The sequence below is a fragment of the Marmota monax genome, unplaced genomic scaffold (genome assembly GCF_021218885.2).
Source record: "Marmota monax isolate L192 unplaced genomic scaffold, Marmota_monax_Labrador192_F-V1.1 WCK01_AAM20220418_F8-fsc00031, whole genome shotgun sequence".
Lineage (NCBI taxonomy): Eukaryota > Metazoa > Chordata > Mammalia > Rodentia > Sciuridae > Marmota > Marmota monax.
This window is the reverse complement of record NW_026695197.1, coordinates 2,754,112-2,826,200: the sequence shown is the minus strand read 5'-3', so window position 1 is coordinate 2,826,200 and position 72,089 is coordinate 2,754,112. Positions and strand designations below refer to the sequence as shown.

General features: G+C 36.4%; 1 protein-coding gene and 1 pseudogene across 2 annotated transcripts; one reads left to right on the top strand and one right to left on the bottom strand.

Annotated features, from left to right (window-relative positions):
- Positions 1–11,649: 11,649 nt before the first annotated feature.
- On the top strand, positions 11,650–44,664 carry Dsc2 (desmocollin 2). Of its 2 annotated transcripts, XM_046428364.2 has the most exons (17): positions 11,650–12,020; positions 19,839–19,923; positions 21,200–21,399; positions 22,349–22,468; positions 23,801–23,956; positions 25,347–25,491; positions 26,613–26,779; positions 31,064–31,198; positions 31,669–31,854; positions 33,380–33,636; positions 33,753–33,895; positions 36,160–36,384; positions 39,600–39,836; positions 40,232–40,356; positions 41,652–41,906; positions 42,464–42,509; positions 42,597–42,733. In XM_046428364.2, the coding sequence occupies exons 1-16, from the start codon at positions 11,952–11,954 to the stop codon at positions 42,497–42,499; spliced, it is 2,541 nt and encodes an 846-aa protein (XP_046284320.1). In that variant the 5' UTR covers positions 11,650–11,951; the 3' UTR covers positions 42,500–42,509; positions 42,597–42,733. The 2 variants fall into 2 exon arrangements, with proteins under 2 accessions (XP_046284320.1, XP_046284319.1); XM_046428363.2 differs by lacking the exon at positions 42,464–42,509 and having other exon boundaries at positions 42,597–44,664.
- Positions 44,665–65,205: 20,541 nt separating this feature from the next.
- On the bottom strand, positions 65,206–65,700 carry LOC124081923 (large ribosomal subunit protein uL22-like; annotated as a pseudogene).
- Positions 65,701–72,089: the final 6,389 nt, after the last annotated feature.

Sequence of the window (72,089 nt, the reverse complement as noted above, 5' to 3'; positions counted from 1 at the left end):
TCTAGGAGCTGGGAATCTCATATTTATTTACAATCTTGCTGTGTGATATTTATTAAGTCATTTAATCTCATTTACGTTGACCCTTCAACTCTGAGAAGTATTTTATCTGTTGGTTTACCAAATTGTGGTTGTATGTGTGTGTGTGTGTGTGTGGGAGGGGAGGGTTGGAATTGAACCCAGGACTTCCTGCATGCTAGGAAAGTGCTCTACCACTGAACTACATTCCCAGATCTTTTAATTTTTATTTTGAGATACATTCTAAGTTGCAGAGGGTGGCCTCAAATTTGTGATCCTCCTGTCTCAGATTTTAAGTAGCTGGGATTATAGGCATGCACCATCACATCTTGATAATTAATGATGATGCAGGGATAATGTTGTATTAATTTCCCTCATACCTATTGTTTGACAGGGTTTTGTTATATTTTGTTTTTAATACTCTTTTTCTTCTCTTGCAATGCCAAGATCTAACCCAGGAACTTGTGGGTGCTGAACACACCCTTTACTACTGAGCTCCAGTGCTGTTGTTGTTGTTTTTTGAGTGTGAATACAAATGAAATTTAATATTTAACTGTTGCATTAACCTAAAAGTATAAGTAAAAACATATTAAGTATATACATTTTTAATTGGCACTGCTTCCTGGGTTCCCAATGGTCCAAGGCTCTGTTTCTTTGACTCGATACTGTTTTTTTTTTTTTTAAATGCTTGCTCATATAGAACAGAATGAGTAAAGGTGAGCTTAACAAATAGAAATTGTAGCAGTTTCAGCTTGTGACAAACGAGACCATTTTATGATTTTGTTGTGTGACAAATGGTGATTACATACTCTAACTCACCAAGTTGGAATTCTGCTCTACATAAGAAGCTATATAAAAAGACATTTTATTTTATTTTTTAATGAACTGGCCAGGACTTCCATGAAGCTGCTGGTAACGGAAATAACAGTGGCCTAAACAGGATACAAGTTTATTTTTCTCTAATGTAAAACAAATTGCATTTGGGGCTCATGCAGATACTTCTTAATGCTGTCCAATGTCCTACAATTCTTCTCTTTTTCTGCCCAAATATCTTTTGTACCAGTTGTTTCATAGTCACAAAATGATTAATTCAACTCCTGCCATCACATCTGTGCCTAAAGCAAAAAGAGAGAGAAAGGGGATCTCTTGTTCTTATAGAACTTTTCCAGAAGCTCCCCCACAACAACTTCTGCCTGCCACACATTGATAAAACCAGCCTGATTTTCTCTTAAAATTGGGAGCCATCTTGCCACAAAGCCATGAAAAGATAATTTCAGCTTTACTATAAATTACTGCAAATTCTGAACTTGCTTGGAATGCCTGCCCGTGCCTTGAACTCACCTATGCCTGACTCTCTGACTAGATAGCAGCCCTCTCTGAAACTTTAGTGACGCCTCATAAATCTTGGCCTTCCCTGGCCAGATAACGACCCTCTCTGAGGCTCTGATGCCTTCAAAAATTCTGATGTCGGGGCCAGCTAAAATGTAAACTAGGCTTTTTTTTTTTTTGTTATCTGTAACCCCCCTTTGTGTAACTTTCTGGGCTATAAAGCTGGGCTTCAAGAAAGCCGCGAGGCTGTCTTGTTCCCTCGGTTTTTGTTGGGAGAGGCAGCCCGGCCAGTCGAAATAATAAGCTTGCTTTAATTTGATTTTAATTGGAGTCAGTGGTCTTTTCTTTCGTCCTGGTCTAACAACATCTTTGGGAGCACTTGGTCACATGCTCAGCTCTGTCTGCAAAGGCAAGTGAGAAATATGGGTTTTCAGATGAGTATACCACACTGTAACTAAGGCTATCAGGTAATCCAGGGGGAGAGATACAAATCTTCTTTACCAATGTAACACTGTCCCAGGTCAATATAATTTGTTGCAAAATGTTCGTTCCTTATATAATAGGTAAGGGACTGTATACTTAGAGTGGAGAAGCATGATGTTTCACTTGCCAAGTTTTATTAAATATAGCAGAACAAATACCTATTTGAAAGTTACATAAATAAAATCTCAGTATTTTTCAGAAATTAAAACCTGACTACCAGGCCAGATGTGGCTTGAGTTTTTTTAAAGGATTATGTTGGGGCAGGCCTTTTATAATTTAAAAAATCATGAAGAAATCAATTCAATAAAAATGAGAATATTTCACCCAAATGCAAAATTTTGGCTTCTTTTGAAAAATTAGAAAACCTGGTAACAGTCCATATTCCAGAAGGACACCAATTTACTGGAGGTAACAAATACCTCCATTTAGACAGTGTCCTTTGCATCTTGCCATTCATATCACACAGAAAGGACTATTTGCTACATTATCATGACATTTGTATGATGGTTTTCTGAAGGAAATTTAAAAGGGGGGCATACTTTCTGTATTATTACCTTTATCAAAAGTACAATCATAAAACAAACAACAACAACAAAAAACTAACAACAACAAAAAAAAAACATAACAAAATAAAACACCAAAAAAGAAAGAAAAAGAAAAGAAAAAACTGCTCTTTTCATCCAGCCTGTCATTTTTATTATTTTTCTAGACCCTGGGGGATTGATATTGGTGACTACACTCACTATGTGAATTTCCAGCATAAAATGGATTATGTTGCCATTTGGCATATACTATAATGCACTTCTTTATCATGTTCCTTTTATATTATTTTCTCTCCCCTTCTGACTTAGAGTGCAAATTTCATGATAAAAGGGCCCAGGACAGTGCATGCTATACGTTTGTTAGTATATGTTTGTTGAAGAAATTGAAGGGGTAGCTACTATGGGAAAGCATTACAGAAATATTTCCCAAGTGTTGAAGTTTAGGTCTTTTTTATTATTCCTATTTACCAATAGGATAACCAAGGCTAATTTACTTAAAATCAGACTGGTAGATTTTCCCTGAGCCAGAATTTAAATACAATTCTAACTAATGATTGCCACCTGAACATTTCTTGAGACTGACCTTCTTAGATCCATAGTACAATAGAAGAAGATGCTTACAGCTTCTTAATCATAACTAAAATTCATTTCTTATGAATTTGTGTTAAATAATTCATACAATTCATACCTTTGTACTATGTGAATTTGATCTTCAGCTAACAAATTACTGCAGGAAGGAGAAAAGCAAAACACAATCTTTTTTTCATTCACAAAACTCTCCCTGAGAATTTTATAGTCATTGTAGAAAATTGTGATGTTCCTCAGAAAATAAAAAATTGAACTGTCATGCAACTATGCAACCCCTAGGCAGGGTTAACACCCAAAGGAAATGAAAGATATCTGTATGCCCATATATTTGCAGTATTTTTCAGACTAGCCAAAATATGGTAATAATCTCGCTAGCTAATGATGGATGAATAGAAAAAGAAATAAAATGGAATATTGTTCAGTCTTTAAAAATGAGGAAATATTGCCATTTGTAGGTATGAACTTGTAAGATATTGCTAAGTTAAATAAGCTAGAGGTATAAAGAAAAATAGTGTAAAATCTCACTTACATGTGGAATCTAAAGAAAAGTTGAACACATAGAAACAGAGAGTAGAAGATACCTGGGGCAGGGATGGAGTAAAGGAGAGAAAAGGTCAAAGGGTACAACCTGCAGCTCTACATGATGAATAACTCTAGAGATCTAATTGACAGGGCCATGCTTAATATTGTATCCTATGCTGGAATTTTGCCTATATACTAGATTTTGGGTGTTCTCACCATATACCAAAAATGTAACAATGGAAGATAATGGATATGTTAATTTACTTGACTGTGTAATCATCTCACTAAAAATATACATATCAAAACATATTTTATACCTTCAATATAAAACTATCAGTGAGTAATCCTCTCCCTGATATAACCAATGAGTTAATACCATAAAGAAATTATAAGTATATGAGGCAATATACATATCCTGATTTAATCATTCCACAATGTATACACATATTATAACATCACATGTACCTTAATAACTACAAGTAGTGATTATTTGTCAATTGAAAATAAAATTAAAATTTTAAAATTAAATAGATTGCTCTAATTAGTTATCTGAAAGATACATTTACAATCAAATTCTTATGTGCACAAATCAAATATTTCTTCTGAATTCCATATTCATATTGCTTACTGATTACTTCCATTTTTATTGTCCACAGAAATCCCATTCAACATTTTTAAATTATTTAACTCCTTTACAGACTAGCATTTTCTTGCTGTCCCTACCATTGTTTCCAATGACATCATCCACCAATTATCCAAACATATAATTAATCTGGAATTCTGCAATTATTCGAGCAAATGAAAATAGAAAATTAATGCACTGTAGAAGAGACAGATTTATAAATCAAATAATTACAACACTTTGGTCAGCTGTGATAACAGAAGTACATGCCAAAGTTGTGTGTGTTCATGGAAGAATCCAGTGCTTTTTCCAACATGGAAAAGTCAGTGACGCCCTATGCAGGGGAGAAGAAGGTATAGTAGTTGAAGTAGATGTAAAGACTCTAGCTGGGTGTAGTGGTGCACACCTGTAATTCCAGTGGCTCAGGAAGCTGAGGCAGGAGGATCGTGAATTCAAAGCCAGCCTCAGCCAAGCTACTCAGTGAGACCCTGTCTCTAAATAAAATACAAAAATAGGGCTGGCAATGTGACTCAATGGTCAAGTGCCCCTGAGTTCAATCTCCAGTACCCCCTCCCCCCCAAAAAAAAGAGAAAAAGAAAAAGAAAACAAACTAAAAAACATAAAGTAGAACAAAACAAGTGAGCTAACAAGAATCACATGAGATCCTAAAGACACTGTTTGAAAACAAACTTTATGCAGAATTGGTTGGAGGTATTATGGAGCTGGGAGACAATCAAGATGAGAACCTGAAGATTGACAAGATGTGAGGGGGCGGTGGAGAGGATGCCTGGGATGACGCCTTAGTTTCCTTCTTGATTACATGAGAGGATCATTGAAACCATTAACCACAATGAGCAGAGAAGCAAAATAGTTTGGCTGTGGAAGGATAATGGCTTCGGCTTGGAATATTTTGAACTTGAGATATTTGTGGATATTTCACAAGTTGGAAATGAAGAATGTATTAAAAGCATCCCCTTTGTTATTTAGCATTCATGTAATTCATTCCCAGCACTGGGAGCTCATTTAGGGCACAGGCCACCTTTTATTTAACTGACTGGTAGTTTGAATAATTCTTCTGGTAAGGATAGTCCAAACATCCTTTCTTTCTTTGCTTAGTTTTGTTATGAAAATTAAAATCATCAATAATATGCTAGAAGGATTACTTTTTTTGAGGGGGATGTACCAGGGATTGAAACAAGATAATACCTTATCATATCCTATAATCCAGTCCTTTTATATATATTTTTTCTTATTTAAAGACAGAGTCTTGCTGAATTGCATAGGGCCTCACTAAGTTGCTGAGGTTGGCTTTGAACTCTTGATCCTCCTGCCTCAGCTTCCAAGATGCTGGGATTACAGGCATGTGCCACTGCGCCCATCCTAAAGATTATTTTCAAGAGAAATAAGGATCTGTCAGTGTGTTTAAAATTTGTCTTTTAGTTTTATTTTTATAAAATATGCTGTTGTTTTGTGGAACTAATTTTTTGTTTATTAAATTTATATTAGATGTAGAAACATTCCATTTTAGTTATTTTATTAGATTGTATGCCACATGTAGGCTATCAGTTCCCAGTGACCCATGGGGTGGATCTGCCACCATATTTTACCTATTTACTCCCCAAAGATGGCAACCAGGTTGCTCCCACTTCCCTGTACCATAAACAACCCTTTGTAGACTTCAACAGGAATTTCTTTGGATTGTATAAGCAAGAAAGAAAATGCTGGATTATAGGATATGATAAGGTATTATCTTGAACCAGTACAGCTAGATTATCTCCTTGAAAAGTTGAAAAAATTTGTAATTCTAAAACAATGTACCAGTTTTTTATATGTTTTAAACATTTGCCCTTGCCTGTTTTAGTTATAACAAATGTGTTCTCTCAATCTAATATCTGCCTTTGCTAAATGGTATCCTTTGCTAAATAGAAAGCATGACTTAAACATAGTCAACTGCATCTTTTAAAAATTTCTTTATAATATATGCTGTTTGAATTTTATTTCAAAAATCTTTTTCTACCCCTGGGTGATATAGATATTTTCCTATATTAACTTTATGTCTTTGTCACTACAGTAAAGATTAACCCATGTGGAGGCCAGTTTGGTGTTAGGTAGGAACCAGTTTTATTTTTCTCTAAGAATGTCTGCTTTTCAGTTCTGCCATGTAATCATCTCTCTGTTTCTTTGTGGTATCTGCAACCACTTTAATCAGATATTAATTCCTATTTATGTACTAGTTTCTTTCTTTTTTCTTTTTGAGTTGTAGGTTAAAATGTATTAGCATATTAGTGTGCAAAAACAACAATGGAAATTCTATTAGGCCCATCTCCCATTGTATCAAATACATTCTACTACATGTCCATTATGTTTGGTATCAGATTAAAGAATTCTTACCCTGCTAAATGTGACCTTGGGCATCACTCTAAAATGTCAACAAACATTGAAAGTAGAAAATGAAAAGCAAAGAATGACTTTCCAAAAAATGTTTACAACCTGGGCTGTTCATTAGCCCTGTAATCATTTTCCATTTGCATACTCCTTGAACAAATACTTGTTGTCTGCTATGTACTGGGAATCACGATAGTTCAAGGGAGACATGGGTGGACCCCCAAAAGACAGAGTACTACAGTAGTGAAAATGCAGTCTTTGGTGAGAAAGAAAAAGCTATTAATCAAGTAATTAGACAAAGAAATTTAACATTGTACCTGAACAAATACTTTAAATGAAAATCAATCATTTAATGAGTTTGACCAGAGAAGAAAATAAGTGACATTTGTAAGGTGAATGGGAGTGAACTGGGCCAGAGTGGTGGAAAAAGATTCTAGGCAGAGGAAAGAGTACGTACACAGCACTTATGGGAGAAGGAGCTTCATGATTGCAAGGATGTTAAACAATACACATGTGGGTGGTGGTATTAGAGGCACAGAGATATTTATAAGTTAGGGGACTAGCAGCCAAAATGACACAGTCACCCAGAGAATGCACAGCCACAGCTGCAAGGAAAGAAGAAAACAGGAAGATGCTGCAGTTCAATTGCCACGAACATAAATGTTCTAGAATATGTTCTCTGTCCAGTGTGTTTATCATCTCTGAACCCATTTAAGAAGAGAGTAACAATTAATGATCCACAAAGAGATATGAACAAAAAATTTTCATATTGGTAATTGCTCATATTTATAGAATGCTGTTTATTAATTGCTTTTTCCCAAAGAAGTCAACATGATCTAAATCTCAGGTAGATAATACTTCTTGTCCTGCCTAGCTATTTTATCATTCTTAAGTGCTGCCCTTGGTCAGGTGTCATTCTGCCTTGTTTATCACATCATTGTCAGTGTCCAGAACAAAGCCCAAGACATAATAGATGCTCAATAAATATCTGTTAGACTAGTTAGTTTGTAAAATCAGTGAACTTTTCATAATTTTAAGGACATATTCTTTCATAGCACTCTGGAAGGCAAGCAGCATGTGAACATATCAACTACATCTATTCATGGTAGATCAGACATGGTGAACTTTCTCCACTCTTATTCAATTCAGTTGCTTCAGAATTCATTCATTTATTGATTGCCTTTAAAAAACATTTGAGACATAATATTTGTATGTATTTTTATGGGGTATATTATGATAATCAGTATACATCTACAATGTGAAATAAACAAATTAGAGTAATAAGCATTTCCTTCTCATCAAGCATTACATCATCGTTAGGTATTGGGAATTATAATACGCTTCCTTTCTAGATAGTTTGAAAAGTTTTAAGCAATTGTGTTAGTCAGCTTTGCATAGCTGTGACCAAAATGCTTGACAAGAACAACTTAGAGGAGGCAAAATTTATTTTGGATCAAGGTTCCAGAGATTTAGAACATGGTTGACTGTGTCCATTGCTCAGGGCCCAAAGTGAGGCAGCACATCATGGTGGAAGAGCTTGGTGGGGGAGTGCTGCTCCATTCACAGCAGCCAAGAAGGAGAGAGAGAGAGAGAGGAGAGAGAGAGAGAGAGAGAAAGAAAGGGGCCACAAGGGAGATGAATCCTTCTAAGGCACACCCACAGCAGCCCACCTTCTCCAGCCACATCCCGTGTGCCTACAGTTACTAACCAGTCACTCCATTTAAACTGGGCTGGACTCATCTCCAAACATTCCTGCATTAACATAGAGCTTTTGGGGGACACAACTCATATCCAAACTATAAAATCAATAATTTCCCTACTGTGCTAAAGGAAAAAAAAAAACAGAAGTAATTTCTCTACTCTTTACTGTGATTTTGATAACTCTCATTGAACTTGTCAGTAGCTTGATTCTACTCAGTGTCTACTAAATAAAATATTAATTGTAAGGATTGATTTATAGTTTATTTCTTACTTTACCATTCATTTATTTTAAAAATATACTTTGAAATATAATAAAAAGTTCATTTGATTAGTACACTATGTTTCTGTCTTTTCTTTCTCCATCTTCTCCTTTTCTTCTTGCGCTGGTATTAAATACAGGGCCTCCTCATGCTAAGTATGCACTCTATTACAGAGCAACACTGTTAGATCTGCATATGCTATATTTCATTGAGGTCAATTTTGAAAATCAAGTTTCTAAGAAATATGCACAGCATTAGAAAACATTTCACTTATTGGAAAATGCAAAAATTTAAAGATTTTTCTCACATTGGAAAGGATTCCTTTTTAAGAATTGGTACAAACCAACTGGTGTCATAAAAAATGACACTAATTGCAAAAATCTCTTCTTAGTGATCTGTAGCTAAGTCAACTTTGCCACAAATGGTCTGGAATCAGTGTTAAGGGAAAGGGAGTTGAAGGACTTGGGAGTGATGAGTGACTTAACACTAAAGTTCAATAGGAGACCAAGACAGAGAGCCACTGGTAGAGAGGTACTGAAAACACAGGGTCACAAAGGAGGAGTTAGGGTGGGTGATGGAGGGCCACAGATGCATGGAAGTACACAGTGCAGGGAAGTGAGACGCCTGTGGTGATTGACTTAGGGAGCACTTAGAATGCTCCAGGTTTTGTTCTGAATATATTTTATGCTACATATAATTTAATCCTTGTGACAATTCTTGGAGGTGAATAATTGTGCCTGTTTTATCTCTACTTCCACCTTTAAATACAACGTCCTTTAATCTTGTTTATTTTCCCCCTTAGATTTGTGTCTCTCTTGCTTTTGAGTTTCACCCAGAGACAGACTTCCTCTAATGACCACATCTTTCCATGTGAGTCCCTCTTCCAGAGGGTCTGGCAGAGGGCAAGGACTGGCAGGAATCATGTGGCTCAGTAAGAGCAGCCCATATGTGTACATCAGTGGTAAGTGGGATTTTTATGTTGTCCTTAATATATTAAGTTACTGGTTTCTGAAATTAGAAAATTATGAAACTTGGTGGGATAGACTTGGTCCATACGCCTTGGACTATAGACTTTTCATCTCTTTAAGGACCCTCTGGTTCTGCCTTTCTATGATGTCTATGAAATAAAAACAGCCAAACTTCTCTATAAACCTTTCATAAGCATTCTCAGTAGATTACTTTTGCATGTGGAAAGTACAACAGACAGCATCTAGGAATATTTTGGAAATCTTTTAACGAATCGAAGTGCTAAGACCTAAGAGGTTACTGGAGCAGCTCAAGACATACAGAATGTTGCTCCTTGCTTTGGTCTGATGCACCTTTTATTTTAGTGCAATGGAAAACCTGTTCATATCAGTGGAATTACATTCATAGCCAAAGGACATTCCTAAAAAGAATCACATCTACGCATGTTTCATTATCTCTTTAAACTTATGTCAGATGCTTCAAACCTATTTAATTGAGGAATACATTTCAGTGGCTATACAGTCTAATCAAAATACAGTCAATAAGTTGAGGGCTTGTTATTTAGAGTAATTTATATTTCATTATTTTGTTTAAAAAATTTTTATCATGAAACAAACAAAAACCAACATTTTAATTGCCCAGTCAGTTACCTAGGATGAAAGATGACAATAAATATCTATGATGACATCTTGTCAAATTGTCCTCTGCCTTCTTTGGAATGAGGAAAAACATGAGCCATCCTTAAGGCTGAGGGACAGGCAGGAGTTTGGAAACATCCTATTGTCAAAGGCTATGATGACAGTCTGAGTAGATTTCTGGAACCTGAAACTAGCTTGCTTCTTACTTCTGAAAAGCTTCACGCTAGAGACCATGATGTCATCATTAAGTCATTAACAGGATGAGGGGTATTTATGAAGTCATACCTGCAATAAAAAAAGGATTTAAAAATACGGAAATGGATGGATGGCAATTCCAGTCTCATGCTCATGAGCCAGGCTGATTTTACTAGCAAAGGCTCAATGACAATTTTATAGATGTGGAGACAATGGTCTAGTTCATTATGTGGCATTGGCTAATAAACATATCATGGAAAGAAGACATACAAGGCAACCCAGGCACTGTCGGACATTAATTTGAATCTGAATGTGTGCTCAATAGTACGGTATGGGTATGTTTGACTCTGTGCATAATAGTGTTACCATGGCCATCATGTTCAAGAATTGGAATGATGTGAGTGATATGGTTGGCTTTACCAACAAGTTTCTTCCAAATATCCCTGAGGAGATTTAAGCCAAACAAAATGTTAGAAGTTTCTCCTTTGTGGTCAGACTTACCTGGTTTAAGTCAGTAATTGAAAAGAAGTTCAGGAGGATGAGTCAGAATGCCATGTCATTGCTTTCTGAGCTGAAAGTGCACAGCGTGTATACTTTAATCTTCCTGGTTATGTACTGCAATAATTCATCCAGTTTAAGTGCACTTCAATTCAAAATTTCAATTACCCCATTCTTTTTCACTTCTCACCGTGAACAGTTTTAGATGGCAGTTAAGAGAGAGACAATGTTCAGGAGTCCAATATAGAAAAGTTTCTGGTTTCTGAAATTAGAAAATTTGAAACTTGGTGGGATAGACTTGGCTTGGCTTTATTTATGACAGGGGAGATTCTTGGAGGAAATAACGCAGCCTACATTTAGCCAATGCCTAGGACTTCAGAACTAGGATCTCCAAGGATGCGTTTCCCAAAGTAATTCATCTTTGGTTTCATTATTTTCCTGTAGTCCAGATTCCTTAATTTTACTTACTTAGATCCCTAAGTTACGGCAATTTTTTCCTATCACTGTCATGCCAGGAACTTTCTAAAACAAGAGACCCTGAAAAATGATGTGTCCAGATAAAGTCCTGTCTGAACCTCAATCAGATGTCCATAGGCATTTTATTCCAGTAAAGATGAATGCACAATCCTCCCTGGAGTCAACCCTGTAATAGGTGGGTGATAGGCAGCAGTGACAAATAATGCAAACTCTCCAGCTCTGGGCTGTTTTCTTGGGTCTAATTGCCCCCAGGGCAGGGACCTCGTTGGACTGCGAGGGCAGTGGGCTGGGCGGGGCCTGCGCGGCCAGCAAGCTGGGGAGTGAGTCTTTGTACAGTCAGGGCTTCTGCTGGGCAGGGCCAGCGCTAATCCAGCCGGGCGGACACCCGGGCGGGGGAGGGGGAGATGGGGCATATAGGTGGCGTCCGCTGGTGAGAAACACCTAGCACAGGTAAAAGGGTGGCGGCCCAAGGGAGTTCCCACCTGTTGAGTTCTTAAAGAAATGAAGACTTAAGAAAATAGCAAGGAGGGGCTGATCGGTGTCTTTGGAGCCCCACCCTCGGCCACAGGAAAAGCCCCTTGGGAGAGAGGCAGGCGCTTCAGAAAAACTAAGAAAAGCACCGCTTCGCCTCGCACTCCTGCGCGGGCCAAGCCTGCAGCCGCTTCACCCGGCAGAGCTCTCCTACCCCGGCCCTCGGGTGCCTTGGCCGGCGATCGGACGTATCCTCTCCATGGCGGCAGCTGGACCCACACGCTCCAGGATCGGAGCCCTCTGTCGGCAGCTCCTGCTGACCCTCTCAGTGAGTGCCGCCGAGGCCACCGACTCGGGGAGGGCGGTACGATCCCCTGGGAAGAAGGGAGAAACTTGGGGAGCTGGGGTTGGCCAGCGAAGCTGGAGTTAAGGGACCTAGTGGTGGTTGCTAAACATGGAGTAGGGGGTGGGGGGAGGGCAGACAGGAAGAGGAGCGCGACCCGGGCGCCCGGATCCCTAGGGGAGGGAAGGGCGTCTGGGGTAGATATAATCAGCGCGAGCAGATGGGGAGGGAGGCGTGAGCTGCGAACGCCCATCCAAAAGCGTAGCCTCTGGGTGCTCGCCGGGGAGCCGGGTGCGCCAAGGTTGCTTCTGCGCGCCTCTCCCAAGTCTGGGGAGTGCGCATCCCCTCCGCCTCAGTGCCGGCTTCAGGCCAGGGACAGGGCAGCCGCTGGGCGGACCCCACTGAAAGCGAGTGTCCTTGGGTGGAAGAGGGGACTCCTGGTCTTTGCGGGGGGGTGGGTATTGATCTTGGTGTGCGTTTAGATCTATGTGGGGGATCTTAGGGAAAAGGAGAGGTTCCACTCTGCTCCTGAAGACAGGCACCTAGGCGGACACTAGGTGACCCTTTGAATAGTTTCCATTGTTAGCATAGGAAGCTTCCGTCCCCCACATCATTGGGGGGAAAGGTCATCCTGGTACTGATCTCTGGTTCCCAGAGGCGTCTGGATCCCACCCACTTATCGTTCCCTTGCTCCAACTTTTTTTTCTTCCACACGTACAACAACGTCGACTTCACTCCTTCCCAGAGCTGGGAGCCAAAGCAGATGGCCTTATTTCGGACAGGGCAGTTCCTCCCTCTCAGGCAGAAAAGACCGGATTTCGCGGGAGAGTCTGAACTCGCAGAAATCCTAAGTGGGGAAGGAGCTCTTGAGGAAATTTGGAATCAAAGGTGCCCCAGACGGGGCTTTTCCTGGGTTTCCTGCCAGAAAACGAAAAAAGTTTAATTCGGCAAGGTGCGAAAAGGTGCTCAAAACTGCCCTTTCGTGTTGAGCCTTCAGCTTGGGCGCAAGTCAACTTTTAAAGACAGGAGGAGGACCTCAGAGAACAATGGAAGAGCGATTCCTTCTGGGAGTGGTAGAATTGAGGGGCAGAAATATTCGAGTAACCTCCTCTTCACTACGCTGATTTCACAAAGGATTTCTAAATTTTTAAATTGTAGGTTTTACTATTATTAGAACGTTTTTGGACTTTAAACCCCTAGCCAAAATCCCCAGGGCATTATTAATAATTTAGCACATAGCAGTTAACATTTTATAGTTGAAGAAACTAAAAATAAATAACGGTCACAAAATATATTGCTGATGACAAAGAGATGATTTTTGGTTTGGTTCTTAATTGTCATTTCCTTTTAAACCACTAGTCATTATTATTTAAAGGAAAAGGTATGCTTCAGGTACCACAGTAAATAGCGTTGCTTTGCAGATATCTGCACTCAAAGCTTTCTGTGTGTCATCTTAGATCCTTTATAGAAGAAAGCACAGTTTGAGGGAATGAACTGAAATTGAATCCACCCTCCCTTCCAAGATCTCCCTTAGTTTCAGAGTTTGACAGGCCAAGAGTGAGGCAAAGAGAAATCTGGCCCTGCCTGAACTCCTCATTGTACTTTCAAGTGTTTGTCCCTCAAGTTGTTGTTCCATGTTGTAGTGCATATCTGTTCAAAGTCCTGGCAGCCTCAGGTGGTTGGTGTGGTTGTGAGAAATGTGTGCAGACTAAGTGTGAGATATTAAGTAAGAATGACATTAAGGGGTGGGGCACCCTTTACATTGTGGCCTTCCCATGCAACTTAGTAATCCTTCACCATTCCGCAAATCAGCTTCTCCCCACTTCCTAATATTTATTCACCTCCTACATATCTTAACCACTTAAACTTTCTTATGCTTAAACACCTAATGAAGCCTCTCAGAGATCTCTCAGGCCACCAGGGATGTCCCTGACCCAAATAAGAGACACTTTCCATTCTTTGTACAATGCCACTTTGTAGATTACATATGTGTTCTTGAAATTCACCCCCACCTCCCTTTTCTGACCTTTCTGATCACTCAGAATCTGAAGCTGTTTTTTTTTCTCCACTAGTGTGTCTGTGTGTGTGTGTGTGTGTGTGTGTGTGTGTGTTTAAAGAGACATGACATGAGATCTACCCTCTTAGCAATGTTTTAAGTGTGCTGATGGTGCAGTTTTCAATATAAGCACAATCTTGTTCAGCAGATCTCTAGAAGTTTTTCATCTTATATAACAGAAACTTTATACCTAATAAGCAACTCCCTATTTTCTCCACACCACAGCACCTGGCAAACGCCCTCTTGTTTTCTGCTTCCATGAGTTTGACTGCTTTTTCCTCCAATCTTAAATGGTGATTTTTTTCTTCTGGCCTTATTTTAGGTCCTATTCCTTGAAATTGACACCCTTACCTAGACCATTTCATTCACTTGTGTTGCTTAAAATATCATAAGGATGATATTTAGGATATCAACAAATCCTAAATTGCTAGTTCAGATGTCATCACTGAACAATAGGCCTTTATGTCTACCTACTAGGTGTGATGCAGCATTCATTGTCTTCCCAGACAATGTTGCTTCTCTTTTAGTGTCCTATGTTTCAATGTATGGCACTCCTATATGCCTTTCTCCTCAAGTAGAAGACTGGAAGCTGTTTATTTTTTCTTCTTTACTGCTTTCCTCCCCTCTTGATAACTCTGCATTCAAAGGTATCTCATTGATCTGTTTACTTGTATTTATCACTTCTGCTGCAAGTTTTTACTATTACAAATAATGTCACAGTGAATAAGCCTGGTATGTTATTTTACTGTGGGAAGGTATAACAATAGAATACCAAAATGGAATTGGTAGGAAAAAAGTATAAATTACTCTATAATTGTGGCAGATACTATGTTCATACACAATAAAGTTGTGTATGACTAGATGAAAAGCTTTTTTATAATACATGGCATGTCACTAATATGTATGATGTTATTAAATAAGAACAACACTACCTGAACTCATTAGAAATTGGCTAAAAGATAAAGTAGAACTCATGCTTTATGCATAACACTATAGAAAACTAAATAGATGAAATTTTTAAATGTAAAATATGATAGCATGTGAGTTATATAAGCAAACACAATGAATTCTTATAAATTTGGAGTCAAGCTGGACATGATGGTGCATGTCTGTAATTCTGGCTATTTAGGAGGCTGTGTCAGGATAATCCACCTGGATCCCCTGCCAGAATCCAAGTTAAGAGCAGCCTTAACCACTTTTCGAGATCCTGCCTCAAAATGAAAATAAAAAGGGCTGCAAATGTAGCTCAGTGAGAGCATGCTCCAGGATCCAACCCCTAGTCCTGAAATAAATAAGTAAACAAACAGACAAACAAGTAGGCCCATTTATGACTTACTTCAAAAGCTGTTTTTAAAATTGGGAAAATCAGTTATATAAAACACACACATACACATAAACACAGTTTCCATAGCAAAAAATACAAACTAAACAAAGAAGAAACACCATAAACCTTTTTTTTTAAGTTAAAATGTAGTTGATAAATTGAACAAAGTATGTGCAAACCATATTTTAAAGGGCTAGTCTAGTATAAAGTGTTTGTATAAATTAAGAAGAAAAAATTAGCCAGATGCTATGTTGCACACCTGTAATCCCAGCAGTTTAGGAGACTGGAGGCATGAGGATCGTGAGTTCAAAGTCAGCATCAGCAAAAGGGAGGTACTAAGCAACTCAGTGAGACTCTGTCTCTAAATAAAATACAAAATAGGGCTGGGATGTGGCCGAGTGGTTGAGTGCCTCTGACTTCAATACCTGGTACTGCCCCCCACCACCAAAAAAAAAGAAGAAAAAATCAATGTGAACCAGGACATTAAATTTTTTTTTTTCAAATGACTGTATTCAGTCATATCAAATGCAAATAGGAATTGTTGTATCTTTTCCAATTCATGCCTCTAATATCTGCCTATTCTCCTACTGATAACTGCATTATTTTAATTATTGAGACTTTATAGAATCTCTTAATATATGTTTGAGCTAATGTTCTTTTGTGGCTCCTCTTTTTCATAATTTTTCTGTCTAATTTTAATCTTTCCTATGACATTTTGAATTAACTTCTTTAATTTCAGGAAATATTCTGTTGAGGCTTTGGGTTTTATTTGGATCATAAAATTTATGATTTAACTTAGTGAGAACTGATGTATTATGTTGTTGATTTTTCCAATCTGAGATAATGATACTTCTTTCTTTCTTTTTGTGCAATTCTACTTTTATGACCTGAAGAAATACTTTCAGGTGTTCTTCAAATGGGTTTTGCAAGTTTCTTGTTAATTTCCTTACTTGGCATTCTAACATTATTTTATTGCTTTTGAAAATGACTTATCATGTCATCTAACTGGTTTTATTTATGGGTACGAAGAGTAATGTTGTCTATATTTTAATAGTTATTTCTGCTGCCTTGACTGAATTCTGTTATTCTTTATGGTAATTTATTGGTTTATTTCCAGGTAAAGTGATAGTAAATGAAGACATTTCGTTTCCCCTCTTCCTTTGCAATTCATATGTTCTTGCGTAATATACCTTCAATGTAATGTGAACTATATATGATGAGCTTGGAAAGTCTGTTTTGCTTGTAAGTTTAGCGGAGTTGCTTCTGGTGCTATTCCCATTGGTTATAATATATAAAAATCACATTGCAGAAGCACTCATTGATTCCTAGATTTTGAGGCTTTTTAAAAGATAAGAATGATATTGAATTTGGTCAAGTACCTTTAGGTCACTAGGTGGTAACCACATGCCAGGCCCAGTTCATGGCTCCAGGATTCTAGACCAAGCAAGTGCTGTGAATGTGGATCAGAAATCCACACAAGGTCTAATTTTCTTTCAGCTCAGCTTTAGAATGAAGGGTTAGCATTTGGGAAGCCCAGACTACTGTGGCAACGGTCTTTTGATTGTTGGTGATTTCTCTGCTTTGATTTCATTCCTTCTCTGTAGAAGTCAGCAAATTAGAATAGAATCTTTGCAGATTGGAATTTGTTTCTGGGTTCCTCTTATTGATCTGTGTTCTAGCTTTATCTTCAGTTTTTGCCTAGCGATTCCTTATTATTTTTGTTAGCTTTTGGATAGTTTAGGATATTTTAAAAATATGTTATCCAGCATTTCTGGTTAGTTTTGTTTTGGAGTTTTACCTCACCTGCCTGCATTAGAAATGAAAGTTGTTCCCTTCATCCATTTTGAACTTTGCTCAGACTTATATTCAAATATAAAGATGCAAATGCAATTTATTTGCTTGAAGCAAATCTTTGGTTTCTTCTCATTATTATTTTATTTTATTTTTATTTTTTGGTATTGGGGATTTAACTCAGGTTCACTTTACCACTGAACTACATCCTCAGTCTTTTTTTTTTTAAGACAGGGTCTCACTAAGTGGCTGAGGGCCTCACTAAATTACTGAGGCTGGCGTTGAACTTGGAATTCTCATGTCTCAGCCTTCTAAGCTGCTGCAATTACAGACATGTGCCACTGATTTCTTATTATCTTTAGAGAGAAAAATTCATATATTTTGTTGACATCATTTAGAAACTATTCCTCACCTAAATCCTGAATTCATTTTAAACCTCTTCCTCTTTGTATTATACATATCAGCCATTCTAGGTTTCTTTCTCAGGTCTGTGTCATCTTTGGGACTTTATATTATGTTGTTTCTGTATTTTGAATTTAAGCTCTGCTCTTGCCGTGGCTAACTTATAGCCACTTTTCAGGTAATTTAATCTGGCTCTCGGCCCAGGTTATACCTAACCCTCTCACTTTTCCACAGTGTCTTGTACCTCCCTGACATGGTATTCTCTACTTTATTGAAATTACAAATATGTCTTACCTTGAGATTGAACAATTCATGTGGATCATGAATATAAATATTTGCTGAGCATATGAATGAATGGATGTCCAGGATGCCACTACACCCTCCTCCCCAAATTATCTTAATCCAGCCATTTTTTCACTTTCTCCACCATGATTGCCTTCATCCACTTCACCATTGTCCATCTTAGAGTCCTGTCATGTCCTCCTAATTGGCCTGTTGGCTTCCACTTTCTCCTTATTCATGATCTGTTCTCCACAAACTTAGCAGATGTATTTACCACTCCCCATGCTCTAAACCTGCTGTGGCTTCTTTTTGCATTAAAACAAAAACCTGTTTCTTACACTGGCCTTTTAGACTCTACATGATATGCCCTGACTGACCATTTGTTTTATCTCCTCATTCTTCCCCATCCTTTTCTTCGCTCTGCAGGATTACCATGGGTTCTGGGGAAGTCCTCTTCTAGGGCCTTTGTTCTTACTCCCACCTGGAAGACTTCCCCAAATTAGGAACTGATTTGTTTCCTCACTTCATTTAGGTTTCTGGTCTTCTCTTTGTCATCTTCTTTCTCTGATCTATTTTCCTCATAACCTTTATCTTTCTTTGCCTTGGGATTATGTGAGATTTGTATATTTATTTTTTTGCCTCTTATTACAATGTAATCTTTACGAGGAAAAGAACTTTGCTTTGTTCATTACCTATAGCCTTTGGCTCTGTTGAACACCTAGTTACCAACCAATAAATGTTGGCTGAACGAATAAGGATGTATTCTGTCAATCACCTTGAACTAGAATCCTTGGAATCATCTGATCCTGCTCCTACTAGCTCTCAACTTGCTGCCAGTGGAAATTCTTCTCATCTTTTAATTTTCAATTCAAATACAACCTCTTCATTGTGTCCATCTTTAACTTCCAAGTAAAACACAATCTCTTATCTGATCCTTTATATGTTATGTAAATTGCATGATTACAGGTTCCTTAGTATGCATTGCAAATAAAAAATTTCCTTCTAAACTTAGATGGTAATAGCTCATATTTATGAATTTTGTAAATAACACAGTGTAAATGTCTGTTAGCTGTGTTTTGTTTTGGTTTTGGTCAAATGCCTTTGAAAACTGAGGAAAAAAGAATGTAAACATTTCAGAAGCAGCCATTGTCAAGTTTCAGAGAGAACAGAATTAAATTTCTACATATTCAAATATATGTTGGGATGGGTTCATCATAAATCATTAAAAAATTATTAAGTAAAACTATTTTCTGAAATAACCTTAAATTAACTTTGACTTATGAGAAAATGCATCTTCACAGTAAGTTCCCATATCGAAAAGTTGCATTGTTTGTGTGAAGTAGTTATACATAAATACTCACCAGATCACTCCATGGCGTTTTCTTTAAAAGCACCATTTGGAGATAATGGGTTTGGTATCATAGCTCATAGTCGATTAAAAATTTACTGCAACAATTTGCTGGCTCATTAAATTCATTTTTACTCTTCATTCCTATTTATATCCCTGTGCTGTCTTTAGAACTGTCTTTAGTTTTAAGTACTCTCCACATAGGTTGTTGAATCCTTACTAAACCCACTAAGTTATTCAGTGCTGTTACAAGTAAATAAATTTTATAGAATAGGAAACAAAGCTTAAGAATGTACATAATTCTCTTGAGTTTATGTGCTTTGTGAAGGAGGGAGATAAGACTTTCATGTTTCATTCACCCCTTTGATAGCATTTTCTTCTGATTTCTTACTCTAGCATGTTTTTAATTTTATTTTACTAATTATATAAACTGATTCAAAATTATATAAATTTTATGCAACAATACATATATTTACATATCTAATATTTTATCTATGTAATTAAGTGTATATTACTTAAAATATAAATAAAATTTATATAAACAATGTACTCATTAAAAGGATCTTTTTAAGGCATAGTCTGGATTTGTTTTTTTAATAGATCTTATCATTTGCCTGTGACGCCTGCAAACAGGTGATACTGCATGTTCCTTCCAAATTAGATGCTGAAAAATTTGTTGGCAGAGGTAAGATACTACTAAAAGTATGTAATTACCCTAATTTGTGTGATCTGTTAAAAGCTAGTGTAATTTTTAAAACTATAACTGTATTAGGGAATAGTTAAAACTAACAGTCCTTTATCATTTTTAATCCTTGTATCATGTCAGTGACAGAATATTAGTCTTTGTTTTAAAAATGTGCAATTATTTGAAGATAAAAAAGTTTTAGCTTGAGTAATAAAATAATTTTAATATTAGTTGAAAGATATGGTATAGGCTAAATATGCTTCTAAGAAATTGAGAAATATATTGAAACTATTTCTTGAATTTAAAGATATTGTTTTTGGATTTTCATCATGAAATATTTTGACATCTTATTATATTTTATTTCCATGTACTGTTTTTTATTGCTTAAGCTTTTTACATAACTCACTTATATAAGGAAAGATCAAACTAGTGGGAACACAGGATTTGATGAGTATTTCACAATAGATGTTATGAGTTCTGTGATATTTTAATTTAAGAACCACTGCTTCTAATCAATTAGATTGTGTTAGACATACTTCAGGTACTCTTATGTATTCCTCTACAGCTAATTTCAGTTAATAAAAACATTTTTCATTGTTGGCTTAAACATTCAAACATTGTTTCAGGACAGACATTTTAAAATAAGAATGTAAAGTAAACCAGGTGCAGTGGCACTCACCTGTAATCTCAGCGGCTCTGGAGGTTGAGGCGGGAGAATCACAAGTTCAAAGCCAGCCTCAGCAACTTAGAGAGGCCCTATGCAACTCAGTGAGACCCTGTCTGTAAATAAAATATACAAAGGGCTGGGGATGTGGCTCATTGGTTAAGCATCCCTGGGTTCAATCCCTAGTACCAATAAATAAATAAATAAAATTAAATAAGCATTAGAAGTGATGTTTGTGTTTATAGACAGTGTAGCCCACATAGTTTCATATATCCTTTTTTGGGGGGCAGGTACCAATGATTGAACTCAGTGGCACTGGGCCACTCAGTCACATCCCCAGCCCTATTTGTATTTTATTTAGAGACGGTGTCTCACTGAGTTGCTTATTCTGAGGCTGGCTTTGAACTTGCAATCTTCCTGTCTCAGCCTCGTGAGCCACTGGGATTAACAGGTGTATGCCATGGCACCCAGCCTCATATGTCCTTTTAAAAATGCTAAATATACTAGTGGGAGTGTAATTTAAGTGGCTTCCTACACAAGCATGCATTACTGTTAAAACTATGTATCATTGTGTTTCACCTTAAAAGTGATTGCTATGTTTATTTTATACAGTTAACCTGGAGGAGTGCTTTAAATCTGCAAATATCATTCACTCAAGTGATCCTGATTTCCAAATTTTAGAAGATGGTTCAGTCTATACAACGAATGCTGTTCTCCTGTCCTCAGAAACAAGGAGTTTTACCATATTACTTTTTAACACGGACAGCCAAGAGGAGAAGGAAATATCTGTCCTTTTAGAGAAAGAAACACAGGTATATGAATATAATATGAACAAAGTATAATGATGTCTCGTCTTTAGGTTTTATAATATTGACAGGGTAGAAGTGGAATCAGAAAAGATATGGAATAGATTGGTTTGAATAATGAAAACAATGAAACAACAGTGTGTAAGTGAAAAAGGGCTGTATAAGGTAGTTTGTTAAAGGTTGTATTCCTTCTCATTTAGGACATGAAAGGAGAAATTGGGATAAGCTACAGCATGAGAATTTGAGATTAGACACAAAGAAACATTTGCTGGTCTTTACTATAGCATGGATTTCCAAAAGCAAAATTTGAAACTCTGTCTCTAGTAAAGAAAAATGTTTCTTTTTTTCTCATGCATCTTAGCATAACTTGTAGTCTTAAATAGATGGCTGTTTTAGGAGGATGGACCACATGCATGCTTATTATCTTGTGACACCAAAAATCAAGGTGTCTTCAATTCAGCATCGATCGTTCCTTACTGCAGTAATTGAGAGGTGTCACCATATTTCTCTCCTCATTCTGACACAGATCTCTTTGTTGGTCCCCTGGCTCTGCTTAGTTGCTGGTGAGTGGAAGATGCTTATGCTAAATTTGGAAGGGCACATACTCACTTATTTTCTTTGCATATGCCTCCTCCTGTGTTTTGGCATGGCAATGTGACAACAGTCATTTTCTTTTTAGTTTTGCTTCTAGGTTTCCAACTTCATCTCTCTTTCTTCCACATTTCCACCAAGTTATTCTCTCAAAAAGGATTATTGTCATCACAGCTATGCAGCTATTTGTTTTTTTTTTCCATTCTCTTTATGCAATGTTGATATTCCTTTTGGTTTTCAAGCACTATTGTCTTATACCTCCCCAGCTAATCCTCATGAGAGAAGATGTGTCTGACTTCTAATGTTTGAGAATAAAGTGGTCATTGACTTTATTTGTTGATGTATTTCTATCTTCTAAATTGAGGTTCAAAAGAGAAGACATTCTAAAGAAAAAGTTCTAAGACGTGCCAAGAGAAGATGGGCTCCTATTCCTTGTTCCATGATGGAGAATTCCTTGGGTCCTTTCCCACTTTTTCTTCAACAGGTACAGTATATTTTCCTTCTGCTGTAAAATCCATTGTTTCCATCTTAACATCAAAATTTGACATTGATCATGCAGTTACTTAGAAATAATTGTGTCAGGGTATAGGATGTACCTCTGTGGCAGAGCACGTGCCTAGAATACACAGGACCCTGGGTTCAGTTCCCAGCTATGCAGAAGAAAAAAAAAGCCATAGAAAAGTGATATCATATGAATATTTGATTGCATGGGGATATGTATACATGTTCAGCATATGGATACAAATATATTTCTTTATAGCTTTATACACTTTTTGTAGCTTGAGTTATACAGAGGCTAGCTATCGAACTATAAAACCCATCTAGCACTTTCGAACACCTTTCTTTAATGATTTATTTTTTTTAATCAACAGAGGAATCACAGACCTTGGGCACAGCCTAGAAATATTCCCAGGTGTCTTCCATAATAAAGGATGAAATTGCAATTGCCACGAAAGAGGAAGACACATCTGCCTTTCCATTATCAAGTCCATTTCTTAAATCCCACCAAATGCACATTTTCTCTTTTCCTTTTTAACATTTAGTGGACACCCCAGTCAATCTTCTTCCCTTCTTCCACTATTAGTGGCCACTATCACTCAATCTATGACTTGGGTTTCTTTTCCTTTAATTTCTTAAATGGTGAGGGAGATTCTTCCTTTATACCCCACCAACAAACTGAATGCAGCTCAGAGGAGAACAAATTAAAGTTGAGAAAAATTTGTTAGGAAATAATTGTGTTAGTCATCCTGAGATAATGACAGTCAAGATCTCAAAGAGAAAATGAAAACAGCTTGGAAGAAATTTTTTATGAATCAAGGACCAAATATTACCCTTACCTGTATATTATTCCATTTTTATTCTCCTTCACATATTTTTTTCACTTAGCTCTTATAATAAGGAAGATAATAACAAATACTAAAACTCAGCAAGGAAATAGTATACTTTAAACCCACTTTCTTAATTATTTTGTCACTTATAATAAAAATTTATTTTTCTTTTTAAAATAGCCAAGTAATTTTTCATGCTCAGAATATTTTGTTTTCTAATACAGGAAAAACTTTTAAATATTGATTCACATACATACCATTTAGCCTTAATATATTTATTAGTTATTCTTGGAAACCAAGATTCTACTACATCATTCTGCTCTTGCCTTTTTCTTAAAATTTCTCAATCATGAGGCTTTTAGATGTATAATCATAAATTAAAGAGGGTAATATTTATTGTGATAAAATTGAGAATGTGATTGTACAAATATACAGGTAAAAGTTGTGCTGAAATAAAAACTTGTGTCATAATTATATCTACTCTCTAGGTCCAATCTGACGTAGCCCAAAACTACACCATATACTATTCCATTAAAGGGCCTGGAGTTGACCAAGAACCTCTAAATTTATTTTATGTGGAGAGGGATACTGGAAACCTGTACTGTACTCAACGGGTAGATCGTGAGCAATATGAATCTTTTGAGGTAAAACTTAAAGTTTGTGTGTTATATTAATGGTTACTAAGCTTGGCCATTGTTTCTCACATCTCTAATTCATTTACCCTTTTCTATTTTGTGAATTTGTCATTAATACTCTGGCTTTATCTGATAGCACAGCATTGACTTGAAACATAAGAATTTTCATAACAATCCTATAAGATTGTTCCCGGGATTATGGTTTTACTCTTTGTTTTTGATTTTTGTTGTTTTTCTTTCAAAAGAAAAAAAATAAGTATCATTTTGAGAACAGGTCTTGAGTTGGTAGAAAAGATTCGTGAACCTCTTTATAGTACAGAGGTAACATGGGAGGTAAATGAGGCTCAGAAGTGACATATACCTGAGAACCTTTGCAATAGGAGAAAGTTAACCCATGGGATCAAGTAAGGAGTGTGGCCAGTGCTTAATGTGCTTCATTCAGGCTTCTCCAGTCTCTGCATCTCTTTCCTGTGGTGCAATGTGAGTTCACGTGTGAGAACTTGACCTCATGCTTGTTTTATTTCCCAACAGGACCTGGTCCTCTTGCTTAACTCAGTTTTTTATTATTTTACATCTATTTTAGATGAATTAATATTCATCAGAAAATCAAATTAACCTACCAGACAGATAAATTTTGGATTAAGTGTTTAGGTTTAAGATTTCTATGATATGACTTTCTAAGTATTTGTGATGCTCTATGTCTATGATATCTATTATGAAAAAAATTAGAATTGAAATTCATATTATGGAATCACAAGAATGGAATATGTTCCATACATAATTTATAGCCATCCATGTGTTCTGTTTCTGAATCTTGCTTTTTAAATTAAAAAATGATTAGGAAAATACTAATCTAAGTATAAACATTGATATGCATAGGGTTTTAATTAGTAGAAAATAAGATAATATATAGTTAAATCCACCTGGAGAATTTATAGTCCTGAAGATCTAAGTTAAGAAAGACCCAGAAAGTTGTATTAAAATCCTTGCACCCAAAACTTTCAAACAAAACAAAATCCTCAAGCCTTTTTTGAAAATAATAACAAGAAAGTTATACTTATGAACAAATATAGCAATGGTGAGGAAATTAAAATGATCTATGTTACTATATTAGATAAATTTAAGCATCAAGTGCTCAACTTCACCCAGGAATTAGCAACCTCTTTTGGCCTTAAAGTTATGTCCACATTCAAAATCAGTAACAAATGGTGAGACAAACATTGCAGTTCTGAACAATCTCCAAATTAAAGTCCAAGCAAGTTGAAGCCATACTTTATTTTAGAGAATAATTTGGGGAACTGAGGCTCAGTGGTAAAGCATGCATTTAGCATATGCAATGCCCTGGGTTTGATCTCCAGCACCATACACACAAAATGTATTATTTTCACTCAATTCACAGCTAACTGCCTTTGCAACAACTCCAGATGGTTATACACCAGAATATCCATTGCCTCTGATAATCAAAGTAGAGGATGAAAATGATAATGCCCCGATTTTTACAGAAACAACATACACTTTTATGATTCTTGAAAGCTGCAAAGTTGGTGAGTATCCACTTTGATGATAGAAGACAATTTTAATGCATTTCAGCTCATGAACTGAGTTTCACTATGGGCACTAGAAAGCAGCATATAGTGGTGGTTGGAACACTGAGTGGGATTTTACTTTACCTTTCATTAGTTGTCCTTGCTCAAGCTTCCTAGTTTTGACAAGCCTTAATTTCCTCATCTGTAAAATGGGGTTTCAGTATGCCAGATTACTGTGAAGATTAAATGAAGCATAACATAAATGGAATGGAAATCACAGTGCCTCAGAAACAGGAGTTAATAAAAGGTTTTTTGCCTTTTTTTTATAGTAGGGCAAATAAATGCTTGTAAGAGAGCATACTCCAAAAAATGAGTCATTGAGCAATTGGACATAGTCCTAAAGGTGTCTACTGGTGTTCTATAATGGTTAAGTGAGTGATGATATTCTGCGGGTGGTTATGAAAGTCATTGAGAATAATACAAATGTTTTCTCAATCTTGCAAAAACAGTCCATTTTATCTGGAAATCAGAATGAGTCTTTCTTTAGAAAGACACAACTGCACCATCAATTTTCAAAGAAAACTGGCTCATGTGGTTGAATATAGGCTTGCAAATAAAAAAAAGGCTAGGGCATAATTAGAATATTTTAGTTTAGAAATGCAAAGATCGTAAGGTGTTATATCAACACTTATGAATTCAAACGTGAAGTACAATTAAATAGATTTAATTACCAAACTCTACAATGTAGCAATGCTTTTTTTTTTTAATTTGTTCTAATTAGTTACACATGACAGTAGAGTGCATTTATATACATACATAAATAGAGTATAACTTCTCATTCTTCTGGTTGTACATGTTGTAGAATCACACTGACCATGCAATCATATATGTACATAGGGTAATAATGTCCAATTCATTCTACAATCTTTTCTACTTCCATACCCCCTCCCCTCCCTTCATTCCCATCTGCCTAATCCAAAGTACCTTTATTTTTCCCTAGCCACCCCCTCTTATTGTGATTTAGCATTTGCATATCAGAGAAAACAAATTTTTTTTGAGTTATATGAAGAGTGAAGTCAGTAAGAATTTGATTATATGAAAGCTTTGACAATTAAATAGGTTGTTTTATTCACAATTAGGTTCCATCGTGGGACAGGTGTCTGCAACTGACAAAGATGAGCCCGACACGATGCACACACGCCTGAGGTACTCCATCCTGGAACAGCTCCCGTCCTCACCCACACTCTTCTCTATGCATCCAACTACAGGTGTGATCACCACATTGTCATCTCAGCTTGACAGAGAGGTAACAGAATTATTAACAAGTACTACTTGACTGTAATTCATAGTACAGTTTAATTTTCCCTAATCTGAAGATCTGACATCTGAAGTATTCACACTGTTTTGAGAAATGAAAAGAGATCACGAGTGGAAAATTCTATACCTGATCTCATGGGATAGATCACCATCAAAACAGAGGCATAGTAATATGTGCAGAGTAAACAGGTTATAGTGGCACCCAACCTGCAATCCCAGAGATTTGGGAGGCTGTGGCAGGAGGCTTTCAAATTTTGAGGTCAGGCTCAGCAACTTATGAGACTTTGTCTAAAAATAAAATAATAAAAAAAGGATTGGAGATGTAGCTCTGTGGTAGATGCCCCTAGGGTCAGTCAATCCCCAGTGCCCTCAAACATACAAACTCAACAACAACAACAACAACCAAAAAAAAAAAACAACCCACAGGCACAAGCTATGTATAAATGAAATACAAATGAATTTTGGGTTAATGTGGGTCCTATCACCAATTTGTCAAATCATGTGTATGCAGATATTCCAAAAATCTAAAAAAATCTGAAAAACAAAACACTTTTCATCCCAACTATTTCAGAAAAGGACATTCTACCTGTATCTGGTTATCTCTGTATACCATCTCTAAGTGTGTGGTTTTTTTTTAAAGATATATTCTCTTTTTTTATACATTTTATTTTTTCTATTTATTTTTTAGTGGTGCTGAGGATCGAACCCAGTGCCTCACATGTGTGAGGCGAATACTCTACCACTGAGCCACAACCCCAGTCCTAAATGTGTTTTTTAAAAGCATGATGTGAAAAAAATTAGAAAAAATATTATTATTATTATTATTATTATTATTATTGAAGCCAGGGCCTCATGCAGCCAGGAAAGTGCTCTACCATTGATCTATCCCTCCATTTTTAGGAAAATTGTTATTTAAAGTAAGTTTAAATCTTCCAGAGTGCTAATTTTTAATCTTAATTTTTAATCCTATGAATTTAATGTTTCATGAACCAAAATTTCAAATAAAAAAATACTTACAGCATTAAACATAATAGGGAGTGTCAAATATGAAAAGTGAACCGTTTGGTAACATGCAGAAATTTGTTATCTATGAGAGAGATGTTCCTCTTATCTCATGCCCTCTTCAGGGGTCTAATCAATGTTCTTCTTCTTACATAGATGGAAAAAAAAAACTTCATCTCTCTAACTTTAGGTTGCCATGTCCAATTGACTGCTAGAAATCCTTATTTTGATGTTTCACAGGTTCTTTGATGTATCTAAAATTTAACTCATCTTCTAAACATCCTCGCTTTCCCATATTTTTTAGTTAAAATAATATTAATGAATCACCTATTCATAATTTTCTGTTGTTACCTGGGAGTCATATTTTCAAAGTTCTATTTGATTTCTACTTGTACCCTCTCAATCAAATCACTTTCCAAAGTATGTTGACTATTTTACTTTCAAATTGTCTGTTTCCACTGTAACTACCCTATTTTAATTATACATTTACTTATTCAACTATTACTTCTCCACCACATTATGCTTCTGAATTTTTATAGTAATTTGTCTTGTGTGCTAATTTATATTCCTTAATCTCAAAACATAGTAATATGTGATTATCTGGTATTTTTTTGATTCTTGAAACTTCCTATAGATTCATTTCCTCTCCATTTCCTTATCCCCTTGTGAATGAGAGCAGTAATCTTCAAAATTTTTGGTCTATGGCCCCTTTACATTCTTAAGTATTGTTGAAGATGCTGAAGACGTTTTATTTATGTGGGTTGTATTTATTGCTTTTTAATCCATTAATATTAAAAGCCAAGGATAGTTTAAAATATGTGTTAACTTACTTAAAATAACAACAAAAATACTACATATTAACACAGATAAAATTTGTATAAAAATAAGTAAATTTTCCAAAACAATAAATATCTTGACTATTTGGCTTAATATAAGACAGGTGGATTCTCAATCACCTTTCTGTCATAATAAATAGGTAGTTGTAGCAAAAGTGTACAAAGAACATTTGACATTATATGAAGTGAGAAAAGAGGAGCATTTCAATAGTAGTTGAAGATAATTGTGTCTGTTCTGTAGTATTAAATCAAAACTTAATAAATGGTTGTTACCTAAACATTTTTGGCAATGCAGACTTTGAAGTCTCATCAATGAACTTTTTTACTTTGTTCCAGTAAAGTCCATTAATCGGTCTGGTACTATGAGTGGATACTTCACTATCATATAATATTTACTATCATTGGTCATTTGGAAAACATTGGTTCAGAATTATATAGATATTCCAAATGTTCATGTATTTCATTAAACAATATTAAAGGAATAACTTCTTGATTTCCATTATTATCTCAATGGTTTATAGAAGTTTTCCCAGGTTCTTACTTTTGCTTGAAAACTCTAATTTATCATTTACAAAAAATAATTATTTGTTAAGTGATTTGACAAAGTATCTTCCAAATACTCTAAATAACCACATGAAAAAATAATATTCTGTGGGGAAAAAAAATTCCCAAAACAATTTTTAAAAATCACAATGGCTGGTTCAGCTTGCAAGTCAAACAACCACACAAGTGTTTTTACCTTAAATAGATGCTTCTTGTAGAATCATTTGAAAGCATTTTTACCACTGAGTTTACCCAGTAGTGCTCTATAATGACTTTTTGACTTCAGGATTCCAGTTCCATCTGTTGTCTATAACTTTAATGCACCAGAATTTCCCTGCCATCTGAATATATCACGAGTATTTAGGATAACCAAACTTCATCTTTCTTTCTTTCTTTCTTTCTTTCTTTCTTTCTTTCTTTCTTTCTTTCTTTCTTTCTGGCACTGGTGATTGAACCCAGGGTGCTTTGTTACTGAGCTACATCCTCAGCCCTTTTTTCTTTTTTATTTTGAGGTAAGGTCTCACCAAGTTGCTGAGGTTGACCTTCAATTCAAATCCTCCTGCCTTTACCTCTTGAGTTGCTAGATTACAGGCATGTGCCACCCCACCTGGCTAAAACTTCATTTCTTTATCAGCCAATTTATTATTTCCAACATTTCTAAGTTCACTGCAAATAAAATATATAATTCCTCTTGAAATCATAGTAGCACAAGGCTTATAAACTTTTCAGTTGAAATAGGCCTTTATTTTTTAAGTCTACACATAGGTTATAAGGGAGGAGTAAATCAAGAAAATTACATGTATCAAATTATGGGAAGAAGGTGGCTTTGTAAAAGAAGGGTGAACATTTTAGGTGGATAGATTTTCACAAATTACTTTGTCTTGGAAAAAGATATACATTAGGTAGGAAAATAATCATTATAATCAATTTATGGTGGAAAACTAGGCAAAGATATATATGCCACTACCCAAGATTGCACATGTTGTGTTTTGGGGTTGAGAACGGAACCCAAGTCTCCTAAAGTCCAGTCCAGTCCAGAAGCTATTATAATCTTGCTGTTTTATTCCTTCTGTATCTCAATTACTCACGATAAATGGAACCATTATGAGGAGAAGCACATATCTTTAAGGAAATACATGAGCCTTTTGTAACATCTGATGAAAAACCTAATAGCTGGATTCTGTGTTCCGTGTTACATTGCCCCAGACCTTTACCTTCATACTCATTGAATGATCTTTTTTAAAAAATGTAAAGTAAATCCCTAAAATCTTATCTTTTCTCACAAGAGGGCATTTCATTTTGTTTATTGCGGAACTATTGTAAAAGTCACTGCTCTATATATTTTTAATGTAAGAATCTACTTTGATAGGAGAGCAAGATTTTGATTAATTGCCAAACAATTTTAAATGTACTTATAATTATAGACCTTCTTTTTTTCTGCTGCAGAATGATAAAATCAGTTTATTTCCTATTAAAGTAGATGAGATTACTCAATTTTCACAAATTGAAAATTACTAGAGTGAAGAAGATTCCTTTTTTAATTTGTTCTAATTAGTTATATTTGACAGTATAATGCATTTTTGACATATTATACACAGCTTCTCATTCCTCTGGCTTTACACGGTGCAACATCACTCCAGTAGTGTAATCATATATGTATATAGGGTAATAATGTCTGTCTCATTCTACCATTTCCCATTCCCACAGCCCCATCCCTCCCTCCCCACTACACAAACTGAAGTTCCTTCAAGTTTTTCTTAATTACATGTGCACCATTAGATTTAAATGTACCTCAGGTTATTAACGAATGGAAAATTTTAGAGTATAAACAAAGATTTCATTTATAATGTTGCTGTTTTCACCCAGTAATTAAGTTCTTTCTTTGTTTTCAGTTAATTGATAAATACCAGTTGAAAATAAAAGTACAAGATATGGATGGTCAATATTTTGGCTTGCACACAACTGCAACTTGTATCATTAATATTGGAGATGTGAATGACAACTTGCCAACATTTACCCGTACTTCTGTAAGTATACGGTATTTATATAAGAAAAATATGTAACAGTGTTGTTAAATATGCACATCTCCATCTGTGCCTCATGATTTCAAATGAAGTACCACAATGACATACTAGTTTGGTGTTGTCAACATAGTTCTTTAGAAATTGGAAGAACAGGATGTGAAGGTGATCTGGCTATGACGTCTGTCACCCACTGATTGACTGATCTGACTGCCTAGGCAGATGTCACCTTCCTCCCTGACCATGTGCATCCCTCCTGAAGTTGCTGTGCACTTAGTTGAAGGGGATGACCTTTCCTGATAGAGGAGATAGAGGAGGACCAGTCTTGGGTCAAGGGTATAGGAGTTGCTGTGCTCCTTGGTAGAACCTCCAAAAACACTCTCAAGAAATTGGAAGAACATAGCTTTCTTCATATGGTGGTTTATTTTTCTGAGGGCTAACTAATGAAATCTTTTGTTTCTTTTTATTATTTTTAGTATGAGGCATCAGTGGAAGAAAATACAATTGATGTGGAAATCTTACGTGTTACCGTTGAGGATAAGGATTTAATTAATACTCCTAATTGGAGAGCTAATTATACCATTTTAAAGGGCAATGAAAATGGAAATTTTAAAATTGCAACGGATCCCAGAACCAATGAAGGAGTTCTGTGTGTAGTTAAGGTAAGAATAAATTAGTAAATCATTTGTTTGTAATTTATAATATTATGGAATAGCATATTGGGGTTTAATAGGAACAAAGAAATTATGGTAGATACAGGAATAACATACATACAGAGGTAAATGTAAATGCCTATACACACACACACACACACACACACATATACATATATATATTCAGTTGTGGTGATCTTTATAAAGTCATGGTTTAAAAAAACCATTTATATGTATTCAATTAATTTGATATAGTATCCGCCTTATAACCAATATCTCTCAACAATTCAAAAGCTAGCATAGCTTTGAGGCTAATTGAACAGAGTCAAGCTCTTCTAGACTGCTCTTTCTTGTAGCTGGGTTAAGAAATCACCACTTAGTAAACTTTCCAAATGAGTCACTCCTGGTCAGACCCATAGAGAAGCTGTCTGTAGGTTTGTTCATATATATCCAGCATACAATATATTCGTAACTTCCAGTTTCAGTATGGGAATCCTAAACCATTCAAAGATGTACATCTTCTAAGACTTCTTTCTAATATCATTTTTTATATCTGAGGAGCACTCAGTGCTAATTCAGGAGCCAGAGATAGCACATAAAGCAATCTGAGCTGTTTTGACCTTGGGCAAAGTCATACACATTTCTGCTGTATTTTTAATAACTAGTACATGATTCTCTTGTGGATCTATAGAACTTTCTGTTTGTACTTATTCTCAATTAGTTTTATGGACCAAAAAGGGCAATTTTTTCCTTGCAATGATGAAAATTAGCTGTACTTTGTGAGTTAATTTCTATTTTTCAAAACAGCAAAGAAAAATCTTTTTGAATCCTGTCTCTGTCTTACCCACCCCTTGCCCTAATCCTAAGAAAATGTATTTTTGTGAAGTCTAAAACCTGAAAAAAAATCTTTTATTCATTTTCATTACAAGTACAAATCAGGTCAAATACAATAAAATCTTCTATCAAGCTTGGTACTTCCAGTTTTTAAGAAAGGGGGTGGAGGGCAGGAAGATAGAAAAAGAAAGGGTCATGTTCTTAAACTTTCTATATCTGGTATCTCCCCTCCTAAATATATTTTACAAAGCTTGGCTCAGTTTCTCTACACAAATCAAGTCCAAGTAATTTTTATTCATCTCAACAGTGTAAGACAAGCTGTCCTCAAAAAGGGAATGGTATAGTAAATGACCATTGATTATGATTATGAAACCACTAAAGGAGGATTCTTATTTGTTAACATTGATTTTAGTAAATTCTTCCTGGAATCATTACCAAGACCTGTTATACTGCCTGTGCTAAATTTGTAGTTGAGGAAGAGTTTTTTGTTTAGTTTGTGTCAATTGCACTCAAATCTGAATGAGTTGAAGAATTCCCCTCTCTTTACCACCACCATGATTTTAGATATATGTTTCATATTCTCATGACTGTATCCAACATAGTACTTACGTATTTCCAAATTTAACAAGTTATTGTTACTTGTCAACATTGCCAACTCTTAAATATCTTGATCTGATTTCCGACACATTTAAATTGCCAGCCACTGAATTATGAAGAAACACAAAAGGTGACCCTACAAATTGGAGTAGTTAATGAAGCTCCATATTCTAGAGAGACTAGCTCAAGATCCGCCATGAGTACAGCAACAGTTACTGTTAATGTGAAAAATCAGGATGAGGGCCCTGAGTGCAACCCTCCAGTCCAGACTGTTCGAATCAAAGAAAATGCACCAGCAGGGACAAGAAGCAGTGGATACAAAGCATATGACTCAGATACAAAAAGTAGCACTGGAATAAGGTATTTATCATTCTATTGTTCACTCCAAATTTATTGTGTTTTAAAGATTTATAATTTACTTATTGTCATTTCACTTATAATACTTTTTATGACTTTAATTCATTGTTGTTAAACAGGTATAGGAAAATAAGTGATCCAAAAGGGTGGGTCACCATTAATGAAGATTCAGGAATAATCACAGTTTTCCGAAGTCTTGACAGAGAGGCAGAGGCCATCCCAAGTGGTGTATATAATGTTACCGTCCTTGCGTCAGATCAAAGTAAGAAATGTGTTTTTAAGCCTGCTACATACATCTTTGGCAATATACTTCCATTTTAAAAAGTGACTCTAGACACTTTTAATTTTTTCCCAAAATGACATATAAAGTAATTGAGAGATTTGCTATAATTTATTAACTCATGTCTGCTTTCTAATAGCATTTCCAGGGTTAAATGTAATTATAAAGCAATTTAGTCACAGACATACTTGAAACTGTAACATATTAATATTAAATAATTAGGAAAAATTGAGAAAATGACTTTGGTAAAACTAGCTTCAATTTATCTACTCATTTCTCTTAAAATCTTCATTTTATTGGGAAAATTTATTACAGGGAGAACATACTTATTGCCACATAGCACACTTCTGGAAAGCAATTATAACTTTTACAGGAATTTAACAGTATACTGAGGGGCTAGAATTGTGATTAAACACATTATACAAAGATAAATCATCCTCACAGTAAATGATATAGTTATAAAATTAGACAAAACTATAATAAATACTATAATACTATAATAAATACGTTATTATGCTCTCACTTGCAAAATTAGGATTCAGCCATGATTTTGGAAGACGATTTAGGTATTCCAATTCTCTCTGAATGAATTCTGGAATATACTCAGTGACTAGTCTCCTTAAATATTGTTCTTCTGCTATTCTTTTCTTTTTTTTCTAGAATTCCCATTAGATGAATGTTGCTATTTTATTTCTACTGGAATTTGAGTTGTAATTTCCTTTTTAAATAATTAATGCATTTTCTTTAAATCTTGGAAGATTCTAACCATACCTGCTTCAAAGAAGTCTTACATAGAATTAATCTAACAGTGATTTTGTTGGATTTTAACATTGCTCCTTTGGGAATTTTAATTGGCAGGCTTATGTTAAGTGGGAAGTATTTGGTTTGCTTTCTGCTTCTATTTTTTTTTCCTCTTCTACTGTACCCCATCTCAGCTAGCAGTCTTGTAGTTGCTTGTACCTGCTTTTTTTCTGGCCCATGGTTCAGGACCAGTTTTGAATCTGGAGTCCCAAGTATTCCTGGCCCACAATGGCACTGGAACTACTGCAGGTCCAGTCGCTGGTTATGACTGCCTGGTCCTCTGGCTTTCCTATGTTGATAGCTCCCTATGAGACAGAGCCTCAGGTTTTTTTCTTCCTCTTCTTCGTCTCAGTGTTCAAGGCATCTTTAATAATTAAAAGGAATAACTGATTGAGAGACAGGACTCCTGACCCATGCTCTTCAACTTCATACCTAATAACGTCATTTACTAATTTGTGTCCCAGATTTATTTCTGCTTTGTCTTTGAATCTTCCAGATTTGTCAGTGTAGTGCCTTGTACAGAGTACTTACTCAGTAAGTTTTTGCCAAATATATAGATTAATTACTTAAACTACACCCATGGTGATTATTTCAGTTTGCAAGTGATTTTCCACTCTTAGAACATTTTCATATACTATTTTTGTTTTATTCTCCAAAATATTTATCTTCTATCATTAACTTTTCTTGGAAAACCTTAAGCGCTTCCTGTAAAAATGGATATTGAAATCTATACTCTCTAGTATGGTTTTCAAAGATCCCCAGCCCTTTTCTCCACTCTCAATTTCCTGCTCCCTGCTCTCTGCTTCTTCCTTTATTTTCTCCAGATCAGGGGTGTGTACAACATGCTTTCCGACCTCCTTGAATTTTCCCATGCTTTCAAACATTCCAGAAGTACTATTGTTCATACTCTTTTCCTTTCTCCTCTTAAAAACCAATCAAAACTCACTTCTATAAAGATTTCTATCTTTATTGTAGTGAATTCTTGAATGGGTGAACATACCTAATATAGTAGTTATTCTCTGCAATCCACTTGAATATAGTATTCTTATTCTTATTTTTCCTTTTTTTTTTTTTTTTTTTTTTTTTAGTACTGGGCATTGAACTTAAGGGAGCTCAACCACTGAGCCAGATCCCTAGCCCATTTTATATTTTTAGTTAGAGACAGTGTCTTGCTGAGTTGCTTAGGGCTTAAGCTAAATTGCTGAGGCTTGCTTTGAACTTGTGATCCTCCTGCCTCAGCCTCCCAAGCTGCTGGGATTAAAGGCCTCCTGTGATACCACACCTGGCCATAATATTCTTTTAACGTTCCCTGAGGACTTAGCTTGTGGCTGTGCTAGTGACAGTAACTTATAGGTACTCAACAAGTATTTAAAATTTTTCAGTGTTATTATTTTTTGGCAAAAACTTCAAACATTAAAAATGTATTTTTACTTTGATTTTCCTAGATGGGAGAACTTGTACAGGGACACTGGGGATTATACTTGAAGATGTGAATGATAATGGCCCGTACATACCTAAGCAGACAGTAGTAATCTGCAAACCTACTATGTCCTCAGCGGAGATTGTTGCTGTTGATCCTGATGAACCCATAAATGGCCCACCATTTGATTTTAGTTTTAGGAGTTCTGATTCAGAAGTACGGAAAATGTGGAGACTGATGAAAATTAATGGTATGTGTTTCGAAACGTTGCCCTTTTCTTTTCAATGTCATCTAGATGTTTCTTGATGAAACAGAATAACGCAGTTCTCATTTTGGGTGGGCTCTAGGCCTCTCTAGTGTCTGCCTGTAATTCTATGCCAGAGTTTCTTTAGGCAAAGTTTCATGAGTTTGCATTTCCCACTCTAAGAACCCATCCACATAGATTCTTTACATTATAAGGGAATAATAATGTAAGTAATTCCCTTACATTATAAGGGAATCCCTCTCTTTTGCATATTCGTCCTCTAGGAAGTGGAGTCTGAGGCAGTCACTCAAGCAGAATATGTATTAAGAAATTTGCTTGAAATCAGCTGTGAAAGGAAGGACTGGGAAAAGGAGAAATGGAGGTACAGCGCAGACCAGTAACAGCTGAGCTGATCCTATGGGGAGTCTGAGCTCAGGTCCTTTCACAGTGGTTCCATGTTGATTCCCCATTCTCTGTCATTGCTCCATTGGTGGACGAGGCAGCCCAAAGGGATATGAATTTGAGTAAAAGGGATACTCACAGAAGACACTGATGGCAGTCCTGAATTTCATAGGGATCTGGTGCCCAGACAGTGTCCCCCATGCCATCACTCCTGTCTACCCCTGTGTTGACTCCTGACCATTTTGTGTCTGTTGTTTTTCTTGGGATCCTTCCTCAACTTGGTTCCCAGTCTTTACTTTAGACTTCAGCCCATAATGGTCTTTGGTGACAAGAATGGTGAAAGTGAAGGTGACCTTTCCATTTTCACCTTCCCGTCATTCTCTACATCCGCAATTCCCCATCTCCTGCTTACCTGCCTGTGGACCATGATGTTGGTACTGCTGGTTATCAGGGACGAGTCCTGCTCCCTCACTTGTTGAAGTATAATATTAGAGAAACATGCTAAGGCAAACATATAAAAGAGGGTTTATTTAAAAAGGGGTAACATAGATTTCTTCTGGGAGGGAGAACAGGGCCATAGCTCGTATTCTGGTATCTGCAGAAGTGAGAGAGTTTGGCCTTTTTATATGTCCTAGGCTTCCTTTGTTCTCCTGCTCCCTTCCCCTTATTTCTCTCCTTCCTGCATAGGTGACTAGGTGACTAGGTGAGAAGCAGATGGGCTGGAGGGGCCAAGGTGAAGTGATCTGGGCAGGAAGGGGACTAATTTACAACTCCCTGTAGGAGGGATGATCCCTGGGAGAGGTTACCTTAGCAACAGGTTGGGGCAGGGTCAGGTTATCTTGATAAGGGTGGAGGAAGAGCTCTGAAGGAATTAACAGTTCAATCCCTCCATTCTCTGGATCTGACCCTTGCCTATCTATCTGCCTGTCTAATGCTGGCTGCAATGTCATGCTCTGCTAGTTTTTATGACTCAAGAACCTCTGTAAATTCAGTGAAGTTTGCTTTAAAATATCCTTGACCATCGCTAAATCCCACCTTTTCAGTGACTGACTCTCACATTCCTATTAGGACAAATTAGAAAAGAAAGGTGAGAAAATGTAAAGTGGAATGGGATAGGGAAAGGAAAAGAAGGACCTGTAAAAGTAAGTAAGCTACTGACCGTGTCTTGAAGTCTGTCTTGTGAACTTACAAGATTGCTTTAAAACAATATTCCATTTTGTGTGTATTCTTTCTTAAGAAGAGTTAACCTTATTCTTAGATTTTTGACTTTTCTATTCATTTGGTGTCATAACATCATTGTTTTAAATAATGTTGATAGGAAATGATAATTTTAAAAATATATATCCCTACTTGCTGGGTGCAGTGTCGCATACCAGTGATTGTAACAATTCAGGAGGCTGAGGCAGAAAGATCACAAGTTCAAAACCAGCCTCAGCAACTTAGTGAGAACTTCAGCAACTTAGCAGATCATCTCAAAGTAAAAAATAAAAAGGGCTGGATGTAGCTCAGTGGTAAAGCACCCCTGGGTTTAACCCACAGTACCCTGCTCCCAAAATATATTCATATACACACACATACACATATACATACTTTGGCAGAAGTATGTCCAAAACTTTGTGGGTTTTGTTTTGTTTTGTAGTTCTGAGTATTGAACTCAATGCTTTGCACATCCTGGGCAAGTTTTATACCCCTGAGCTACACTCTAAGCCCTCAAATTATATTATTTTAAAGAGTTACTGGTCTGTGAGTTCATCCCAAACCAGGGAAACAACAAGTTAAGAAACACCAAGAAAAGACTTTGAAGTCATATGGTCAAATGCTGGCCTCACCATTTATTAGTTCTGTAAATCTGAACATACTGTTTATTTTGTTTGAGTATCAATTTACTCATGTGTAAAGTGGGATTATTTCAGAAAGTAAATGAGATCATGAATGAAATAGACCATAGCACACTGTGAATCATTAGTTTTGGTTTTGTTTGTCTTATTATTTTTATTATTCCTTGTATAATAAACTTGACAAGTTAACCATGGTTTATCTTAAAATATTAATAATTTTCTCACCTAAACATCCAATTTACATTTAGAGCCTCAAACACCGCACACAAAAAAAATCAGAATGTCCAATTGGGCATTTAAGTGAGCAAGGGATTGTCCTTTGGCATGTGACAACCATATTTAGTATCATGTCTTTCGTTCTGAATCCAAAACTGGGCTTGTGGTCTAGACCTCTTCCTACCTTTGATCTAACACAAAAAAAAAAAAAAGGGTCAAAACAAAAATCTGTGCAGGTGGACCCAGTGTCCTTTAGGAGATGCAGTTCTAGCAGTTTGACCTATGACCTACTAATATGTTCAAAGTCAGGTGTGTTCTAAGTTGTTAGGATCTGTCTCTGATAATAAATCACAAGTGTGTGTGTTTACTCGGCACAGTATATGAGAAAAAATAAAGGGAGATACCCAGAATTTCAGATCATTCCTTTCTGATAAATCTCATATGAAAGGAAATATGCACTGACTGGTTTAATTGAATATTTTACAAATATGATAAAAACCAACCTCTTATGCCCCTTAGTTATGATAAAAGGATTTGTTTATGAACAGATAAAATATATTATTTCAAGACCAACTTTTATGTGCAATATGCAATGGCTGTAGGTTAGAACTATTCAGACCATTCACATTTACAGTCTGCTAGCAGTTGTGCTATCCCATTGAATATCCATTTGTAGGGAAATATGATAACTGTCTGATAAATAGTTATTTTTGCCCAGGACAAATCAGTGATGTTCTATAATGTTTGGTTTTATTTCTTCCTCAGATACAGCGGCAAGTCTTTCTTATCAGAATGATCCTCCATTTGGGTCCTATGTAGTACCAATTCAGGTTACAGATAGACTTGGCTTCTCTGCAGTCACTTCACTGAATGTTGTTATATGTAACTGCATTACCGAAAATGACTGCACCTTTCGCACAAGTGGAAGGACTGGCAACGGAGAAGTAAAACTTGGAACGTGGGCCATCCTGGCAATATTGTTGGGCATAGCATTGCTATTTTGTAAGTCCTTTCTTGAATTTCAATAACAGTCTCTAAGGTAACTTCCAAGACACATTCTTATAACCGGCACTCTCACCTATAGCTGATTGTTTGCATATAGCTTAGTTTCTATTTAACACATAAATATTTGTAGTGAATATTTTAAGTGCACTTATGTGGAGCTCTGGAGTCTCCTCAATTAGCATAGACATAACTTTCAGTGTAGACATAACAGCATGTGGCATGCACTTGCCACATGTATTTAGAGCAAACTTTTGTATACTGCTTTGACATAAGCAGTCTCACTTATATGCTCTAGAAAGTTATGATTTATTTTGCGTATGAATCATTGTAAATTCATACTTTCACATTATCTTATGATAGACTTAAGTAGAGTTCTTTCTTTCTTTCTCCAGGTATACTATTTACATTAGTCTGTGGGACTTCTGTGATAAACAAACAACCAAAAGAACTGCCTGATGATTTAGCCCAGCAGAACCTCATTGTGTCGAACACGGAAGCTCCTGGAGATGACAAAGTGGTAAGTCATTTGTCTTAAATAAATACAAAGGATGAATTAGTGTATAATGTAGATTCTTTCTAGAAAGGTCTTTTCTGAGCAAAGTTCTTTTGAGATCAGGTAATTTACCATAAAATGTCATCTCCCTCATGGAACAGATAAAAATGACTGATTCCTCTGGGGACACATGGTATTTTGATTTGGCCACATAGTGCTAGTTTATAGTAAAAATCCTTTAGCATGTCATTAGTACTTTCTACTTCAGATGTTTCATGGTTTCAGTGTTAGGCCTAGTTTTCTGCATCTATTTAAATTACTGCTTCTGCTGTAAACATGTTGCATTTAATTAGTCACAGATCGCCAGGGTAATTGTTTTAAATTTTTTTCTGGCAACAGCAATAAAATTGCTACAAGCTTTGATCATCGTGGGAAGAAGTTTAATGGATTTTTTTTCTGGCTGTAATGTGGGTTAGAGAAGAGCCTGAGGTTGAATGTCCAAAAGAACAGTGGTAGCAAGTGACAAACATTTCTCTGACTTTTTTCTAGCCCAATATGTGGAAGAGGAGCAAGTAAATTCCTTACATAAAGCATAATTAATGATCAGAGCAGAAAAAATTTGGAAAATAAAAGCCTGAGGTATTTAAGGAGGGATTGAAAGAAATAAAACTTAAATTACATTAGTGGCCAGAGCTTTGATGTTCTTGGTATCTTCCCTGCTTGGTTTATTATTTGCATTTATGTGGATTGCAAGAATACATTATTACAGCTAAGATTCTCACAGCAACATTATTCTTTTTATTCAGTTGAAGTGAACGGAATTGCTGAACAAAAAGGCTGATTATTATTTCTGTTTCCCCCTTGTCAGATAAAAGGGGATGGATTTACCTATGAAAGTAACATTTCATAATTTAACTATGAAAGCAAATGTATATGAGACTGTAGTAATGCTTTGGGGTGTGAGATGCAGGAAGGAGGTAACAACTGAAGTTGTGCAATATAAGAAGCTTTTAAAGAAGGAATTATACATCAAGCTTTCCAATTTGTCCAAGTGCCACTGACAGCTGCAACTTGTTTCTTATGATAAGACCCTAAATTTAATATTGGGATTGTAATAGTCAGATGCTCGGGATTGACAAAACAGGCTTAGTTTCTGTCCCCAGAGAGCTTACTACTTTCTAGGACACAAAACAAATCAAGGCAAATTTCAGTAATGATGTTGATTTTTCTTTGTCTTTTGTGTGTGTGTGTGTGTGTGTGTGTGTTGTTATTATTATTCTTTTCTGTAATTTCCCCAATGCAAATTGTTTTCATTTCAGTATTCCACAAATGGCTTCACAACCCAAGCTGTGGGTGCTTCTGGTCAGGGAATTTGTGGCACCGTGGGATCCGGAGTCAAAAATGGAGGGCAGGAGACCATCGAAATGGTGAAAGGACACCAGACCCTGGACTCCTGCCGGGGGGTTGGGCATCATCACACGCTGGATTCCTGCAGGGGAGGACACGTGGAGGTGGACAACTGCAGATACACTTACTCCGAGTGGCACAGTTTCACTCAGCCCCGACTTGGAGATGTGAGTTTCCCTAGGTGTTCTACAAATCTATTTTAATTTCCCTTAAACTTTATAATGATAAAGATTTTATGTTTATTTCTATCTCTGTTTTTATTTAATTATGAATCTGCTCATTGGAAGTAGTTTCTTCTTAATTCTGATTTAGTTATGTTCCGATTTGAGTAGTTATTTACTTTTCCTCAGATGTTGTTTGGGTTTTATTATTCTTCATGAAATCAGATGTGATGATATTTAAATTATTTTCTCAAGACTTTGTGCTAACATTTCACATCTGACAACTCATGTCTTAGAATCCAGAAGTGTAGTACAAGACAATACCCATGTGCTTCATCACTGAGCCTGTCTGTGGATATCTGAGCTCATATCCATGTGGGTTCAGTTTAATACATGCATTTTCACTTTTCGCCATCATATTTGAAAGGGGAAATGTCTGATTACCTAAAATGAACACTAGTTACTTGCTGCCTTGTGTGTGACAAATAGAAACTTGCTATATACTGAATTGATAGTGTGATTCTTGATCATACGGACCAATCATGTGCATTTTTTATATGTAGGAATCCATTAGAGGACACACTCTGATTAAAAATTAAACAATGAAAGGTAAATCAAAGCAATTATTTTTATGTTAGTACGTTTTGGTGTTTAAAATAATAATAATAAAATGTGTTGTGTTTTTCCCCTTGACAGAAAGTGCATCAGTGTAATCAGGATGACAGTCACAAGCACGCTCAAGACTATGTCCTTACGTATAACTATGAAGGAAAAGGATCGTCAGCTGGTTCTGTGGGCTGTTGCAGTGAACGACAAGACGAAGATGGGCTTGAATTTTTGGATCATTTGGAGCCCAAATTTAGGACACTAGCAGAAGCATGCATAAAGAGATGAACATGGTCTCATAAGTCAACCAAAGCCAGTGGCTTATCATCTTTTAATTTGTGTTCCTCTTCCTTTTAGTTACAAACGAGGATTTTTCAAAACAGAAGATGTTATGTTTGGAACTTTTCTCTGTTTATTTTGCACAATCTCTTTGGCCAAATGCATATTTACAGGAAACCAAATAAGTACACAATTGTTTGGACTTCTGTGTAGTTTTTAATTACATGCTCCCAAGTACATTTATTTACAAACAGGAAACTTGCATGATTGTTTACATTTGGGTATAATGACAACAGCCAATTCATAATGCAATAAAATTTAATTAATTCAAATCTGTATTTAAAGACCACTTGAAAAATAACCTAATAGAAGAATGTAGAGAATATTATCTCTGGTTAATTAATTACTTAGTTATTTGTGTGGTGCTTGGAAACTGTTGTTTTTCTAAACATTCTAAAGTGTATACACTTTATCTTGCTTTATTTTGTAGCATGACCTTTCTTCGTAATGGGCAGGGAGTTTTCTAACTAGATATTGATTGTTATTACAATTCCATTTTGGTGGAGCTCACTTTTAGATTTTATTCCATGTAGAATCTTATACTGAGTCTATAATTTCCCTGTTACCAACTCTGTTAGTGAAATTTGTTTCAAAAGTGCTTTCAGAATGTTTTTGCTCTTGCAGTTTTTTTGTCTTTGAAATGCCCAGTGGTATGTCTGTCTGTCTGTCTCTCTCTCTCTCTCTCTCTCCTATTTGTCTTCTATTTTTTTCAAAAACTTCTACTTAGGTTAGAGAATCCAGATATTTTTCAAAGTTGTCTCTCTTTTTCCTTTTGTATAAAGTGAATTCTTTTTGTTTTATGTAAGCATATGTATTCTTTTTTTTCTGAAAATCAATGTGTTAACTTTATTGTTTTGAATATCTCGGTGATTGCTTCATTACCTCCTCAACAAAGAATTTTGCCATTGAAACTGTAGAACTATGTTATGATGTTTTAGATGCAACATTCTATGTTAACAAAAGGACTGGTGTAATTAGATTGGGATGAGGATATTTAGTGTGCAGTAGCACAGTTATAGTTCATATCTTTAAAGCAAGGATACAGTTTATAAATGCCAAATAGTGTTGATTGTTTGAAATAAGCTTCAAAATACAGGGATCTTGAAAGTTCTCTAGGATGACAATTTTGCAGTTTTTTGTTTTGTTTTGTTTTGTTTTTAAGATAAGATGGTTAGTCCTATCTGTTTGTAAAGGTTTTTTTTTTTTTTTTTTTTAAATATTACACAGTTACAGTTTTTAGCAAATATACAAATGAGCCAGACAACTTAAATTTTAAAACAATAAGACAAAATTAAACTTAATAGCCAAGCAAATTTCAGATTTATGGCTTACTTCATTGAATTCTTTATGTGTGCAAATATATGGACATTCTAAATATATTTCTAATATTAATATTGTTAATAATGTGCCTGCCTTGAATGTACAAGGTTGGCTTATAACAATTATTTTTCAAAATTAGCATTGGATAGTTATTCAGTAACCATCTATCTTTTCAAAAGTTTCATTACTACTCAGTCAAAAATACAATTTCCCAGAATTATTTTTAATAAATTATGTTTAAAAATCTTGTGTATTACTAGTTATGCAATTTTTAAAAATGAGTGTGAATTTTTTGGGTCTGATATGAATTTAAAGGATCATGCTTTTCTGATATAGAGAAATTGAGTCCCTTTTATAGACTCCTGTTATACATTTTTAGAACTTCAAGATTGATTCAGAGAGATCTTTGGAGCACTGTTCTATTTGTCTCAACACATTTATGTTCATGCCATTATAAGAACTGTGAAGCTGGGGTCCTGATTAAATTGCGTACTTTTTTCTTGTGTGTATTTCTATCATTTTAAAGTGGGGAATATACTAGAACTCCTTTCCTATGATGGTTGTAAGACACTTGAATAAAAAATGGTTTTTAAGCATGAAAGTCATATAGAGTGGTCCACCTAAAAAGGCACATGATAAATGATTTTAAATAAGTCAAATGTACAACCAATTCATGTTAACAAAAAAAAAAAATCAATTAAAATAGGATAGTGGGGAGATCTTTTTTTTAAAAAATCTTACAACATGTCAATCAAGAATATGTCTCTTCATAATGATCGCTTGATGACTGGGTCTTAGATTGGGTCTCAGCTGTTCAGAACATATATTGCAAAGATTGCTGAGACGCATCCATGTAAGATGACCTAGTTTGTGATACTATGAAATTACAAAGTCGAACTTGGATGGAAATCAAAACCTCTTCTTAAACTGGGTGCTAATTCTGGAGCCCTATAAAAAAAATTACACATTTAAGATTCCTTAGCTGCTTTTCTAGCTGTCTTGCTAAACATTAGCAATCACTTGTTGAAAGTCTGTGTCTTTCTGGTGGTTGCCATAATAACCCTAAGGGCAACGACTCCAGGGTAAGATTCCCTGATACAAGTCTCTGAGACACACTCTTGATAGAATTTGAGAAGTCATTTAAACCTTCTTTGCCTAGTTTCCTCACTTGTATTGAGCTGGGTGGAGAAGACTACTTGAATGGATTCCTGTCAGTATTAAAAGAGTTAATTCATAGGAATTGGTGCAGAGTTGCTGTCAATGTGTCTTTAGTACCCGCTCTGCTTTACAGCTGTTTGCTTGCCTTGTCACTTGGCTTCACCTTTCCCAGAAGCCCAACCAGCATTTTACCTGTGATGGCCTTTGGCAACTTCATGGTTCATAATAGCTTCTAGGTCTCTCATTCTTGGTATTCAGAAAGCTACATCTTATTCATAAATCAGGAGTCAGTGTGATGCAATTTTTGATCAGCCATATTTTGCCTCAAGGAGGCCAAATCTTAGGATTCTCCAAAGTAATAGGTGGTGCTTCTTTACAGGAGGAAAGCATTATTAGTTCAATACAGTTCTATTTGGTTTCTCCCTATAATTATTTCCTGCTTTTTTTTTTTTTTGAAAAAAAAAAAATCCTTATCTTAAGATAAGGTGGTTACTTACTGTTTTGTTTTATCTTGGATCCTGATTCCCTCATGCAAAATCTGACTTTGACTAGGCTTCCTCCTTAGTCTTCATCTCTATCCCTTTTCCTGGGAAACTGGTGGAAATCTTGACAACTTATTTTGCTCTGCTCAACACTGTTAGTAACATCCTGAGTCTAAAAATACTTTTTCTTCTATGTGTTTAGATCCTGCTTCAGTAAAAGAAGTCCTAAGAAGTTACATGATACATGATATCTATGAAGACTTACAGCTCTAATTCAGCTCTTCTGTGAGGTTCTTGTTAGCCCTCTAGGATTTCAAGCTCATTAAGTAAAAAACAAATACGTTATGCTTCACACCAGATCAGGTTCTTCTGAGTTTCCCATCTGAATCATGTGCTCCTAATTACTTAGACTTGAATCTTTGATCTCTATCTCTTCTTTGCATAACTCATCCTATTTGTTGTCCAAAACTGCAACAATGTTTTTGCGAATTTTCAACACAATTTCATTCCTTAAAAAATTCATTTCTATGACAGTCACTTAATGCCTTCCCAGTGCAGTCATGCATGCTCTTCCTAATATGCAATATAAAGCCTGTGCTTCTATGACACAAGATGAATCAGCTTCTCTCTCCACCCGCATACTCTAATGCAGGTCTCGACATGGTGGATTGAGCAAGGAGTAGACCAATGCCTGTAAAACATGTTATATGATGCTTGGCACATAGTTAGTATTCGACACATGTGAAAAAAATTCCAGATGATGCCAAACAAACTGTAGTGTGTGAACTTGTGCCCCACTCTTCCCAAGTCAGGCGTTCCTACTGATGACCTGTATCCTATCTCACTTATTCCCCACTCCTCTCTTCATTATGCTCCCCCAGAACCCCATGCAAACTCTCCACATGTCTCAGCTCCACTGGTGTTTGTGCCTCCAATTTCTTCCCTCTTTTCTTCATACAACTGCCCCCAAAGAACAGACATGATCATGGCGTTCTACTGCCTACAGGATACTTATGGCTTTGTAGGATAAACTGGAAACAAAATCACATTCAAACCCCCATCTCCTTATACCCCATACACAGCTACCTGTGGTACAACTGGTTACAGGCACATTCGCACAGTTCCTGGTGATAGGGGGTAGGTGGTAGTCCAGGTAGCTTAACTGGACCACAATACGTGGTTGGCACCTCCATACATACTCTCCATCTTGCTCATGTTGGATCCTACATCTGCAGTGTTCTGGCTCACTCATTGTTTATTTCTTCCTTTGAAAAAATATGACTTTTTGAAGATCTAGTTCAAAGACATCTCCTGTAAAAAGAATTTGTATGTCTAGAGAAGATTCATTGATATAGTTTTCACCTACAAGCTTATATGTATAAGTGTGTGTGCGTGTCTTTCCTCATATAGGAAGCTCACTGAGGTTGAAAAAAAATAAAGATGCATATCCTTACAATGCTATCTGGCAATATTTTTTTTCCCACCAATATTTTTTCAAGTATTGGAGATTGAACCTTAGGGTGTTTTACCACTGAGCCAGGTATCCCCAGTCCTTTTTATTTTTTATTTTGAAACAGGGTCTTGCTAAATTGCTGAAGTTCTCCCTAAGTTGCTGAGCCTGGCTGTGAACTTGAAAGTCTACTTCCTCAGCCTCCCTAGGGGTTCACAGGTGTGCACCATTGCTCCTGGCCTGTCAATACATTTTGATGAAATAAAATTGCATTGACCAATTCTCAATGGAAAAAAAAAAACTATTGAAGATGAAAAACTAGGATTTTTGGTGGTTCCTACCTTATTTCCCTTGGCATTAATGTTCCATTGTAGACATAATGCTTATAAGATTCTGCATTGAATTCTTTCTCTAATGCAGAGATACTGAGTTAAAGATTTGCATTTACAACTTTGTACAAGAAAGCAAAGTTCTGAGGTTCTGGAACACTTTCCCTCTGGTGCATAGTGTGGGTGGCAGACAGCAGAGATACTGCCCCAGCATTGTGGTTTGGGTCAGCTGAAAGAGTCCTACCACCAATAATTGCACAGTCCTGCTTGTAACCAGCTGCACCACAGTAAAATATAACCATCAAGCGCTCTTGTCTGTCTTCTTCACTGTATGCCAGCACATAGAGGAGTGGACACTCCACAGATTTGTTGGATGAATGAGTGAGTGAATGTATTAGATACCGGACCAAGATTAGATCTCAACATTGACTTTTTTTCCTCATTGGCCAATGTGAAAATACTTTTGCAACTATTCCTTCATATTATAATGCTATAGTGATTATTTTATTTATTTATTTTTTAACTAAAGAAGCACTTGTGAGAAAAAACAACTTAAGAATGAAACAGAAACATTCCCAGCATTAGCTGGACAGGACTGTCCCTTATATGGTAAAAGAACAGGAAGATTGGGCCCATATCTTGTATGTCATTTTTTGGAACATTATCAGCTCATAGCACAGCATGGGGGATTTAAGAAATGATTCTTGAGTTTGCCAAAGCTACATTAATTATTATTTTTTAAAATATTTTTTAGTTGTGAAGGAACACAATACATTTTTTAAAATTTATTTTTATGTGATGCTGAGGAGCGAACCCAGTACCTCAACACATGACAGGACAGTGCTCTCTACCACTGAGCTACAACCCCAGCCTCGCCATTAATTATTTTTGCGCTGTCTTCAACTCAAGAATTGTCTTGTGAAACCAGAAAGCAGGGAAGGGGCAAACAGATTTAAGAGGTTCCTCTGAGTTAGACGGGGAGGACACTGTGGCAGGGCATCTCAGAACTCCTGTGTGCACAGAGAGAAAGCCTTTAGTAGGCCCCACCTTCCTGTTCTCTTAACACATGAGGGACAGACCTGTCCAGCTAATGCTGGGAAGCTTTCGGTTTCATACACGGCAGACAGCTATGTGCCTTGTTTCTGCCCTTTAGGGGGGTATCATTTCTATGCATTCTTGTTATTACAATTTAATAATAATAATAATTTCTGTTAATAATTTTCTCTCCACTGGTTTGGGTTTCTGAGATTTGGGGGTCTGAGGTCTCTCCCTGCCTGTCTATGTCTTAGGAGCAACTTAAATTGCTTTTGCTTAAATTTTATTTTAGAGTGCAGTTCACAATTATCTGTATCAGGATCACTTGTGGTGTTTATTAGAATAAAGATTCCATATTGGATCAAAACCAGAGACAACAGACTGGTGGGGGAGGAATGGAATTCTTCACTTTTTAATATTTTCTAGATCATGTTTGCATTCTCCAAAGCATGAGTACCATTGATAAGGATTTAGTCCATTGGTTTATGTGATTATTTGAGGGTTTATGAAGAAAGTGTTTTAAGTTTGCTGTTAGAAGCTTCTTCATATATAAGATATGTCAAGCATAACGTTAGAAATGTAAGAGTTGATACACTCTTACTAATAAAATACCACAACCTCAGTAAATTAAGTATTTCAGAATGTATATTTTCCCTCATGGCTTCTATTTACCATATGGGAGAGAACTGGAGGCATAATCTTGGAACATAACCAGGCCACATAATAAGCATAATAAAAAGGAACTAACTTTACCACATTACTGCTCTTAGTCAATAAGATGCATGCACATTGTGTTGCATATATTCCAAAGTCCAAGTGGGAATATCAAATCTTCAGAGACAATAGGACTAGAAAGGTCAACTCCAGATGAAATTGGTGACTGGCCAGGAGGTGACAGCTGTTCGGTTATGCTATGCCGTCCTGTGGAGGCCATGTAGGATAAGGTGACAAATGATCTCCATTGAATGATTTCTGTATGGTCAGGACTCAGAGAGGGGCCTATGAACAGGGAGGTGCATAGGGGCAGAACCAAGTCTTTTCTGCTAAAATATATATTTCCATGGGAAAGAGGTCAACTGGAAAATTCCTAGGAATCAAGAACCTGAGGAAATTAGAGGCTAGGAAAGCCAGAGCTGAAAGTGTCTGAGGGTCTTGATATACAAAACTCTGATGCAAAATTACCATTCAAACAAGGGAAAATATTGATCTCAAGAAGTAAGAGAAGAATGAACGATTCTACACACCTGCAAGGATGTTTGTCTCAGGGGCATTAAATATGTGAAGAATTGAACTAAATGTCCCATGGCAGAGAAATAATTAAAAGATTTATGTTATTGTGAGACAATGACCACAATTGAGGACAATGGATATAATTATCATGGCCACTGACTTTGTAGTCAGATACAGATCAGTGTCACAGCTTGTTCTCACTGAATAAACTTTTGAAGCAAATGCACAATAAAAAACTCTGGCTTAGTGTTTGATTTATCAAAAGATTAATAAATCACAGTTATTAGTTTTGGTACAAGGATGATGATGATTGAATATCATGCAGTTATTTTATTTTGAACAGAATGGAAAAGTCAAAGCATAGTATTAATAACAAGAGAATAAATTTTTGGGTCAGTGCAATCCCAAACTTAAATAAACATAAGGCCATGTGTAATATAATAAAATATTGAGTGATTATCTCGAGGTCATGGAAATATATCTTTTATGTGTTTCTGTGTTTTTATTTTATAATGAACATGTATTATTTATAAAGTTGAGGAAGAGGTTAATATAAATGAAATATGGAACAAGAAAAAGTTCGGGATTTAAGGTTTTTCAAGTCTCACAGATTTGTAAAGAAAAACCCTTCCATATTAGTATATGAAGCTTACACTAAACACATTCACAGGGAATGATTGAACTGAAGCAAGAAAAAAAAAAAAAGAAAATATTGCCTTAAGCTGGATCCTTAAGGTCCAACCTGGGCTCTATTGCCAACTACCTGGGAGAACTCAAGCTCCTTGGCCTTTGGCCTCCTCATCTGCAAACAGAATAACTCCTATCTCAGAGAAAATTGAGGATTAAGGAAGTTCATACACATAAAACACTTAAAACAGCAGCAGAACCATAATTCTATGTAAATGCTGGGCATTAAAATTTATTCAGTATCTATTATATACAAGATAATTAAGATAAGTCTTCTGCTCTAAAGAAATATGTAGTCTTAAGAACTAGATAAAACATTCACAGAGTTGTGCTATTAATAAGTGCCATAGAAGATTTTGTTTTTTAAACCAGAGAATGAACCCAGGGGCACTTAACCATCACTGAGCCACATCCCAAATCTTTTATTTTTTATTTTGAGACTGGATATTGCTAAGTTGCTCTCTCTAAATTGCTGAGGCTGGCTTTGAACTTGCGATCTTCCTGCCTCAGGCTCCTGAGCTGCTAGGATTACAGGCATGTACCACAATGCCAGGCTCCACAGAAGGCTTTTTTGTTTGTTTTAATTTTTTTTTAAATTTGTAGATGGACAGAATGCGTTTATTTTATTTGTTTATTTTTATGTGGTGCTGAGGATCGAACCTATTGCCTCACGCATGTTGGGCAAGTGCTCTGCCACTGAGCTACAGCCCCAGCCCCAGAAGTCTTCTTAATTAATGGAATGTTCTTACAAATGTTAAGTGTGTGTGCACGCGCCTACACAATTGTGCCCCCCCACCCCCCACCCCCCGCAAGGGAAATGGGAATCCCTTCACAGCTTAAACCAGTAAGAAATTCCTTAGGAATTAACTGAGAGTTTCCCTCAGTTGGAAGATAGGTATATTGTGGGCTTCTCCATCATTCAGGAAAGAGAGTTGTGGAAATAGTTTCTAGGTTTAAGATTTTTAAAAAGATTTTAAACAGAATTATGCCTGACATTAGGACTTTCACATTTGTAGGAAAGTTTAAAATTTACCTTTTTTTTTTTCTCTGAAGTTCTGATAATTTTAGTCTGTTAAATAAACTGACAGGGATCTCATAAAAACAGAAGAATGACCAATAGAGTAGAGGAAGGGGATCAAGAAGGACAGAAGAGGGGAGGGCATGCAGAAGTACCAGAGAATGAAATCTACCAAATTATGCTGTGTGCACGTGAGGTAGCATAAAGAAAATAAGAAATAGGTAGAAAGGAGACATGAAGGAAGGACAAATAAATAATATTTTAATTCTGAAGTTCCCTATAATTTTTCAGGGCAGTCACTCCTTAAGTCAGTCTTTCTTATAGACCTGATACTCCTCAAATTTTGGGAAAACTGCAAATCTACTTGTTCACTGTTAATTAATGACCCCAATGAATAGATTGAGCAAATAGAGATATGATGCTTTGAGGAATCTCTAATTTAAGGGATTTTTCCAATGCTATTGATCAGATAATGAAGACCATATCACCCTGAGGAACCAGAGACTCACCAGACCACCAGAACCTGTCTTGATATCACCAAACGGATCCCATTCCTACATACTTTCCATACCACCTCTAAAGAAGTTTTCTTTACAACAAGACCTGATAACCCCAAACCACATATTTCACTCTTGAGATGGCCTACATTCTACCTTGAACATGTACCTATTTTTCTAAATAAATCTCTGTGAATGCCTCTGTCTGTCATGTGTTGAAATTCTTTTCTATCAAGTATGACAAGAACCTTGCTGGTCCTGGGTCAAATTACCCTTCTCTCAGAGAACTCCTCTTTGAATGCTGCTTCTGAGACATTTCTTCTCCTGTGTACAAATATATCACAGTAGTGAATCTGGTATATATTTAAGTGCATGCACAAACACGGCATATTGAACCCCACTATTGAGATAGTAGTTTAGGATGTCAAGATGGCAGAGGCAGGGTACAAAATAAATGTCTGAGTACAAAATGGAGAGGAAGTCATCACGTCCCTGTTTATGGTAAGTCCCATTACAATAGCAATATCTGCCACAAATTCTACATTTTAATTTTGCAAAAATAAAGTAACTGATGGAAAAAAATCAGCAAGGTCTTCAATCAGGTCCATAGGAAGGGGAATGAGGCACAGCTCAGCATATAAGGCAAGACTTGATCAGACACCAGGGCCTTGGAGCCACCCTTCTTAGTCCTGTACCACTCTACCTTAGGGAGTGTACCTTCACTTTCAGTAAATCTATCCTCTGGCTGCTGCTTTGTGTGTCTTACTCAATTCTTTGTTCAGGCGGCCAAGAACCTGGACCCCCAACTAGACCTTTCACGGGTACCACTATTATGTATAATCATAAAGCACCAATAAAAATCATTTTTTAAAAAAAGAAATGAACAATAGATAACAAGTAAAAGAGTATATGGATTTTATTAAACACAGGAGGATGAGACTCAAAGAGGGTTAAAATGATGGAAAAATATATAAAGTTTAAAAAAGGGATAGGGGCTTGGATACTTTGGGGAGAGGAAAGGTGGCACAGGCTACTGATCCAAGGTTGGGGAAAGGATGTGCACAGTGGGCAAGGGTTGTGTTGTTATGTAGATGAATCTCTCAAGTAAGACCCACCTGTGATAATCTCTGTCAAGACCAGAAGTCAGATTCCCACCTCTTTTTCCTATGGAAAATTCTTTCCCAGGTATAAAAAGGGTGGAGGTAGATATCAGATAGAAAAACCACTTCTAGTGTAGATAGATGCAGATTTCTTTCACAAAAGGACAGCTTTTCAGGCGATTCCTCTGCCTAAAGAGGTTTACAGATCCTCTGAATAAACCACCTCTTAATGTGCCAAAAAAAAAGTATTTGGGATGGGATCTTTTACTCTCTCACACATTATTATTAATGCTGAATGTTATTCTGGAGGCAGATTGTTTTTTATGGAATCAACTGTTTCCCTTTGAAGCTTGTTCTTAGGGAAGGTTCAGGGTAGATTTTTCCTTTGGATAATTTACTGTCCTTTACTATAGTGTAACTCTGCAGCCAATACCAGAGTGTCCAGTGTGGGCAATATTTCCTTCTCATCTTCCCAAACTTTAATAGTATGCAACTCACCAGATGCCTCATGCACTTGGGATTTTATGTGGAAATTAGGAAACAGGTTATGTTTCATATCTGGGGTGATGCAACACAGAGAACAGTACACAGAGAAAATGTACCATCCACTAAACTGAGCTAATGAAGGAAGATGAAGAGCTCAGAACTGGGGCTTAAAAAGAAAATGTCAAGTGGCTTTCTGGAATATGTAGGGAATTTGGGAGTCACTGCAGAGAATGAGACTTAGCTTACTTCATTTAAATTAGAGTTCAGTAGAACTAAGTGGAAACCAGGAAGAGGAACCTCTGGGCATTCATCTCTGGTCATTATATTTACCACCTTAGTAATACTATAGCATATGAAGTTAGCTGACAACTTTTCTTGTTATAACTCCTTTTCTATCCAAAGGTCTTCTCCATGGTATAGAACTGGGGTAAAAGGATTGTCAATTGAACTTCAGTAGAATTCAAAAGCCTACTTACTCCAGTTTTTTTAAAAAATATTTACTTGTTTATTTTTAATTTATTTATTTAATTAGGTATATATGACAGAAAAATGCATTTTGATTCATTGTACACAATTGCAGCTCTACTTTTCATTTCTCTGATTGTACACGATGTAGTGTCAGACCATATGTGCAGTCATACATGTACTTAGGATAATGATGTCCATCTCATTCCACCATCTTTCCTGCTCCCATACCCACTTCCCTCTCCTCCCTCTCCTTTGCCAATCAAAGTTCCTGCATTTTTTCCATGGCCCCCATCCCCCCATTAGAAATCAGCATCAACTTATCAAAGAACATCTGGCTTTTGGTATTTGGCTTACTTTGCTTAGCATGATATTCTTCAACCCCATTCATTTACCTGCAAGTGCCATAATTTTATTCTCTTTTAATGCTGAGTAATATTCCATTATGTATATAAATCACAGTTTCTTTATCTACTCATCTGTTGAAGGGCATCTAGGTTGCTTCCACAGTTTAGCTACTATGAATTGAGCTGCTGTACACATTGATGTGGCTGTGTAACTATAGTGTGCTGATTTTAAGTCCTTTGGGTATAGAATGAGGAGTGGGATAGCTGAGTCAAATGGTATTTTGACCAAATTTTCTAAGGAATCTAATACTGCTTTCCAGATTGGTTGCACCAATTTGCAGTCCCACCAGCAAAGTAAAAGTGCACCTTTTCCCCCACATCCTCGCTAACACTTATGTTTGTATTCTTAATAACTGGTATCCTGACTGCCATGAGATGAAATCTTAGAGTAGTTTTGATTTGCATTTCCCTAATTATTAGAGTTGTTGAACATTTTTTCGTATATTTGTTGATCTGAGAAGGGTCCGTCCATTCAGCTCCTTAGCCCATTGGGTTGTTTGTTTTTTTGATGTTCAGTTTTTCAGTTCTTTATATATCCTGGAGATTAGTGCTCTATCTGACATGGGTGTGGCAAAAATTTGCTGCCAAAATGTAGGCTCTCTCATCACCTCATTGATTGTTTCTTTAGTGAAAAGAAGCTTTCTAGTTTGAATCCATCCCATTTATTGATTCTTGACTCTATTTCTTGTGCTTTAGGAGCCTTGTTAAGGAAGTACGGGCCTAATCCAATGTGATAAACATTTGAGCCTACTTTTACCTCTATTAGGTGCAGGGTCTCTGGTCTAATTCCTAGTTCCTTGATCCACTTTGAGTTGAGTTTTTTTGTATGGTGAGAGATGGGGGTTTAGTTCCATTTTGCTGCATATTGACATCCAGTTCTCGAGACACCATTTGTTTAAGAGACTATCTTTTCTCCAATGTATGTTTTTGGCTTCTTTGTCTAGTATGAGAAAACTGTATTTATGTGGGTTTGTCTTTGTGTCTTTTATTCAGTACCATTAGTCTACATGTCTATTTTGATGCCAATACCATGCTGTTTTTGTTACCATAGCTTTGTAGTGTAGATTAGGTCTGGTATTGTGATGCATCTGCTTCATTCTTCTTGCTAAGGATTTCTTTGGCTATTCTGGGTCTCTTATTTTTCCAGATGAATCTCATGATTGCTTTTTCTATTTCTATAAGGAATGATGATGAGATTTTAATTGGAATTGCATTGAATGTTTATAGTCCTTTGGGTAGTATGGGCATTTTGACAATATTAATTTTGCCTATCAAAGAGCATGGGAGATCTTTCCATCTTCTAAGTTCTTCTTTAATTTCTTTATTTAATGTTCTATAGTTTTTATTGTAGAGGCCTTTAACCTCTTTTGTTAAGTTGATTCCCAAGGGTTTATTTTTTATTTTTTTAGGCTATTGGGAATGAAGTAGTTTTCCTAATTTCTCTTTCAGAGGATTCATCACTGATGTATAGAAATGCATTTGATTTATGGGTATTGATTTTTATATCCTGCTACTTTACTGAATTCATTAATTAATTCTAGAAGTTTTCTGGATCCTCTAAGTATAGAATGATGTTGTCAGCAAATAATGATAGTTTCAGTTTTTCTTTTCCTATTTGTATCCCTTTAATTTATTTTGTCTGTACAATTGCTCTGGCTAGAGTTTCAAGGATATGTTGAATAGAAGTGATGCAAGAGGGCATCCCTGTCTTTTTCCAGTTTTTAGAGGGAATACTTCCAATTTTCTCCATTTAAAATGATGTTGGCCTTGGGTTTAGCATAGAGAGCTTTTACAATGTTGAGGTATGTTCCTACTATCCCTAGTTTTTCTACTTTTTTGAACATGAAGAGATGCTGTATTTTGCCAGATGCTTTCTCTGCATCAATTGATATAATCATATGATTCTTATCTTTATGTCTATTGATGTGATGAGTTACATTTATTGATTTCTGTATGTTGAACCAATCTTGCATCCCTGGAATGAACCCCATTTGGTCATGATGCACTGTTTTTTTAAATACCTTATTGTATACAATTTGCCAGAATTTTATTGAGAATTTTTTGCATCGATGTTCATCAAGGATATCTATCGGTTTTCTTTCCTTGATCTGTCTTTGCCTGGTTTTGATATCAGGATGATACTAGCTTCATAGAATGAGTTTTGAAGGGTTCCCTTCTTTTCTATTTCATGGAATAATTTGAGGAGTATTGGTATTAATTCTTCTTTGTAGGTCTTATAGAACTCAGCTGTGAAATCTGTCTGGTCCCAGACTTTTGTTGGTTGGTAAGCATTTGATGGTGTCTTCTATTTCCTTGCTTGAATTTGATCTGTTTAAATTGTGTATGTACTCTTGACTCAGTTTCGGTTGATCACATACTAAAAAAAATTTGTCAGTGTCTTCAAGGTTTCCTATTTTACTGGAGTATAAATTTTCAAAATAATTTCTAATTATTATTAGAAATAATAATTTATTATTATTTCAATAATGTCTGTATTTCAATAATGTCTGTCATGGTATTTCCTTTTTCATTGCAAATTTTAGTAATTTGTTTTTTCTCTCTCCTTTTCATTAGGGTGGCTAAATTTGTCAATTTCATTTATTTTTTGTGTTGTTAATTTTTTTCTTTTGTTTCAATTTCATTGATTTCTGCCCTTTAAAAAAATTATTTCCTGTCTTCTATTACTTTTGGTGTTGGTTTGTTCTGTTCACGATATCTTACCATCTTCAATGTATGGTCAACTTTATTTTCAAGATTGAATATTTTGTCTTCATTATCTGATGTTTTTGTCTTCCAAGTCATCTAGTCTGCTTTCTTTTTTTTTTTTTAAGAAAGAATTTTAATATTTATTTTTTAGTTTTCGGCAGACACAATATCCTTGTTTGTATGTGGTGCTGAGGATCGAACCTGGGCTGCACGTATGCCAGGCGAGCGCACTACCGCTTGAGCCACATCCCCAGCCCTAGTCTGCTTTCTATTGAGTTTTTTTTTAATTTGGTTTATTGTTTCCTTCATTTCAAGGATTTCTGATTTTTTTTCCAGAATTTCTCTTTCTTGAAGTAATCTTTTGCTACCTGTGTTTGCTCCCTTATCTCTGTTGGAGTGATCAATTTTTGCCTGTATTTTCTCACTTAGGTCATTCTTTAATTCATAGATCATTTTAATTATGTAAATTCTGAACTCCTTCTCTGACATTTCATCAACTGTAGAGTCTATGGATTCTATTACTGTAGTATCTTGGTTTGTTTGGCGCACTTTCCTCCCTTGTTTTTTTCATGTTTTCTATGTGTCTCCCTTTCTTGCAATGCAGATCTGAGACATTACAGTTTCTACCTAATAATCTTGTGATGTCCCTCCAGATTACCTATACCTCACCTTGGTGTTGGGCTTCTATTCCCCAGTTGGTATCCCATGATAAATGCTAATACAACTAAAGATGTGTGGTGGCAATAGCGGAGATAACTGAAGATAGCAGATGGGGTGACCCAGCGTGGCTGCAACCACTTTCAGAGGTGATGTTGAAAGGCTGGGTTGCCTATTTAAAGATGCAGCTGTCTCCAGGTCCTATCTGTTGTCCCAAGGTGGAGGCTACTGTGTGGGGAGGGCTATGGTGGTGGCTGCAGTGTCCTAAGATGGAGGTGGGCTAGTCTTGGGCTCCAGCTTGGATTTGTCCATTGGTAGGGCAGTCCTGAGTCTAACTTTGGCCTTTGCTCTGCCAGAGGTTGGCAGGGATGGTCTTGGGCCAGGGTGTCCAGCATAGGTCTCCTACTTACTCCAGTTTAAGGGCTGGTCTCAGTTTAATATAATAATTTTTTTAAAAAATTGCAAATCCATGCCTAACTGTGTTAAAAACATATACTTACTAGATGTCTTCTTGAGTATAGAAACAGGAGAATTACTATGCCAACCTCATTGCAAAATTTTCTGAAACCCTTTGTGCTCCAGCAACAGAAAGGAAATTGAGATATTTTAGGGAAAAATTATTCAAAGGGTATTGTGCATTCACAGGTTTGATGGGTGTGGAATGAAAACAGAGAGCAAAAGCAATGGGTACTGCCTCTTAGTGAGGAAGTGTGGGTCATCTTGTACTCTTTCTCACTTTGCTGGTTGAAATTTTTCTTTTCCAAAAAACAGAGAAAAAGAACAGAAAAAGGGGAGGGAAGGATAGAAAATGAAAAATAATGATCATTTTAAATTATCTTAGTGGATCTCTTATCGCACACAGTTTCCATAATCATCAGTTAATTTGAATTCTTCTTCATTACATAACATATATGAAAATCTTATGAGAATCAATGTAGAAAAACAGTTCTCTGTAGGAAAAATACCCTTAAAGCTCTTTATATGGCTCATTGATTCCTCACAAGGCTCCAAACAATAAATTCTAGAATGATGAAAGAATTTGGATAGTTTCCTAGAAAACAAGATTTAACCTGCAGATACAGCTTCATTTTCTACAACTATAATTAGGCACTGTTTCTTCCAAGAAAAACAGTAATAATTTAAACCCTGCCAAAACCTTTCAGACTTAAGTAGAAAAAAAAAAAAAGAAGAAGGAGAAAGGCCACACCCTACCTGCCTGCAATTACCACACATTAATCCATTCAAATTATTAATTTATCAAAAGAATTAATCCACAGATTAGGTTAAAGCTCTCATGATCTAATTATTTTACCTTTGAACATCCTCTCCATTTTCTCAACATAAACTTTTGGGCAGCTATGTAGATAGACATGAATCGGTGAGCAGGGAAAAGATAATGAAGGGTGACTGAAAACCACAGGCACCTTATGTGACAGATAACCATACAGAAGAGGGGGCTTGGCAGATTAATTCACAATAGCCACACTATGGAACCAGCCTAGGTGACTGTCAACACATGAATGGATGTAGAAAATTGTGTCTATATACATAATGGAGTTTTATTCACCCATAAAGAAAAAATAAAATTATGTCCTTTGTAAAAAAAATGGATGGAACTTGAGACAAAATATCTCACTCATGAGCTTTAAGGGGACACCTAATATCTAAACCATAACAGGGGGAAGTGATATTGTCCAAATTATGTTTTTTTATTGTATGCATTTATGGATATGTAACATCAAATACCATGATTATGTGCAACTATAATAAAAAGATGTGGAAAGAAAAAAACAGAAAAGATGGGGCCTTGGTATGTTATAATCTTACCCACCCTTAATTAAAAAAAAAAAAACCTACCATTTACAGACCATGTCTTGTACCCAAGTCTTCAGGACCCTCCTTTGTCACAACCTCAAATCACCTTGAAAGCAAAAACATCAAGACTCTCACAAGGAAAAGTTGATGAGTGCTTTAAGGAGGCAGGAAATTAAGGCAAAAACCATATAGCAAACCTGTTTTAATCAGCTTTTCGACAACTGTGACTAAAAGAACTGAGAAGAATAATTTTAGGGGAGAAAAAGCTTATTTAGGGGCTCATGGTTTCAGAGGTCTCAGTCCATAGAAGGCTGGCTCCATTTCTTAGGGTCAAGGTGAGGCAGAACATCATGGTAGAAGAGTGTAGCAGAGGGAAGGGGCTAATATAATGATCAGAAAACAGAAAGAGAGACTCCAAGTGCCAGATACAAAATATATACCTCAAAGGCATGTCCAGATGGCCCGCCTCCTCCAGCCATACCCTACCTGCCCTTAGTTTCCACTCAGTTAATTCTATCAGGGGATTAACTCACTGTTTGAGTTAAGGATCTCATAACCCAATCATTTCTCCTCTAAACCTTCTTGCACTGTCTCACATATAAGCTTTTGGGGAACATCTACTATCTGAACCATAACGAAACCCATTATGGGACAATAGAAAATTGAGGGAAAAAAGTTGACTCAATTTCCTTAAAAACATCAATTCTGAACACCACACCATCCTCTTTTGGAAGTAGTCTATGATGTTCCAGTCAAAAGTCAAGAGGTGGTCTTGGGCAGGATTCAGGAAACTTCCTGGAACCCCCAATAAAACTGTAAGGCAGGAAGGATGATCCCTTTCCGCCTTTCCCTTCTAATAATCGCATTCCAGTTACTCAGCCAATATGTCTGAAATCTTTCTGACATGATTTCAAGAATAGGGTGAAGTGGGGGCCTTCATGCTGTCTCAGTTTCCCAGAAGGTCTCAATCCTATACCAGGAGGACACTTCATATACATTACAGATTGATTTGGGGTTAATTCTGTACCTATGTGAAGATGGTAAGTGGACCCTGATAACAGGCCTCTAAGGGACAAATTCAAATTGGCTTCTGTCTTGAATGGAGAACTTTTCTGATGCTTCTACTGTATTGTTTGTATGAATGGTCACCTGCACTCAATTGTTTAAGAAGTTTCCTTTGTTTTTGTAGCCTGAGTCCCTTTAGGAAAACTGCCAATGGTATGTTTTAGCATTTTAAAAGTCTCTTAAAGTTTGGGCAAAATTTCTTGCTCAACTCTTAGCATTTTGATGGGAACTTGAAAGTTGCTATATTTTACCATGGGATTTAGTCAATTTACCCTTTTTCCTTTAAAGAGAATAAGAAGAACCAAGCCTTAAAAAAGTTGGCCCTACCCAGAAATGAGGGACTAAGTGGCTCCCAGGCAGGTCCTTCCTCCTGAGGAAGTAATCCAGGGGATCTCTGTGCTAAGGGATACTGTAGGAGGGAAGGACAGCCCACACTAAGAAGCTATATTGCTTGACACAGAACAGAGATTAGATGCTTAGCCCTCTGTATTTAAAATGTTCAGTATTGGAACATCACACAACACCACTGTTCCAAAACTTCTGAAATATCCTATTGAAAACTAGATTCATTGTGTTATTGTGTTACGCTAGTCCTCTTAGCATGCTAATACAAGGCTAAGACAAATCTTAACACTAGAGATAAACTTCCATATTCCCTTGTATCAAACTATGAGAGCGATATAACTCTAAAACTAAATCAGTTACTTTGTCTAAATATCCAGGAGTAAAAAGTAAAATTCAGAACTTAGTGGTAACAATTAATTCGTATCAGATGCTCTACTGATGCCTAAAATTTTAATCTGTTTTAGATTATTGATTTGATAGCCTTTTTCAAAGTAGTTGGAACAACAACAACAACAGGTTAAACCTTCCCACACTTAAGAAAAACTACCATTTCTGGACCATGTCATCATGATCTCTTGTACGGGCAAAATGTAGGCAACTCTTAGCTGGAACAAATCATGAATAGCCTCTAGTCCAAATTCCAGGACAGTCCTCCTTCTCCTCTGAAACCTCAAGAGTTCAGACTTTACTCTCCACAGTCCTATCAACATCCTGATCTTCTGAGCTTCCCATCAGCACAAAAAACTTCTGAGCTTGATGTTAACTGTAACATCAACAAGCAAATATGAAAGAAGCAACTGAAATTTGACAATACAGGGATACAACATTAGTTTGAGAGCTGTCAACCTATATTATCACTGAATTGGAAGATAATGAATAGAAATAAAATATATTAAATAGGAATAGTAACTATTTATGAAACTATTGTTCAAGGTTATATATATATATATATATATATATATATATATATATATATATATATATAAATTGATTTCCAATGCATGAAATTGGACATTTTTATTTATTTGTATTTTGTTTGTGGTGCTGGGAATTGAACCCAGGGCCTTTTACCTACTATACAAGCTCACAGACCCAGAAATATTTCTTATAGTGGATTGCAGTCAAGAATTCCAAACACCGACCTAGTAAATTTTCTATTTTACACTTTGTCTGTCTTTAAATCTCTAATCCACCTTCCTCCCTTCATGTTGGATTTCAATTTCAATTACAAATCAGAAGCAGAAGAAAACTCCTTCATCTTCCCACCACCAACTGTACCCGACTGCAATTATCTAAAGTGGATCCCTTCCAGTTGAGACTTTAGATGACTCTGATGGGCAGCTTGATGAGCCTTGAGCACAGAGGACACAGCCAGGCCAGGCCTGGCCCAGACTTCTGACATGTGGGTATTAATGTGTGTTATTTTAAGCTTATATTATTATGATAGCTTGGAGGTACTTAGTAATACTTCTTATCTTCTGAATACCAACTCCAAGGTGCATTCTACATTGTTTCTTAGAAGGTGATCAACTGGATTAAGTCCATTGCATTCATGAGTTCCATAACACACCTTTTATTGACCTTTTAATTTTCCCGTTTTTTTTTTTAATTTTGCCTCTGCCTCTGGGTTTAATCTCTCAGTAGACTAGCTTCTCTGACATCGTGTTTCAGGTTCTACTTTAGAAGAATCAGTGTGACAGATACAGGGAGCGATGACCTGAGGAACAGTTGCCTGTCTCATTCCTCATCACCTCACTTAGCTGTCTTTGGCTCTCTGAAACCCTCTTTCCATCCCTGCCACTTCAATCATTCTTACTTTTCTTTTGTCACCATAGACTTTTTCATGTCAAATCAATAATCAGTTCTTAGTTCTAATCTTTATTGACTTCTCAAAATCCTGTGCCACAGTTAAGTATGTTCTTCTGGTTGGGAATCAGTCTGCCTGGCTTTTGAGATACCATGCTCAATTGCTGGCCACCTCATCATAGTCTAGAGGAAGCCTGTTCCTCTTTTCCTCATGATTTCTGGAGTTGAAGTACCCAAAAACTCTGTCTTCACTCACTCTTTCTTCACTCATTTCCTAGATCTTTTCTTTCAGTTCACAAATTTTGAATCATACAACTTAACTTAGATATATAACTGGCATCTCAAACTTCACAGGTCCAATAAAATCCTTTTAAGTCTTAACCCAAACTACTTCCTCTCCCTCTGTTCCCCATTTATTCATTCCACTCACTCTGTTGTTAGTGCAAAGCCCTTGTTAAGTATCCATGAGTTTTCCCTTTCTCTCATATTCTATCACTAATCTATGATCAAGTCATATGAGGCCTAATATCAAGTTATATCACAGATCCAATAAATGTGCCATTTTATTGCCCTCTACAATCTGTTTTCTGCATTAACTGTAAATGATTTTTTAAAAAATGTATACATCTGATTATGCCACCTCATACTCAAAGCCCTTCAATAGATTCTTATGAATATATGAGGTTAAAATAAAGTCTAACCCCTTTAATAAGTTTTTTCTTTTCTTTTTAGTTCTTTTTTCTTTCTTTCCTTCTTTTTCTCTTTCTTTCTTTCTTTCTTTCTTTCCTTCCTTCCTTCCTTCCTTCCTTCTTCCTTCCTTCCTTCCTTCCTTCCTTTATTCCTTCCTTCCTTCCTTCCTTCTTTCTTTCTTGTACCAGGGATTGAACCCAAGGGTGCTTAACCACTGAGAAATACTCCTTAATACAGATTGTTATTGAAATTAACTGAAGTCGAGGGAGAATGATGGTGTACAGAAAACATCAATTCAGGCAGCAAAGGGGACATAAATTACAGTATATATTGTTGTTCCCACCATGAAAGGACCAGATGAAATACATAAAGATTGATCTAAGCCTTTCTTTTAAAACACAGACTAGACAGATTCTACAAATGCTGCAGAGGGCTAAAGCATATGGAATGAAGATGCTGCTTTTAAATCAAAATAAAGTAAGTTTTTCAAAAGGATTATTTAAGAACCTGCATTTTAGAAAACTCCAGAGGGCTCAATTCTTCCAAAATGGGTCCAATTATTTCAAAAGCTTTCTATCTTTTATTACATTTCCAAATGTGCAAAAAACAATCAAGATCCTAGTGGTACTTATACCACTCATCAAGGAACCACTTACCTAGAACAAGAATCTTAGCCTTAATCTGCATATTAGAGTATCCTGATATGAAAGTAAGATCCCTTAATCCAGAGAGTCTGATGTATTTGGTCTGAGGTGGCACTTTTTGTTGGTGTTTATTAAAATCTCTCCAGGAGTCACCCATATGCCACCAGAGGTAAGAACTACTTTTCTTGGTGAAAAATGCTCCTAAATTTGTAACTTCACTTCTGAGTTTTTCTTTTATTTTTTTTTTGTTTTAATTAATTATACATGACAATAGAATGCACTTTGATACATCATATATAACAGAGTATAATTTCTTATTTGTCATGTTGTACATGATGTAGAATCACACCAGTCATACAGTTATATATTTACATAGGGTAATAATGTCTGATTCATTCTACTACCTTTCCTACCTCATACCCCCTCCCCTCTTTTCATTTCCTTCTACCTAAAGTAACTCTATTCTTCCCAAGCACTCCACTTCTGCATTGTTAATTAGCTTTCACATATCAGAAAAAAACATTCGGCTTTTGGTTTTTTAGGATTGGTTTGCTTGAGGCAGCCACATCAATGCTTACAGCAGCTCAATTCACAATAGCTAAACTTGTTTGCTTGTTTTTGAGATGATCTCACTAGGCTACCCAGCCTGGCCTGGAGCTCACAGATTCATTGATCCTTCCTCTTCAATGTCCTGAGTAGCTGAGACTACAGGCATGGGTCACTGCCCAGCTGTAGCTTCACTTGTGGGAGTTACAGATCCTGGTCAATTCTGGCTCATTTGCAGCTGAAACTTCCAACATCATCCAGTCATTTGCAGAGCTTGATCTCTTTTCTTCATGACTATAAATTTTGTCTTTGTATGCAAAAGAAAATATTTTAAAAATATTTATTTGTATTTATTGCATACTGAATTAACTCCCTTGCCATAAACTTTTGTTTATTGAATTTTTTCACAAGTTTTGTTTTCTTTTCTTTTCCTGTGCAATCTGCTCTTCTGGCTTAAGCGGTATTTTCAGGGAGGATCACCTCATTGTGGAAGGGGGAGCTCATGCATAGGTTAATCTGTCCATGAGCTCTGTAAGTAGGAAGGCACATTTTGGATGCTTTATTCACTTGAATATATTCAATGACCAGAGAACTTATATCTAAACTCTTAAGTTCATAATTGTTCTGCATGCTTAAGCAGGGAAAACAAAACTTCAGTACTCTTTTTGGGCCACTGACCCTGTGTCCAGCCCCATTGTTTGGCCTGGGTGCATCTACTGACACCACCATTGTTACATTGGAATGACATACATTTCTTCTTTACAATGACATTTCTCAGGTACTTGGTGGCTTTTGGGATAGGCATACTCTTGATAGCCTGGGCTGTTTTAGATATTCTTAAAGCATATGTGCAGATTTGAACCTCCTGATTTGTGTGATTCTTTGAGGTTTTCTGGGTCAAGAGATTAGGGAACCATTTTCATAGATCACCTCAGGTTACTTACAGGAAAAGGAAGAAAGCCAGGAAGGGTCCTTTGTTCCATAAATTTAGACAAAAATGCACTAGAGAAGATAACGTTGCCTCCATCTTCCCAGGTGTAAATCCAACCTATGGAAGAAAAACTTTAATTTCTATGAAAAGAAGGAGGTGAAGGAAGGAATTGAATTAGGTTTTCAACAAATAAAAGAAAATTCTATTCAAGTGTACAAAATTTAAATTTATTTCAATAAGTATTTGAATAAAATATATTTTTATAATATATTATGTATAAATATTTGTTAATATTAGCAAACATTGCTATCATAAAACATTAATTAAAAGACAAACAACCCAATTGTACTTATAATGCCAAATAAGTACATAAAAAATTGCTCAAATCATTAGTCATCAGGCAAAAACAAATAAGATGAGCTATAACTTCTTCAGGGAAATGTAAATTTAAATCACAAGGAGATACTTATAATGGTTACAACTATAATATTTGCTAAAATGTGTTTGTAAAGTTGTTGATCAACTGAAACATTCAAATATTGCTAATGAAGACTTGATCTGGTAGTAGTAATGAAGCTAAACAGTGACCTAATCTGTAGAAATATACCTATTAGTAGAAATTTACACAAAAGAAAGGAAAGCTTACTCCCACAAAGAGACTCTACATGAAGGTTCACAGCAGCTTTATAATTGCTCAATTCTGAAAACACAATACAAGAGAAGAATTAAATATCTTTTAGTAAATTCATAAGCTGCAATATTATTTGATATTAAGAGGGGCAAGCTACTGATACACTCAACTATATTAGACAAATCTAAAACATGTTAAATGAGAGAAACCAGACACTAAGGCATCCATAGTATGTTTCACTCAGCTTCTAAGATGGAATCAAATGGTTTCTGCCTCCTGGTATTGGCATCATTTCCTAGGCTGCATATTGCTCTTAGTGGCTTGTTTTGAGCCACTAGAATTCAAGCAGAGGTGCTAGGGAGTCACTTCTGATATTGGGATACAAATGAACTATAGTTTCCATTTTGAGGATCAAATTGTTTTTGGCTTATTCTAAGGGAACCTAGGCATCCATGTTGTTCCCTGCCCTAGAAAGACCCTTGATGTCTCTGTCTGATAATCATCAAGGACCTGAGGCTTGCCATATGAGTGGGCTTAAAACAGCATTTATATATTCTAGTTGAGCCTTGAGAAGAGGGAAATTCCTGCTAAACACTTCAATAGCATCTTTTATGATTGCCCCCAAGCCAGAGACAGGTAGTTCAGCCATGAGTGGATTGCAAAGAAACCGTGAGATAGACAGTCTTTGTTTTAAGTTATTATATTGTTTACTAATTACTTTTATAAGTCATGTCCATCAGATAAGAAGCGACACAGCAATAGCTAACTAATAGTGTGTGATTTCATTTATGTGAAATTCTAGAAAAGTCAAAACTACTCATGAGTGACAGGAAGCATAAAAATGGTTGCCTAAAGGAAATAATTGGAATAGACTAGGGTGAAAGAAATGTCTTGATTTGAATGATGGTGACACAGGTGTATGTATTTGTCAAAACTCATTGAACTATACATTTGTGGTATATGAATTTTACTGCATATAATTATAATGAATGTTTTAAAATCCAGGAATATCAGTCTTTGACCAACAGGTTGAGGTAACTTTGGATCCATTCAGGTATATAGATTATCATAATTGGATCAATAGGAAAGGAAAAAAATATTTTCCAAAGCTATCTGTTTGTACAAGATGGAAGGGCCAGAGATTTTAAAAAACCATGAACTTAGTCCAAGACAAAAATGCCAAACAAGTTAAAGACAATTTAAAACTTCATTAGAGGCTCTAAGCAGATGAGGCTAGAGAATCCAGAACTGGCAGACTGGAATTTTTATTCTTTGGAGAGCAGGTCTCTTTATTTTACTAATAGGATGTGATTGACCAAATAGTCTCTTTCCTTTTCTTCAACAATGGCCACGTACAAAAATTTACTGTGAGTTAAATAACAGTATTTCATTTGTTCAAAATTTAGAGCGTCAAGGGAGAGTCAAGGACCTGGCCAGAGGTCCTTGGATAATCTTGGGAGACATAATGGTATTCTTATGGCCAATTTCAGTAATATAATGCTTCCATAATTTCTGGACAGATGGATTTGGAAAACTGTCAGTGGGCCTAGCAGAGCAAGGCTCAGACCACCTTATTCTTGGGGAATAATTTATTATTTATAATAACTTATATGGTATATAAGGGAATGTACATAAAATGTGTTCTTTATTTTACATTATGTCCTAAACTTATACATGTTTATAACATTCCAAAATCTTTCAGGTGAGAGAAAGAACAATTCTCATTGTACTAAATGAGAAAGGAGAAGTTGAGGTTAGCTGACATTGGTGTCAGTCATCTTGGGAATATTACATACAGGGCACCATAAAGGAGAAAAGATGTCATGACCATAACCATGGTGTATGTCTGTTTGGAATTTCTTTTTGTCTACCGAGGATATCAGTGTTGAGAGCCACAGCCGAAGGGGCCCCAGCAAACTTCCAGCTGCCAGCTGATGATTGGCTCACAGCGGCCCCAGCAACATCTAGCTTATTGGCTCCTCTGAGGTGATGCTCATTGGGCTGTTTCCCTGCCCTTTCAGACCACGGAGCTGCTCATTGGGGGACTTTTTTGGCTCCGCCCACGTGACCCAGCCAATCAGCCTCAAGAGCAGGAGGATTGTGGGAGGTGGAGAGAGGCGTGTGTTGGAGAGAGAGGCTTGTGGGAAGCCGGTGGTGGCAGTTGGGTCTCTGAGGGTTTTTTCTGAGAGGCTGTTTTGTTTGGCGTGTGTGGTTCTAAAAATAAAGTTAGTTTCTTTTGACAAGTGGCTTCTGATTGTGCCCAGCCAGACTGCGGCATATCAGGAACAGGGCAAAGAGAAGAGTCCAATCTTTGCTTAGACCTTTGGAACATCAGCAGTTGAAGTCAGATAATTCATCATTACAGAATTGAGAAATTTTTCCTGATAATATTTGATCACAACTGTTTTAGTCAGTGTTCTGTCACTAAGCAATATACCCAACAAGAACAACTTAGAGGACAAAAAGTTTATTTTGGCTCATGGTTTCAGAGGTTTGGTTCATGGTTGCCTACTTTATAGTTCTGGGCCCAACGTAAGGCACAAAATCATGGTGGAAGGGTGTGGTGGAGGAAAGTAGCTACTTTCATGACAGCCAGGGAGCAGAGACCTCAGCTTGCTGGAACAAAATACAAACCCCAAAGACACGCCCCCATGACCTACTTCCTCCAGCCACGCCTGCCTACAATTATCACCTAGTTAATCCATTCAAGTGGATTAATTCACTGATTAGGTTATAGCTCTCATAATCTGATAATTTCACCTCTGAACATTCTTGCATTATCTCACGTGTAAGTTTTTGGGAGAGACTTCATATCTAAACCATAACAACCACTTAATGCTATCTTGTGAAGGATATAAGGATGCTCTTTTGGCTAGTGTCTCTTTGATGTTGGAATCATTTATTTTAAAAACAAAATTATTTATCACCTTTTACAAGTGAAGCATTATAGTTAAATCCAGGATTTTCCCTGATCAACATCTAAACAGAACTTGAAAACTAGGAGAAACAGCCAATTTTATTGAATGTCAAGAACACTGAAATCTTCCTAGAAAGAGGGAACAAAATAGCCATTCTGGTACATACCTACATACCCAGTAGGCAGATTGCTGGCTCCTAAGTTTTCTTGATGTTAAGGAAGAATCTCTGAATTAGGTGTTTTTAGAAGAACAGCACTCTGGTAGAGCCCTATATAGACATCTACAAGTTAAGACTAGTGCCTGCCTATTAGGGTAGTATGTCACTTTTTATAACATGGAAAGGCAGACATTAATGTGATTCTTGAAAGCAATGCAAGAAAAGTACTAATTAATGTGGCGTGGGGCCTGTTCAGTGAACACTACAATGCTGACTGGTGGAAAGCTTCTCATCTAGTAATATAAGGGCTTAGCAAACAGCAGGATGAAAAGAAAAGACAAATTGAGATGAATATATCTTAAGGTAAATAAAATTAATTGATACATAATTGTTAGTGAAGAAAGCAAGAAATGAATGAATATTGAGTTTAATAATGTATTACCCAATGGGTATAGATCAAGGTGACAGATAGGTGGGTCAAATGGTGGTTCCATTCCCAGTTTTCTAAGGAATCTCCATACTGCTTTCCATATTGGCTGCACCAATTTGCAGTCCCACCAGCAATATATAGGTGTGCTTTTTTCCCCACATCCTTGCCAACACTCATTATTGTCTGTCTTCATAATAGCTGCCATTCTGACTGAAGTGAGATGATATCTTAGAGTAGTTTTGATTTGCATTTCTCATACCCAAAGGACTTAAAAACAGCATACTACAGGGACACAGCCACATCAATGTTTATAGTAACACAATTCACAATAACTTAACTGTGGAACCCACCTAGATACCCCTCAGTAGATGAATGGATTAAAAGAATGTGATATATATATATATATATATATATATATATATATATATATATATAGACACACACACAATGGAATATTTTTTTTCAGCAATAAAAGAGAATAAAATCATGACATTTGCAGGTAAATGGATGGCGTTGGAGAAAATAATGCTAAGTGAAGTTAGCCAATCCCCCCAAAACAAATGCCAAATGTTTTCTCTGATATAAGGTGACTGACCTATAATGGGGTAGGGAGGGTGAGCTTGGGAGGAATAGACAAACTCTAGATAGGGCACAGGGTTGGAAGAGGTAGGGAGAGAGCAGGGGTTTAGCAAGGATGGTGGAATGTGATAGACATCATTACCCAAAGCACATGTATGAAGACATGAATTGGTGTGAAAATACTTTCTATACAAACAGAGATATGAAAAATAGTGCTCTATATGTGTAATAAAAATTGTAATGCATTCCATTGCCATGTATTTAAAAAATAAAATCAATTAAATATTTTAAAAATGGGTTACCCATAAGTAGCTTGTAGGGAAAAGCTACTTCTCTACTCCTGAGTTAGAAGATGTGGCACTTCCCGAGGCTGATGTTGCGGGATGATCCTCCTAAACTTCTGGGAAAAGAGACGGCTGATGGGACAGTGATTCAGGGAATGACTCCAGGATAAATGACGCATGAGATCCGGCCGTCAGCCCACTCAACACCTGTAACCTTCATGCTTGAGCAATGTCTTTTTTACAGACAGATATACACAATGGGCTCCTGGGGACATGAGAAAACCTGGGAAAAACTAGAAGTCTCTTTCATACCAAGTAGGAGATGACCTTCTCTCTGAAGGAAACCCAAGTGAAGACTTATGAGATGACTCCAAATGAGAGGGACTAAAAATGCACTCATTATCGGGGCTTTGTTTCATTGCTTTTGTTCAGTTACTGTAAGTTATCACTCACAGCATCAGGGCTTTGTTTGCTGTGTGGAAATTACCATTCCTTCCAGCTCAGTGACAAGTCACTGGGAAAAGGCTCCTCCCTCCCTAAAAGGACTGCTTGTAGAAAAGGATATTTGTAAGGGAGTCTGAAGACTGTAGAGGAGGAAGAAGAAAACCATTGTAACAGTTCTTGACTCATTAATTAACTGACTGGAAGGGAACCTTTCTGAACCTGGCACGCCCTATCTGGATTGGATTTACTGCCACGGTGTTACTGGAGATTGGATAATTATGAATTTGAGAAAAGTGCATGAATGTATTAAACTAACTCTCTTCTCTCTCTCTCTTTTTGGTATCAAGTATCGAATCCAGGGTTTGCCAAGTTGCTTAGGGTCTTGCTAAAATTGCTGAGGCTGGCTTTGAACTTGAAATCCTCCTGCTTTGGCCTCCCAAGCTGCTGGGATTACAGGCGTGTGCCATGGCACCTGGCCATGTCAAACTTTATATGAATGTTGTCAAGGTTTTAGTGAAAGGCCACTCCTTTGTAGACTGAAAAGGATAGTCCTGCTGTCAGTGCCCTAGGGAGAAGTTAGTCCTGGGAGTACTTGAGGAAACCCACCACCAAGCAGAGAGAAGGGGAACTTCTCTTCCCCCTGGACACCAGGGATCATTTTGGTCTAGAATCGAGGTTCTCTTTGGGATATGGAACATTCCTGTCTGGGTGGAATTTGATCTGGGAAGAGTGGGCTTGCCCTGGGAAGACAGGAGAGGTAGACAAGTATTCTGGGATGGCTCCTACACTGGGCAGCAATATAATACTTATAGGTTACTAATGACTTTGGGATTCCCATTATCCCCAAGGCTTCAGCAATCTTTTGAAATGACCAGAAAGTCAAGGTTGCTTTCAGTGGTGCTCTGAGGAGCTAGCAGAGGGCTTCTAGTCAC

Bases quoted from the DNA above. Each gene is read 5' to 3' on its own strand.
- Dsc2 (XM_046428363.2), top strand. From the start codon at position 11,952: ATGGCGGCAGCTGGACCCACACGCTCCAGGATCGGAGCCCTCTGTCGG. The intron at 25,492-26,612 runs GTGAGTATCCAC...ATTCACAATTAG, and splicing joins TCTTGAAAGCTGCAAAGTTG to GTTCCATCGTGGGACAGGTG. The intron at 36,385-39,599 runs GTATGTGTTTCG...TTTCTTCCTCAG, and splicing joins GAGACTGATGAAAATTAATG to ATACAGCGGCAAGTCTTTCT.